This window comes from Rutidosis leptorrhynchoides, chromosome 7 (assembly GCF_046630445.1).
Source record: "Rutidosis leptorrhynchoides isolate AG116_Rl617_1_P2 chromosome 7, CSIRO_AGI_Rlap_v1, whole genome shotgun sequence".
Lineage (NCBI taxonomy): Eukaryota > Viridiplantae > Streptophyta > Magnoliopsida > Asterales > Asteraceae > Rutidosis > Rutidosis leptorrhynchoides.
Window position 1 is genome coordinate 335,636,883 of NC_092339.1, and position 72,089 is coordinate 335,708,971.

Here is a 72,089-nt window from a genome sequence, read left to right on the forward strand (position 1 = left end):
TTCAGATTGATCTTGTTCCCGGCGCTGCTCCTGTAGCACGTGCTCCTTATCGTCTTGCGCCTTCTGAACTTCAAGAATTGTCAAGTCAACTCCGTGAGTTGTTAGACAAAGGTTTTATTCATCCTAGTTCGTCCCCTTGGGGAGCTCCTGTTCTGTTTGTTAAGAAGAAGGATGGTTCTTTTCGTTTATGCATTGATTATCGTGAACTGAATAAGCTCACTGTTAAAAATCGTTATCCTCTTCCGAGAATTGATGATCTGTTCGATCAGCTTCAGGGTTCTTCTGTTTATTCAAAAATTGATCTTCGTTCTGGCTATCATCAGTTGCGTGTTAAAGAATCTGATGTTTCAAAAACTGCTTTTCGCACCCGTTACGGTCACTTTGAATTTCTTGTTATGCCGTTCGGATTGACAAATGCACCTGCTGTGTTCATGGACCTCATGAACCGTGTGTGTAGACCCTATCTGGACAAGTTCGTTATTGTTTTCATCGACGACATCCTTATCTATTCTAAGAGTGATGAAGAGCACGAAGAACACTTGAGGTTAGTGCTTGATTTGTTAAAGAAAGAAGAGTTGTACGCTAAGTTCTCTAAGTGTGCTTTTTGGTTAAGAGAAGTTCAGTTCCTTGGTCACATTGTTAGCAAACAAGGAATACAAGTTGATCCTGCTAAAATTGAGGCGATTGAAAAGTGGGAAACCCCGAAAACTCCTACTCAAATTCGTCAGTTCTTAGGATTGGCAGGTTACTATCGAAGGTTCATCCAGGATTTCTCTCGTATAGCGAAACCTCTGACTGCTTTAACGCATAAAGGGAAAAAGTATGAGTGGAAGGATGAACAGGAGAATGCTTTCCAGATTTTGAAGAAGAAACTGACTACCGCTCCGATATTGTCTCTACCGGAGGGTAATGATGATTTTGTTGTTTATTGTGACGCTTCGCGTCAAGGCTTTGGTTGTGTTTTGATGCAACGAAAGAAAGTTATTGCGTACGCATCACGTCAGTTGAAGATTCACGAGCAGAACTATACAACTCATGATTTAGAGTTGGGGGCCGTTGTTTTTGCACTTAAGATTTGGAGACATTATTTGTATGGGGTCAAGAGTACTGTGTACACAGATCACAAAAGTCTTCAACATATCCTCGATCAGAAACAGTTGAACATGAGACAACGAAGATGGATTGAGACGTTGAATGATTACGATTGTGACCTTTTGTATCACCCGGGTAAGGCCAATGTTGTGGCTGATGCATTGAGTCGTAAAGAAAGGACTGAACCTCGCAGGGTTAGGGCCTTGAATATGACAGTTAGATCAAACCTCGCAAGGCAGATTCTTGAGGCACAACAAGAAGCCTTAAAGGAAGAGAATTTTGTGAAAGAGAACGTAAGAGGTATGGCTAAGAAATTTGAGATTCAAGCAGATGGTACTAGGTACTTTGTAGGACGTCTTTGGGTTCCGAAGTTTGGTGAACTGCGACAACTTGTTTTGGATGAGGCTCATAAGTCTAGGTACTCTATTCATCCTGGTTCAGGAAAGATGTATCATGATCTTAAGGAGCTGTATTGGTGGCCAAATTTGAAAGGTGATGTGGCTACGTATGTGGCTAAGTGTTTGACCTGTGCTAAGGTTAAAGCTGAACATCAAAAACCGTCTGGACTGTTGGTACAACCCGAAATTCCCGAATGGAAGTGGGAAGGTATCACTATGGATTTTATCACTAAGTTACCAAGAGTTTCGGGTGGCTACGATGCGATTTGGGTGATTGTAGATCGACTCACTAAGTCGGCTCACTTTTTTCCGATTAGGGAAACCGATTCCATGGAGAAACTCACCCGTTTGTATTTGAAAGAGATTGTTTCGAGGCATGGTGTTCCCGTTTCTATAATTTCCGACAGAGATAGTCGATTTGTATCGAGATTTTGGCAATCGTTGCAAGAAGCCTTGGGCACTAGATTGGATATGAGCACTGCTTATCATCCTCAAACGGATGGTCAAAGTGAGAGGACCATTCAGACATTAGAAGATATGTTGCGAGCTTGTGTGATTGATTTTGGGAATGGGTGGGATAAGTATTTGCCGTTAGCTGAGTTTTCTTATAACAACAGTTATCACGCAAGTATTAAAGCCGCACCATTTGAAGCTTTGTACGGTAGGAAGTGTAGGTCTCCTATTTGTTGGAATGAGGTTGGGGATGCTCAACTTACAGGTCCAGGGATTATTCACGAGACTACTGAGAAGATTGTGCGAATTAAAGAAAGGTTGAGAACTGCTAGAAGTCGGCAAAAGAGTTATGCCGACAAAGAAAGGAAAGATGTTGAATTTCAAGTTGGTGATCGTGTTATGTTAAAAGTTTCGCCTTGGAAGGGTGTTATTCGTTTTGGTAAAAGAGGGAAGTTAAGTCCTCGTTTCGTGGGACCGTTTGAGATCATTGAAAGAGTTGGACCGGTGGCTTATCGTTTGGAGTTACCACAAGAACTCAGTGTTGTTCACGATGTTTTCCATATTTCGAACTTAAAGAAGTGTTTGGCTGAATTTGATCAGACTATTCCTTTGGAGGAACTTCAAGTTGACAAGCAATTGCATTTTATTGAGGAGCCAGTTGAGATCATGGACCGAGAGGTTAAGACTCTTAAACAGAGCAGAATTCCTATTGTTCGGGTCCGATGGAACGCTAGACGCGGTCCCGAGTTCACTTGGGAGCGTGAAGACCAAATGAAGCAGAAGTATCCGCATTTGTTCTCAGATGCCGAGTCAACCCCTGCGCCTGCTTAAATTTCGGGACGAAATTTCCGTAACGGGGAGGTACTGTCACGACCCTACTTTTTCCGTTATCTTTTTCCGTTAATTATTTAACGACCGTTAACTGTTAGTGTGCCACGTCATTTCTATGACCTATATTATTATTTTTGTAATAATATATATATAATAATTATTATGTGTTATGTGAATATATGTATTCATCCATCCGGCGAATCTTTTCGGTTTTTAAACCAACGGTCGAGCTTTCGAGATTTTTAAATCCTAAATATTTTAAATATGACATTTTATGATCATATTATTATTAGGTGTATTTATATTTATTTTTCGTCGCGCGTTTGAAATCTTTCCGGATTTTTAATCGCGTAAGCGTGTTTTCGCGTTCGGGCTTCGTTCGGGCTTTCGGGCCACAAGGAAATTAACTTTTAACAAAATTGGACTCATGGGGCCCACCCCCATGCAAAACTCGGACGAAGCCAAGAGGGGGGTATCCCCTTTACACTTTGTTTTCCATTTTATTTTTCATATTTTTAGATTAATTCCCTAAAACCTAAATTTTATCTTTTCTCTCCTTCTCCCTCTCCCTTTGCCGTCGCCATCACCAACCCTAGCATCATCATCATCAAAAATTATTGCTTGATTTAAGAATTGAAGATCATAATCGCGTTCCTTGTTTCGTTCTCTACACGATTCTACTCTTTGATTCTCGATTTGGGTATAAACCCTAACCTTAACTTTTTGATTTTTCATATATATTACTGATTTTGTATGCTATATTATTAGTATGATGTGTATAAGTTGTTGTAATGTTGTTTGGATGCATAGAATTACTCGTTTGTACATGTTTTCGGTTTGTAAATTTTGGACAGCAGTTTGATTCGTATATTCTGACTTTGTAACTGATATGAATGTTAAAATAAAGTACATAAATGAGTTCCTCTCATCAAGACATTAATTTTAGACTCCGGATTCATGTCGTTTCGATTCCCGGAGCCCTAGATATGCTTAATTTGGTTTTTGTTAAAGATTGAAAGGTGTTCTTGGCATGAACAAGGTTGGGTCCGACTTTGTGACCATCCTTGGTGTCTTTAGGGTGTGTCATTTGGTTAGGACTGATGGTGAGACGAATTTTCATGTTCGGGTCACCTAAATCCGAGCCACGGTTCACCCGTTGTGCCCGAATTACCGTTTTGAGTAAATTGATTTCCCAAATGTTGTCATGGCTGATATCCATGACCTAGGGACTGTTCTTGGAGTGTTCTTGAGTTCATATTGTGTCGGGTGGTTTGAGTAGGTGAAGTTGCATATGTGGCTTGCCCGAAACCGACACCCGGGGCTCAAGATACGACCCGACGAACTTTTAAACTTAAAACTTATGGTTAATGATTAAACTTAGGTTAAAATTTATGGACTTCATTATTAATTAATTACTTATGATAAAAGAAGTAATTATTATTATTTAAAACTTATGATATAAATATTTATTATATCATTTAATTATTAATTATAATTTAATTAACATTTTAATTAAACTTATGATTAATAATACTTTTATTATTAAAGAAAAATACTTATGATAAGTATTAAATTTATTTTTGAGAAATTATTATAAGACTTATAATAAAGATTAAATAATTATTTAATTATTGTAAGACTTAATTATTATTTAATTATGATTTAATTATTAAATACTTATGATTTAATAACTTTAATTAGAAACTTATGATATAATTAATAATTCATTATTAATTTATAATACTTATGATATGAATTAAAATTCATTATTAATTAATAAAACTTATATAATGATTAATATTTAATTAATTAATTAAATACTTATGTTATACTAATTATAACATTTCAACTTATATTAACTTTAATAATTCATTTTATTTAATTAAACTTATGTTATGACATAACTTTACACTTTTGACTTTAATAAACATTATAACCTATGTTATTATTATAACTTACACTTTTCAAATTAATGTTGACTATGTTGACCAAGTTTGACTTTTGAGTTGACTTTCGGTTGACTTTGACTTTCAGTTGACTTCTGTTGACTTTCTAAATAAGGAAACTTTCCTAACTTCAAAACTTTCTAAAAATAGAAACTTTCCAAAAATAGAAACTTTCTAAAAATAGAAACTTTCCTAAAATAGAAAACTTTCCAAAAATGGAAACCTGCTAAAAATAGAAACTTTCTAAAAATAGAGAGTGCGTGTCCTTATGCTGTTCCAATCAAACCGATGCTTGCTGAGTAATGTTCTATGCCTACTTGCAACATGTACAATAGCTATCATACTAAGACTTGGCCTAAGTTAGTTATTTATTTCGACCTGCTTTATTTATAGGTCGGCGTTGTGATCTTTCTTGATCACTTTACTTTACTTGATGTTCGCTTGTTTGTGAGATTTCTTCAGTTGCTATTTAAGGTGAGTTATAGTCCCGTTTTTACATACTTTTCAAAGTATATTTTTGGGATGTGATTACATGCATTTTCATTTACGTTTAGACACAAGTAGCAGTTAAATTTAATTATTCATTGTGAGTTGGACAAAAATATTCCCTAGTCTGGTAACTGTAATCATTGGTTTCTACCGGTGAACGCGAATCCTACGGATAGATCTATCGGGTTTGACAACCCCATTTCGAGCTAGTCGCGCTAGCAATTTATAATCAGAATGTTTAGTACTTCGTAATTTGTTGTAGATACACTGTCCAAGTGTATATTTTTATTGTGTTTGGCAAGGGTAAATAAAGGGTTAAGTGGTTACCAGGTGGCTCATTGATAATGGAATAATGTTGAATGTTTTCTAACATTTTTAAATCTTGTGGTCTAAAGTTTACTTATTTATTTAAACCTATAATTCACTCAACCTTTGTGTTGACAGTTTACTTGCATGTTTTCACAGGTACTTGAGTTATTTGATGCTTCCGCTGTCGTTAGAAGAGTCTGCATGCATTTGGGCAGATTTTATGAAACTATTTATGAAACTTAAGTTTGCATTCTATTTTGGATAATTTAAATTGTGGGTTTGTTGGCAATGTTTTGTGTCAACTTTTGGTTCATTACTATGGTTGGTTGATTTTAAACTACTTAATTGGGCTTGTTTCCTTTTTGGGCAACATTTTGAAATAAAAGAATGCAACTTTGTTTATTTAATTCATTTAAGTCCGATCAAGCTGTGGGACCAACTGACGGATCCGTTAAGTGTTTTGACGGGGTCGTCACAAACTCGTTTACGGAAAAGCATGTCATCTTCCAGTAGAAATTGAGCATAAAGTATTTTGGGCTTTGAAGACATGTAATCTTGATTTACATGAAGCCGGACGTCTACGATTAAGTCAGCTAAATGAATTAGAAGAATTAAGACATGAAGCATATGAAAATTCATTAATCTATAAAGAAAAGACAAAGAAATGGCATGATAAAAGAATTCGAAGTTCAAAAGAATTTAAGGAAGGAGATAAAGTTCTTCTTTTTAATTCACGATTCAAGCTATTTCCTGGAAAATTGAAAACAAGATGGTCTGGACCATTCTTAGTCAAAAGAGTTTTCCCATATGGAACAGTAGAGTTGATAAATTCAAATGGGATTGAATTTAAAGTTAATGGTCACAGAGTTAAACATTACGTACATGATCCGATGAAAGTTAACAACGAAGTTAATCATAATTTCGACACCACAGCTAACTAAGTGTGGGGAGATTTGAATCTTTTTAAGAGTAATATGTATTTCTGTTAGAGTTAGATATTCTGTTTTCGTGTAGTTCTCGAGAATGGAATCCGAATGGTCTTTCCCTAGCAGATCCTAAAGAACTAGTCTTCTCCCCCCATTCTGAATTTTTATATTTTTTGGTTTTACGAGATGAAAAATTCCTGTGAACTAAACCATGGTCTAATGCTACACGCTTTGATTACTAAACATAATAATGACACCCTTCCGAGTGACCTGGTGTCAGTAATAAGAGCCAAATTGGGCGGAGTAAGAAATGAACTCAGGAATGATCAAAATAAGTTACATTTTGGTAAAGGAAAATTAAAATCCGAAGCGAAAAGAAGAGCACGACACCTTGAAAGATGTCACAAATGCGGAAAATGGTCACACGAAGGAAAATGCTCGACGAATCAGACATATTCCAATACCGAGTGCGTTACTTTATGCAGAGAAGGACCGTTCATATGTTTCGAAGAAAAATCATTGAATGCTCGAGGTTACGCCTATGTAGCTATGGAAAACCAATTAGTCCGACTATCTTATGAGTGGGCTAAAGCAGGTCACTGAGAATTCTATCTCACAGGTAAGTATGTACAGTTTTTATTTTTATTTTATTGCTTTTAACCATTTGATAATAAACGCTAAATCGTTCGCTATAAAGTATTAAATTGATACTCAATAAAATTAGGTTTTGCGATCGAAATTATTGATATCATACAAAAATTTATTACATCACTGCGAAATTACCGTTTATTCTTAAGGTATAAATATCTTTAATCAATCAACCCAAAATATTTCAAAAATTCGTCAGGAGTAAAACTAGGTAATATAGCCGAAATTACTTTACCGAAAAGAGGGGCGTATATTTTTGATAATATTTGATTGATTAAAGTGGGATAAAAGACCAAAAAGATTTTTAATTTTTATTTTTACTTTGTTTTTAAAATTAATATATTAATATTAAATTATTATTTTAAACTTTTAAAATCAATATATTTAAGTTTGTAAATATTTGAAAAATTTATGTTTTTAATATAAGTTTGTATGTATAAAAACAAAATTACTCGTATAATATAAATTTGGTGTGAATTTTTAAAATTTTAATAATATGAATTTTTAATTTTATGCATTTTAAATTTAAGTTTGGTGTGAATTTAAAAACTAAAATTTACTTTATTTCACTAAGATAAAAATATGATTTTTAAAATTCGTCGTGAGTTGAAAACTAGGTCATTGAACCGAAATTGTTCTACCCAAGGGAGGGACGAGAACTTTTATTATTATTATTTTTAATCTTATTGAATTAAAGTATGCCAAAAACATTAAAAAAAAAAACCTAAAAATCTTTGCTTTTAAAACAATCACTAAAATGACAAATTTTAAAAATTTTGTCGAGAGACGGACTAGGTAAACGTACCGAAACTACGTCTACCTAAAGTAAAAGGAAACAAAATGTTAAAAATTATTCATTTAAATTATTTTAATAAATAAAGGTTTTATAAAAAAAATATTATGTATATATTTGTTTGTAGTTTATATTATGTACAAAACAGGGTAAAATAGCACACTTTCAAAAACTGGCATTAAGTTCAGCAAAAGCTACTAATTTTAACGACCAGACGTAAAATATTAAATGTGATATAAAACAATAGGTTTGCAAACTCGGTATTTTTAATCATTTTTCTACACTAATCACCCTCATGAATTTAAATTTTTACTGATTTCTTGTAAATGAGGGCATTGCAAGATCTCAAGTATGGGAAGGGGTTAAATTCTTTCGGTATAAACATTTAATTTATACACTTAGTTTATTTGCCAAATTTTGTGAAAATTTGAAAAAATTTCAACTAAATGAATTCAAAATCATGTTTATACATATTTATGAACGATAAAACTAGGTGTTAACACCAAAATTATTGTTACCTCGGAAAGGACATAAATTGAGAAACAAACCAAAATGTTAGAATTCATTTAAAATGGAATAGGGGACAATAAAAAGGAAAATAAAAGCCAAGTGTGGGAAAAATTTACCAAGTTATTTAAAAACATATATCACATATTTTTGTACAAATAATTGAAGATAATTTTGTTTTGGACAAAATTAACCGTTTTATCCGGTAAATTGTAAGATATTTGAAAGAAAGATGGATCTACACGATGAATCAATTACATCATTAAAAGGAAGTAAAGTCTTCCGAAAAAGACACGCGCTTCTTGATTTAGGTCAGGAAGTTGTCGTCCAGACCAGTTGTAGAGACTACGAAAAACCTTGAAAAGTTTTCTCGAAAATCAGCTGGAAATCCACGGACCTCAGCATCAAACAGGGTTGCTAAGTGGTCAGACTTATCCTAACCATGAGAGGATCTATCTCGTAAAATGGGGAGGGCGCCGTGCAAATTAGCTTGATAAGACTAATGAATCAGACCCCCAGAAAGGATAATCTCCTTAAAAATTAAAAATCAGCTTTTAAGCCTGATATTACTCAATCCTTGAGATTGACTTTTAAAGATTGAGAATTACAAACTCATGGAATTCAATGATATCTAAACTCGAGCTTGAACGAGAAAATATTTTGATCAAAATTACAAACCGATTTGTTTTCTGAAAAACCCATTTTTAATGCGTTCATTACCATTGAACGTAAAATCCTAGGAATTCACCTGGGATTTATTAGGTCACCTGAACCAAATCGGGTGTCAACCGTAAGAACGGTGGTTGCATAGCATGGTCAAAGACAGGATCTTGTGCCAGACCGAAAAACCATAGGGTGAGCTTTACTATTGCTCCTACAAAGGATAGTAATTGCATCCGACACGATATAGACCATAATTAAAAGCATGTCATGGGACATTGCCTTAACAGTAGCTTGTTCAACACTTTCCTTTACAACCGGATGGTAGTTTACCGAAAGGTAATATACGGAGCAAGTATACTGGACGTGTTGCTTTCCCAATACAAGGTTAGCAAGTGGGTGACACAAAACCATAAGTTTTGAGCTAAAATTTTCAAATCTGAAACCCACCAAACCCACAAAAACATTTTACAAACACCGGTGAAGGGTTATTCCGAAAAACTTATCTAGGGTAAAAGCTAGATTTAATTTTCAAAAGATCAAATGTTTTCATAAAGATCCAATTTCCTTAAGGATCTAAATTTTCATAGTCATGTGGGACTGTAAACCACATCGTTACTATCATTGTTCATACCGCCGTATCAAAATCACTGATGTATAAAGTGTGATGAATAAAAAAGTGATTCAAGTGAAGTGTGATTTAATTTCAAGTTCTGTATTGCTTGAGGACAAGCAACGTTCAAGTGTGGGGATATTTGATATTGCCTAAAATGATCATATATTTAGACGCAATATCATTCCAAAATGTAATGTTTTTAATTGTAATTTACTTATTTTTAGTTGTAATAGTTTAAATAAATAAGTGCGAAGACGAAAGACCAAAATCGCTCAAAAGTGAAGATTTAAAGACGGAAACGAAAATTTGAAAGACGAGAACGTCCAAAATGCTCAAACGTACAAGATACAATCCAAGTGGTTCAATTTATTGATGAATTACGTCTAAAAATGTTAAGAGTACAAGCCGCGAAACGTAAAGTACGAGATATCTAAGCGTACGAAAGGACGTTCAAAAATCCGGAACCGAGACATAAACCAAGCATCAACGTACAAGTCAACGGAGCAAAAATTACTAGCCAACTATGCACAAGAATATAATATAATATATAAATAATTCATAATAATAATAATAATAATAATAATATAATAATATTAAACAAATATATCAAGTGCTCGTGATTTCTTAGGAAATTGGCAAACAAGTTGATCTTTTCAACTACAACCAAAATTCAACTCAAATACAGTGTCAAAAATGGCCTATAAAAGGAAGCTATCACGGAGGAAAATAACATACCTTTCTCTATCTTTTTCTTTCCCTTATATTTATGTATCAATTATCACTCCAATTATTAATCTCAATTTGTAATTTTAATATTAAGTTAGTGATAATAATAAGGTTGGGTTAGTCGAATGTTTTAAGGTTTTGTAAGTCGGAACTCTGTCCGTGTACCACTACGCTATTAATACCCACTGTAAGTTATGTTTATATTATTTTCATTAATGTCTTATAGCTAAGTTATTATTATGCTTATTTAAGCCGAAGTAATCATGATGTTGGGCAAAAAATATTAAGACGGGGTAATTGGGCTTTGTACCATAATTGGGGTTTGGACAAAAGAACGACACTTGTAAAAATTAGACTATGGGCTATTAATGGGCTTTATATTTATTTAATTAAATGATAGTTTGTTAATTTAATATAAAGATTTACAATTGGACGTACCTATAAATAACCATATACACTCGATCGGACACGATGGGCTGGATATTTATAAGTACTAATAATCGTTCATTTAACCGGACACGGGGATGGATTAATAGTCAATGGACTTATTAAAATAGGGGTGAATTATATACAAGGAAAATTGGTGTAATTATAGTTTAAGTCCCCAATTAGTTAGAATATTTGACTTCGGATATAAGGATAATTTGACGAGGACACTCGCACTTTATATTTATGACTGATGGACTGTTATGGACAAAAACCAGATGGACATATTGAATAATCCAGGACAAAGGACAATTAACCCATGGTAATAAACTAAAATCAACACGTCAAACATCATGATTATGGAAGTTTAAATAAGCATAATTCCTTTATTTCATATTTAATTGCACTTTTAATTATCGCACTTTTATTTACTGTCATTTTATTTAATTGCATTTTTAATTATCGTACTTTTTAATTATCGCAATTTTATTTATTGTCATTTTATTTATCGCACTTTTATTTATCGCACTTTAATTATTGTCATTTACTTTACGCTTTAAATTAAGTTATTTTTATTTTTAATATTTTACATTAGGTTTTAACTGCGACTAAAGTTTTAAAATCGACAAAACGGTCATTAAACGGTAAAAAAACCCCCTTTTATAATAATAATACTACTTATATATATATATATATATATATATATATATATATATATATATATATATATATATATATATATATATATATATATATATTTATTTACAAATATTGTTTTAAAAATATAGCATTAAACTTGGCTAGCTCCCTGTGGAATGAACCGGACTTACTAAAAACTACACTACTGTACGATTAGGTACACTGCCTATAAGTGTTGTAGCAAGGTTTAGGTATATCCACTCTATAAATAAATAAATAACTTGTGTAAAATTGTATCGTATTTAATAGTATTTCGTAACAAAAATATAACTATTTCGTATACACCTCTACGCACATCATACGTCGTTACTCGACTTATGTCCCATTTCCGATTTTTCAAATATCCTTTCGTACGCTGAGAAAACTCGCTCTTTATGTTTCGTGACTCATACCTTTGTCAAATTATATACTTAAATTATCCATAAACTATATCAATAGAATTGTAACTTATACACTTGAGTGTTTTGGTCATTTACTTCTATAAATCATCGTCTCGTAGTATATACATATACATATATATATATATATTTTCATTTTAAAATAGTGTTTTACTGTAGCAAAGTTACTGCAGCAAAGTTTTTTTACTGTAGCAAATAGTGATTTTCGAAAACACTGTAGCTTTTCGGGTACTGTAAAAATTCAAAAATACTGTAGCAAATTAGTGTTTTACTGGTTCATCTTAAACATTTTAGTTAACTTATCTAAATATCAATCGAATCAATAATCGAATGTTACTATCGTTTACTAAATAACTTGAATTCATATATATATATATATATATATATATATATATATATATATATATATACATATATGCACATCAAGTTATATATATATTGTTCATGAATCTTCGAGAACAATCAAAGAATAATTGATTACATGAATATAGTTCCAAAACTTTGAGACTCAACATTACAGACTTTGCTTATCGTGTTGAAAACATTAAATCATTTAAAGATAAAGTTTAAATTTGGCCATAAATTTCCGGATCATCACAGTACCTACCCGTTAAAGAAATTTCGTCCCGAAATTTGAGTGAGGTCGTCATGGCTAACAATAAAAATGTTTTCATGACGAATATGGGTTGATAATTAGAGTTTTATCACCGTTGAATAATATGGATAAAACAATCCAATTACTCGAAGCGTATGAGAGAAGTTATCGTAAAAGAGTGAAATGAGGGAATAGAGATTCGTTTTAACTCTTGACGTAGTAACGATTGATTTCCGGAATTTAAGGAATAGAGAATCTTCATAATCTAAATAAGATTTGATTCTTGGGGATTTAAGGAAATTATGATTTCCTTTGATTAAATGCGTAATCTGCCTCGATTGCTATGTCTGATATTTCACTATAAATTGACCTCTTCTGTTTCATTTATTTTCACCACTCCTATAAGCTTCTTCCTTATTTCATACTTCCTAATAGATTGTGAAAATGCTTAATCCAGTTCTGATTCTTGATATTTTCTTGGCTATCGTATCCTTCATTCTTCTTTTTCATCTGCCACCAGAGTAGGTTATTTTCTTCTACTATTACCTTGGGGTTATAGTATTTTTCATTCTCTCGTGTCTTTATATTGCTATTCGCATTGATATACACAGTTTGTAATTTCGGGGTTTTTATCGGGCTTTTTATTCTCCATTATATTTTGGAGCTTCATGCTTTTGTTTACTCTTCCCGACCTTCAGTCAAGCGGATAATGGTCTAGAATTCATAGTTATGCATTTCGGAATGAACATAGTCAATGTTCTAAGAAAGAAATTGTAATGGCACGATCTTGATTTGTCAAATTACCAGAATATCCGAAAAAGACCGAATCATCAAGAAAAATATTTTCTTGATATATTTAGAGGTTAAATAGAATGAAAGAGTTATGTAACATGGTTCATGATGAGAGTATGATCCGTGAATCTTTATCACGTTCCATTAAAAACTCAACATGACTTACTGTAATATAATCACGTTGATCAAGTATCATTATATTATACTAACTCATGCTTCAATTCCCAACACTACTTCAAAAACATCCATTTTTCGAAATTTTCAGGATTTAGAGACTAAAATAGTTTCTTTTATGATGTAATACAGATAGCGCAAAGAGATAAATAATTTCAGATAAGAATAGTTGTAAAAATATCTTCAGGAATATCGAAGATATTTATAATGAAAGATACGATGATATCTTAGAGTTTCTAATATTGAAGGATGATGAAGAAGATTTGTTCATAAAGGTTTAGCGTCAGGAGCAAGGTATTCGTTAATGACTTCAGCAGACACTGAATCATTTGGATTCTTTGAAGGCACGTTTAGTCTTTGTGATTTTTCCACAGCCTTCTTCATAGTTTGTTCAATCCGTTTTCCAGTTCCAAACCTTCTCTTTTTCTGTGCTTTTCCAACACACTACTCTTTATCATCCAACTTTCGACTGTTAAGGTCGTTTATAGTTTTTGCTACTTTATCAGCATTTTTTAAAATTCGGAGGACTAGTTTCACAGTTTGGGGTGTTTTTCAGAAACTTCACATTCGAAGTAAGTAAGTCTAGGAGATAGACATTATATGTATATATATATATATCTGTTGGTGTAGAATTGCTGCGAAATTCAAAATACTGATTGCTAATTCCTGGTAGTTGGTATGGCAATTACCGTTACAAGATGTGGATGAGTACATGATAGGGTTTCAATGAGTATAATGATTTTTTGGAAGGTCAGGGATTAATGAAGTTGTTGGTAAATTTACTGCTAATGTGGTGGAACATGAAAGGTTCCCCAGTAACAAGAACGCATATGTTAAGGTTATAATAAGGCTAATCTGAAAAGTTGAAGTTGACTGGTTGGAAGTGTGGTAAAACTGGATACTTTGAACAGGGATTGCAAGATTATTTTCGGTAATAACAATGCAAAAGGATCTTTCACAGTTTTGAAGTCAAAGTATAGCTTTAAAAAATATAGAGATCTAAGAATGATGTCACTTGTTAAATCTTGACTTGAATTCTGTTCTGTAATTGAATTTGAATAAGAATGGTTGTTCAGATTTCTATGAATGAATGTATAGCGTTGTGAAAGTAGTGGGTATAGTCAATAATTTTTGAATCAAAATTGAAGAATGTATAGTGTAACATATTAATTGTGAACTTATATATTTTCCGGGTATTACCTACCCATTAAAAATTTCACAAGTAATATTTTGTATAGAAGAATTTTACTACAGTCTTTATGAAAATATATTTATGAATATTTTCTTCAGATGTAATACAGATTTAATGAGTTAATATCATATTAAGCTCATTTAATTTTCGGCTGAATTAGAAATGAATAATCTCTAAAACATTAAAGATTTCATAATCTTCGTGGAGTATTTTACTAATGTAATCAATACTTCGTTATTCAGTTTTATTGATATTTCCTCAGTGAATCATGTTGGTGCTTATGGAACTCTTGCTAACTTCGCAAGGTACGAATGATGTTTTCTGGAAAGTTTCAAGTACATAGAAAATGAAAGTGTTAAAATGAATCATGTATTTGAATAATACACTTGATTTATTATGAAATGGAATCTATTAAGTCGAAGCAGAGATTATAGTTAACGATTGTTAAGTCATTAACAAAGGATGTATAGCATATTAGTAACATGAACCAACCGAGTAGTACCTACCAGTTATGATTCACATGTAATAGCTTAGTACGAAAAGATTTATTTTGTTTTCAAATTTCACATATATATATATAAAATATACATATAATTTCTTCAGGAAAAATGAGTTAATACTTCATAACTCATTGATACAATATACGCGTTGTTAATTTGTGATGATGTTGGTGATTATGAAATTGGTGGAACTTGTAGTGCTACAGGTTTTGTCGGTGTTGGTGATACTGACGATACTCTTGATGCTGCTGGTAAAACAAGTCTAACTTGTAAATCGTGCACCATTCCAGTCATGGTTTCTACTCTTCCTTCTATCATTTCGGTCCACTCATCTGATTTACAGTTACGGCTGGAATAGATTATCTCTAAGACTTTAGAGATTACATATTCGCCGCAGAATATTTCTCCAATGAAGTTATGAATCAATACTTCATCAGTTATTGTTGTTGGTACTCCTTGGTATCTATGGTGCGTATGACGTTGATGTTCAAGGTTCATATTGTGATGTTGAGGCTTGCGGTGCGGATATTGTTGGTGGTGGTAATGGTACTGTTGGTGTTGTTGTCGGTGATACTGTTGATGCCAGTGATTCTTCTGGTGCTTGTAACGTTTGTACCATATTCTCCAAAGCCACTACCTGAGCGCGAAGCTCGTTGACCTCTTCTACTACACCGGGATGATTGTCGGTTCGAACGAGCGGATGAATAAGATCCAGAATTTTGCGAGAGTATATGATCATGATGAGATATTCTGGAGATGATAGAGAAAATGGTATTATGAACAGGTTCGCCGATAAGTGCTTCAGGTTCTTCTCCAAGAGGGTAATGTGGTGGATGGAAGGGATCGCCTTCTTCTTGTCTCCAATGATTAAGTAAGCTACGAACCCATCCCCAATTCATCCAGAATAGGTGATGGCTGATTAGTTGATCCATTCCAGTTACACTGTCTTCGAAATTCAGGTGAATATCCATATCGGAATAGCTGTCGGAGTTTAAGGAATTTGAACTAGATACGGGATCCATCTTGTATAATTAGGGAGATGATTTTTGATATGAATTAGATTATAGAATTTAGTTTGGTATTCTTCAATACATAATTTACATATGTATATACAATACCAAATTCCATAAATCACGGAGAAATTTTCGGAAGATGTCAGGAAAAGTTTACAGTAACAGATACGCTAAGATATGAATTTTTGTCTATACACTATTTATACAATAAATGCAGGAAAATGTGCCTAGACTTAAGAATGATAAGCATGTAATTTTTGACAAGAAATGATAAGCAAAACTTTTAACATGCAGTCACGGTCGAAGTTCAGACTTACTAATGTATCTTAACAACTATCAGTTAGACACACTCATGCAAGACCTGGTTCGCTAGGACCAATGCTCTGATACCAACTGTGACGATCGCTCCAAATCCATATGGACGAACACGTCATTCATCGATTTCATTGCGAGGTATTTGACCTCTATATTATACGTTTTGTAAACATTGCTTTCTTTTGAAAAGGCACACCATAAATTAATATTTAAATCAAGGGTTTTTGACATCTGATGATTTCTACATATAGACAATCACCGTAAATAATAGTTTACAATAGTACTTCCGTTGACAATGCAGTCAAAATAAGATACACGGTGATGATTTGGTGAATGCAACGTTTCCTTGAAAAATATGCCATGTAAGACTCCATGCACATAGCTTGTTTAACATATAAGCAAACAGTGGAAGACTTCTAGGGAACCTGAGAATAAACATGCTAACAAGTGTCAACACAAAGGTTGGTGAGTTCATAGTTTTAATGTTTTGCATAATCTGTACATAAAGGTGGATCACAAGATTTCAATTGTTTCATCCAGAAACGTTTATCAAAATATTCTACAAGATTGAGCACCCTGGTAACTAAACTTTAACGTTATAATAAGTACCCCTGTTTTAACATACATGCAACCAACATGTACTATACACGCAATCCAACGTGTACTAAACTCAAATAGCATACGTCTGTTTTATAGTTCAGGCTAGGGTTTCTATACATGGAACAGACGGGGATGTCAAGCCCTATGGATCCATATACAACTACTCGCTCTCACCAGTTCTTATAACTGGCAGTTACTAGTTACTAAGTTAAGGGATTTTCGGTTCAAACTCGGTGTAGAATTTAGTATGTACTTGTATCCATTGCGTTTAAAATAGAGTGCATGTATTCTCAGCTCAAAAATATAGATTGCAAAAGTAATTAAAAAGGGAGCAAATGAAACTCACCTTAGCAGTATATAAAGTCGTTCACCAAAATGTGACCGAAACTCGGATTACCAAATAACCGTAGACCTCAACGTATCAATATTGTGATTCAATATTGCAGGAAAGTACATAGATGCAACGGAGATGATAAACACTAGGTTTGACTTGCCAATAATACCTATGAACATTACCCATAACCTCCATAGTTATAACCCATAGTTTCCTTAGCTCTATCCCGCTCAAAAACCCATTTTTGAAAATAACACGCTCATAACCTCGTCGTAGTATTTTATGTATAATACTAATAATAATACTCCTAATTATAAGATTAATAATAATATTAATCTTGATAATAATAATAATAATAATAATAATAATAATAATAATAATAATAATAATAATAATAATAATAATAATAATAATAATAATAATAATATGTAAGTGTATGCGTGCTAGAGATAGAGTGATACACCAACTAAAAAATGTTCGAGCTTTATAGACATGGCCTGTCCACCACAGCCATGCGATCACATGGTTTGTGTGAGGGGATGCCATGCGATCGCATGGCTCCCATTTCCAGCTCACATCTGATTTTGTCCTAACGCTTGTCGATATATTTAAATATAATATATATAATATATTTAATTTATATAATTATTTATATATTATATTATATTTACGTGCATAGTTAACTTGTAACTTTTGCTCCGATAAGTTGTACGTCGTTACTCAACTTATGTCCCATTTCCGATTTTTCAAATGTCCTTTCGTACGCTGAAAAAACTCGCTCTTTATGTTTCGTGACTCATACCTTTGTCAAATTATATACTTAAATTATCCATAAACTATGTCAATAGAATTGTAACTTATACACTTGAGTGTTTTGGTCATTTACTTCTATAAATCATCGTCTCGTAGTATATACATATACATATATACATTTTCATTTTAAAATAGTGTTTTACTATAGCAAAGTTACTGCAGCAAAGTTTTTTTACTGTAGCAAATAGTGATTTTTGAAAATACTGTAGCTTTTCGGGTACTGTAAAAATTCGAAAATACTGTAGCAAATTAGTGTTTTGCTGGTTCATCTTAAACGTTTTAGTTAACTTATCTAAATATCAATCGAATCAATAATCGAATGTTACTATCGTTTACTAAATAACTTGAAATCATATATATATATATATATATATGTATATATATATATATGTGTATATGTATATATATATATATATGTATATATATATATATATATACATATATGCACATTAAGTTATATATATATTGTTCGTGAATCTTTGAGAACAGTCAAAGAATAATTGATTACATGAATATAGTTCCAAAACTTTGAGACTCAACATTATAGACTTTGATTATCGTGTTGAAAACATTAAATCATTTAAAGATAAAGTTTAAATTTGGTCAGAAATTTCCGGGTCGTCACACTCAGCATGAATCCTAGTTCATGAGACCTCCGGTTCTCTAAATTGATCACTCGATCAAACAATCGTCATCAAGGAATAACAGGTCTTCGATTCATCATCATCGTTCAATCAGCCAGTACTCATCATCATCATTTAATCGCCATCATCGGTCTCAATCATCATTGCAATCGAAGAACAACGGATAAATCAAAGCAATAGTTGGTGTCTGTCTGATTAGAAAGGAGTCAACAATCACCATATCATACGATTACAGGTATTGCAACAATTTTCCATCAATATCGTTCAACGAAGGTAAATTCGAATCATCTAGCTATGACTATGTTGTTGTTATTATTATTATTATTATTATTATTATTATTATTATTATTATTATTATTATTATTATTATTATTATTATTATTATTATTATTATTATTATTATTATTATTTTATACTTTCTACAGATTTGGAATTGTTATTTTGTTGTCATTGTTCATGAATTCGATCTCTAAGCTGTTGATGCTCATTAATTGAATGTTATGAAATTTGAGTTGATGAAATTGAATAGAAACCATGATTTTGTTGAATAATATAGATATTTGTTTCTTCTTTTTCTCAATTTAATCAATTAACTATCATGATTTTCTCATATCGTACATTAGCAGAAGAAGACAGGATTGGCAGTAGTTTATTATATAACAGGTTTTGGCTAGTTTCGAAAAGCAATATTGTTCACTAGTGACCTGTAATCGAATGGGTTTTTGGGTATGTTAAGATTAAAATAGATCTACAGCAGGGACTAATGTTGAAGGTGGTTTGGTTTGGTTATGATTCGAAAGCAGAAACAGAAATAAGCAGTAAAAAGGATGATTACCTATGGTGTTTGTTTGCTCACGATGGTTGCAGGTATATGTTTGATCGAGGTATACAAAATGAACAAGTGGGTTTGGTGTCTTTTGTTGGGTGTTCAAACAAGAAAGAAAGAAACAGAATCCTCAACCAGTAGCTGCACTTGTACGATTTAAGGGTTAAGCTGTGGTGATTATGGGTCATTGTTGGTGGTGATCGTAGGTGATCAAGTGGGTGAATCATGGTGGTAGTTTTTGGATTGAAACAGAAATAGAATCTAGCATTAGTAGTTTAGGATGTTAGGGTCGGTTTTATTAACAGTTTGTTGGAACTTTTTGCAGGTTTCCTCATGGTGAATGATTTCGATACAATTATGATGGTGGTCTTTTGTTGAAGAAAGAGGCTGTATAATAATCAAGGTGATCGATGGTTAAGGTAGTTCTTGAATGAGAATAGGAGAGGGAGAGATGATTGTTTATATTTCTCTCTGTCACAAGCATGTAAATCTATATAGATTAGATGGTGATTTGTAACAAACAAGGATAGGCATCACATTCATCAACTGTATACGTATAGTTATGTGCATATAAATATTCCATATATGATTGTAGTGAGTTTTGGTTGTCACACAAAAAGGGAAGTAAAGGAAGTCAAAAGATGCTTTGTTCAAAAGCAAAACAACAAAACTTATTTGTAATTGATGATGTAGGTATCAAAAGAAGATTTGATTGTGGGGTTCGATTTGTAATCTGATCAAAGGCATACAACGAAAACAAGTGTAGTTTGATTGAGAGGTGTAACCGATTCTATCTTTATCTGATTTATATATATATATATATATATATATATATATATATATATATATATATATATATATATATATATATATATTATATTTAATATAAATAATTAATAATTATATTAACAATAATAATTCTTATAATAATATTAATGATAGTAAAAATACTAATTATGATAATAATAGAATTAATAATATAAATTATAAAATTTTTAAAATAAAATATTAATTTTAATAATAATAATAATACTATAATAATTCAAATGTATTAAACTTCATATCTATATATAATAATATTAATACAATTATATTTTAACTTGTAATTACATATGTTAATATTAAAATTTATTAATTATGTAATGTTTAATAATTCTATATCATATATAACAATATATTTTGAATATTTATTATTTGTACATTATAATATATTAAAATATACATATAATCATCAATTATGTACAGAAGTCATATATATATATATATATATATATATATATATATATATATATATATATATATATATATATATATATATATATATATATATATATATATATATTCTTTTAACTACTATATATAAACTAATGTTTTAAATATTAAGTAGATAATTATATTAATTACATATATAATTATTTACATACACATTTCTATTTACAATCAAAGGTTCGTGAATCATCGGAAATAGTCACAGAGTAATGTAATGTATATAAAAAAATTCAAAAATTTTAAGACTCAACATTATAGACTTTGCTTATCGTGTCGAAATCATATAAAGATTAAGTTTAAATTTGGTCGGAAATTTTCGGGTCATCACAGTACCTACCCGTTAAAGAAATTTCCTCAGTTGATAGTTCACAGTTAACAGTTCAATAATTCATATATAGTTTAATATATTATATTCGAATTAATTAATACGTATCGTGATCCGTGTATATGTGTCAGACTCGATCACAACTCAAACTATATATATTATTGTAGAATCAACCTCAACCCTGTATAGCTAACTCCAGCATTATTGCATATAGAGTGTCTATGGTTATTCTAAATAATATATATAGGTGCGTCGATATGATATGTCAAAACCTTATATACGTGTCCCGATATTTAAAGTGCGTAAAATAAATAACAGAAATTAAATGACGATAAATAAAATTGCGAGAATATAAACTGCGATAATTAAATTGCGATAAATAAAATGTAATCAGTTAGCTAGGAACAGTTAGCGTGGATTCTTAACAAAATTTCTCATAGTTAATTTGTCTGTTTCTAACAAATTTTATTTTGTCATATGTTTCTTCATTATGCCACTTGTTGGATTCTGATAGGTCATAATCCAAATATGAAAATGGTTATTCTGCGGTGAACGGATACGTATATCGGTGGTTGCAAGTAGGATAGTAAATGATTGTTGAATCAGATTCGACGAATGTACAGTGTAACTTATTAATGTGAAATCTAAATATTCCTCGGGTATTACATACCCGTTAAAATATTTTCACCATTAACAGTTTGTACGAAAGAATTTTTAACTACAATCTTTATGAAAACATATATATATATATATATATATATATATATATATATATATATATATATATATATATATATATATATTTTTTTTCTTCAGATGTAATCATGGATTTAATGAGTTAATATGATATTAAACCCATTTGGTTTACGGTTAGAACTAGAGTACATAATCTCTAAAACATTAGAGATTACATAATCGCCATGAAGGACGAAGATAGTTTATGTAGAACGATTCGTAGAACGATGATTATACTCGAGGTATAGAATAAGATGTTGCGGTTTGTGCTGCAGATGTTGTTGTTGATGGTACTGGTGTTAATGTTGCTGAAGCTGGTAAGTTTTGCACCATATTCTCCAAAGCCACTACTCGAGCGCGAAGCTCGTTGACATCTTCTATTACACCGGAATGATGATCGGTTCGGACGAGCGGATGAATAAGATCTAAAATTTGAGATAGTATATAGTCATGACAAGATATCCTGGAGATGAGAGAGAAAATAGTGTTACGGACAGGTTCGCCGGTAAGTGCTTTAGGTTCATCGTCAAGAGGTAAATTCGGTCGGTGAAAAGGAACGCCTTCTTCGCGTCTCCATTGATTAAGTCGTCTACGAACCCATCAGATGAATTGGGGATGGCTGATTGGTTGCTCCATTCCGGTTACACTGCTTTCGGAGTTCGAGTGGAAATCCATATCGGAATAGCTGTCGGAATAACTATTGGAATAGCTATCGTAATCTAAGGGACTCGAACTGGTTGAGGGATTCATCTCATACGATTAGATGAAGGATTTTCTATAAGAAATAGATTATAGGATGTCGATTAGTACCCTGCAATACATAATTTACATATGCATATATAATACTAAAATCCCATAAGTTACGGAGGAATCTACGGAACTGTCAGGCAAAGGTAACAATAACAGATACACTAAGATATGAATTTATCTATACACTGTCTATGCAATAGAGGCAGTAAGACGTGTCTAGACTTTAAGGATGATAAGCAAATAATTTTCGACACTAAATGATAAGCAAAACGTTTGACATGCAGACACGGTCGAAGTCCAGACTCACTAATGCATCTAAACAACTATCAGTTAGACACACTAATGCAAGACCTGGTTCGATAAGACCACCGCTCTGATACCACATGTCATACCCCGTCCTAATCCATCTGGACGAAGTCACCAACATCTGGTCCCATTGCGATGATAAACTCCAAGTAATGTCTCTAAAATGAGCAAATGCACAGCGGAAGATTTCTTTCATACCTGAGAATAAACATGCTTTCAAGAGTCAACCAAAAGGTTGGTGAGTTCATAGGTTTATCATAAAACAATAAAATTCATCATTTTGATAGACCACAAGATTTAAATGTTGCATGGTACAAATGGGCCCGAATCCTATACCCACCTGTAATGTACATGCGATATCTTTTAAATACAGTACACATTTCTCGTGTACGAAATCATCTTTCATAAATCTTAGTAACCGTACACATATCTCGTGCACAAAAATAACATACACATAAAATGTGTATAAAATCATTCTCTCGATACATAACATTCACTTTTCATTGCTTTCATAACTTGGCTTGGTAACCGACCTTAACATATAATGCGCATAATAATATCCCCAAAACAGAACATCTCGTCTGTATAATAATCATATAAACTTCGAAGTACTAAACACCACGCCCACTAGCCCTTCCGTCTAGTGAACATTCTGGGTGGGGGTGTTAAACCCAGTAGCTACCTTTAGGATTCGCGTGAATTAGGGCCATACCCGATTCTAATTCTTAGGTTACCAAGAAATAATAATCAGGGGAAAAATATTCACAATAATTAGTGGCAATTATCAAGTCCACATAATTCAATAATAATCCACGGAACTTCTGTCTGCATAATAATTCATTCGAGGAATGTTTTACTTGTGTCTATCTCGTCAAACATTTATAAAAGCATTTCATGTATTCGCAGTTCAAAATATATTTCAAAAGCATTTAATAAAGCAGTTGTAAAAATAGCGCATGTATTCTCAGTCCCAAAAATGTAAAGAGTAAAAGGGAGCAAATGAACTCACCATACTGTATTTTGTAGTAAAAATACATATGACTATATTGAACAATGCAGGGTTAGCCTCGGATTCTCGAACCTTTAATTAGATACAATGATGATGAAGTCCATACAAAAACCCAAGTTCTAAGTCTAATTAGGATACAATCGGCCCAACTAAATCTCAACCCAAAAATAGGTTAGATGATCCATTTAAAGAGTAATCTGATTCGGTAGTCCTTAACCCTAATCATAGACAGATCGAGCAAAGGCAGAAGACAGACGCAGCATGAATCCCAGTTCATGAGACCTCCGGTTCTCTAAATCGATCACTCGATAAAACAATCGTCATCAAGGAATAACAGGTCTTCGATTCATCATCATCGTTCAATCAGTCATTACTCATCATCATCATTTAATCGCCATCATCAGTCTCAATCATCATTGCAATCGAAGAACAATGGATAAATCGAAGCAATAGTTGGTGTATGTCTGATTAGAAAGGAGTCAAAAATCACCATATCATACGATTACAGGTATTGCATCAATTTTCCATCAATATCGTTCAACGAAGGTAAATTCGAATCATCTAGCTATGACTATGTTATTATTATTATTATTATTATTATTATTATTATTATTATTATTATTATTATTATTATTATTATTATTATTATTATTATTATTATTATTATTATATTATTATTATTATTTTATACTTTCTACAGATTTGGAATTGTTATTTTGTTGTCATTGTTCATGAATTCGATCTCCAAGCTGTTGATGCTCATTAATTGAATGTTATGAAATTTGAGTTGATGAAATTGAATAGAAACCATGATCCGTATTTGTTGAATAATATAGATATTTGTTTCTTCTTATTCTCAATTTAATCAATTAACTATCATGGTTTTCTCATACCGTACATTAGCAGAAGAAGACAGGATTGGTAGTAGTTTATTATATAACAGGTTTTGGCTAGTTTCGAAAAGCAATATTGTTCACTAGTGACCTGTAATCGAATGGGTTTTTTGGTATGTTAAGATTAAAATAGATCTGCAGCAGGGACTAATGTTGAAGGTGGTTTGGTTTGGTTATGATTCGAAAGCAGAAACAGAAATAAGCAGTAAAAAGGATGATTACCTATGGTGTTTGTTTGCTCATGATGGTTGCAGGTATATGTTTGATCGAGGTATACAAAATGAACAAGTGGGTTTGGTGTCTTTTGTTGGGTGTTCAAACAAGAAAGAAAGAAATAGAATCCTCAACCAGTAGCTGCACTTGTACGATTTAAGGGTTAAGCTGTGGTGATTATGGGTCATTGTTGGTGGTGATCGTAGGTGATCAAGTGGGTGAATCATGGTGGTAGTTTTTGGATTGAAACAGAAATAGAATCTAGCATTAGTAGTTTAGGATGTTACAGTCAGTTTTATTAATAGTTTGTTGGAACTTTTTGCAGGTTTCCTCATGGTGAATGATTTCGATACAATTATGATGGTGGTCTTTTGTTGAAGAAAGAGGCTGTATAATAATCAAGGTGATCGATGGTTAAGGTAGTTCTTGAATGAGAAGAGGAGAGGGAGAGATGATTGTTTATATTTCTCTCTGTCATAAGCATGTAAATCTATATAGATTAGATGGTGATTTGTAACAAACAAGGATAGGCATCACATTCATCAACTGTATACGTATAGTTATGTGCATATAAATATTCCATATATGATTGTAGTGAGTTTTGGTTGTCACACAAAAAGGGAAGTAAAGGAAGTCAAAAGATGCTTTGATCAAAAGCAAAACAACAAAACTTATTTGTAATTGATGATGTAGGTATCAAAAGAAGATTTGATTGTGGGGTTCGATTTGTAATCTGATCAAAGGCATACAACGAAAACAAGTGTAGTTTGATTGAGAGGTGTAACCGATTCTATCTTTATCTGATTTATATATATATATATATATATATATATATATATATATATATATATATATATATATATATATATATATATATATATATATTATATTTAATATAAATAATTAATAATTATATTAACAATAATAATTCTTATAATATTATTAATGATAGTAAAAATACTAATTATAATAATAATAGAATTAATAATATTAATTATAAAAATTTTAAAATAAAATATTAATTTTAGTAATAATAATAATACTATAATAATTCAAATGTATTAAACTTCATATCTATATATAATAATATTAATACAATTATATTTTAACTTGTAATTACATGTGTTAATATTAAAATTTATTAATTATGTAATGTTTAATAATTCTATATCATATAAAACAATATATTTTGAATATTTATTATTTGTACATTATAATATATTAAAATATACATATAATCATCAATTAGGTACAGAAGTCATATATATATATATATATATATATATATATATATATATATATATATATATATATATATATATATATATATATATATATATATATATATATATATATATATTCTTTTAACTAATATATATAAACTAATGTTTTAAATATTAAGTAGATAATTATATTAATTACATATATAATTATTTACATACACATTTCTATTTACAATCAAAGGTTCGTGAATCATCAGAAATAGTCACAGAGTAATGTAATGTATATAAAAAAATTCAATAATTTTAAGACTCAACATTATAGACTTTGCTTATCGTGTCGAAATCATATAAAGATTAAGTTTAAATTTGGTCGGAAATTTCCGGGTCGTCACAGTACCTACCCGTTAAAGAAATTTCGTCCCGAAATTTGATCGTGGTCGACATAGCTAACATTAAAAATGTTTTCATGACAAATTTGAGCTGATAAATAGAGTTTTATTACTGTTGAGTAATATGGATAAGATAATTCGATTACTCGAAGAGTACGAGTGAAGCTATCACAAAATATTGAACTGAGGAAAATAAGATTCTTCTTGACTTTTAACGTGATCAGGGTTGAATTCCGGAATTTAAGGAATTTAAAGAAAATCTTCGAAATCTGAATAAAATCTGATTCTTCGGGATTTAAGGAAATTAGGATCCTCTTTAATTAAATGCGGTCATCTATCTCGCTCGTTGCGTTTGATTTTTCCTTTATAAATTAAACTCTTCCGTTCCATTATTCTCATCATTCCTATACTTTCTTTCTTAGTTCATACATCCAAACGATTGTGAAAATGCTTAATCCAGTTCTGATCCTTGTCCTCATCCTTACTATCGCAACAATCATTCTCCTTTTTCAACTTTCACCAGAGGAATCAGCTTTCTTCTACTTCGCCCTTGGGGTTATAGTGTTTTTAATTCTCCCATGTTTTTATGTTGCGATAAACATTGATATACATGGTTTGTAATTTATGTGTTGTTATCGGGCTTTATATTCTCCCTTATATTTCGAAGCTTTATGCTTTTGTTTTCTCTTCCCGACTTCAAGTCAAGCAAATAATGGTCCAGAATTTGTAGATATAGAGTTTCGAATGATTATAATGTTCTAAGCAGGAAGGAACGTGATAGCACGATTTGATTTTCAAATTTATCAATATCACGGAAGATAGAACCACCAAGAATACATTTTCTTGACATATTCAGAAGTTAAGTAGAATGAAAGAGTTATGTAACATGACACATGATGATGGTATGTTCTACTGTGAACCATCATCACGTTTCATTAGAAACTCAGCATGACTTACTGTAATATAATCACGTTGGCCAAGCGCCATTATATTATACTATCTCATGCTTCAATTCCCAACACTTCTCCACAATTCATTCATAATTTATACTTAGATTTTTTTTATTTTATTTTTTACAGAAGTTTTCAATATAATGGAATCCAGAAAACACGAAGAGGTAGATAATTTCGGACAAGAATATTTATGAAAATATCCTCAGAAATATCGAAGATATTTATGATGATATTTTGGAATTTCTAAGTTTGAAGGTTGATGAAGAAAAATTTTCCGCAAGATTTTAACATGATTTCGGAGCAAGATGTTCTCTAAAGATTTCATTGGATCCAGAATTACCTGGATTTTTTGAATATAGGGTTTGGTCCTTGTATTTGTCCTTGGTCTCCTTTATGGTTTGCTCAATCCATTTTTCAGTACCAAATTTTCTATCGAGCGTTCCTAACACTCCATTCTTAATCATCAAACTCTTGTCCATTTAGAACATCTACAATTTTATTGTTTCCTCTGCATTTAATGCTACCATATCTGAATCATCGGTTATCAATCTGAGGTGGTTTCAAGAGAATTGTGTTTTTAGATGATTAAACGCTGATGATAATCGTCAAGATACGAATGATTGTTTAGGATGAAATCATGTGGCAAACTTATATATCAAAGTTATAATAAGGCTAATCCGAATGAAAGTCGAAGTTGATTTGTTGGAGCTATGATAAAATTGACTAATTTGGAGGGGAATTGTAAAATTATTTTCGGTAATAATAACGCCAAAGGAGCTAACACAGATGCGTGTTAAACGTTTACTCAGATTCCGAGAGTTTTCAGATGCATGACTGTATGCCTAAATCTTTTCTTCCGTAGATGAAGTGCGGTTGGTTCCTTCTCTCGATTGAGGTGTTTCAAGAATTACGAAAGGTTTGAGCGCAGATTGTATTCGTCAAGATACAAATGAGGTTTAAAATGAGATCAAGTGGCAAACTTGAAGAAATGGTTTATCGGATTAGCATACAGTTAGCCCAACATGGTTTTACTAGGGCATCCTAGAATTCTGAGATCTCACAGGCACATTTATTTGATAACATTGCACCTCCTCCTATACGTTTTAGGTTTGCCGCATGAGAAACCAAAAACACACACAAACACACGAATCACTTGAGTTTTAAAACATTCGTTGATTGATCAATTCGGAAGCGAGATTGCTGATTTTGAATCAACATCTTAGCATAATTCTTGAGGTAAACTAACTTTGCTTTTATTCTTGTATACAAGTAGTGCATCTGATCTAAATACTGAGTAATTTATCAGGTATTTAATTTAAAAAGTGGACACATGATACCTCTTGAAAATCGATATGTACACGTAATTTGAGAAGTACCAATGAGCCTAGTTTAGTAGTTTGTGGGTATTTAAACTATTGAAACGTGTTAACTATGTTTATAATTTGTATATAGCGTGTTGAAAACAGGTTGCATTAGCAGATGTTTTAATATGTCACTAGCTTAAGACCCGCGAATTCGCGAGATTTTTTAAGGACGAATCAAGATATGAATTGTCAGAGTAATTATTTTTTATATAGTATTTGTTATGTTGTCAAGAAATCAAAACAATTTACGTAGTCATGTTCAATTAATCATAACAAAGCAAGCAAGTTACAACCTGGAAAATAAACAAATAAGCTAGCTATATTGATTGAGAATATTGTTAAGATTATCAATATCAATATCAATATAAATAATATATCAGTATAATAAGAAACATGAAAGCTATAGACACATAATGGTTCTCTTCTTAGACTTTTGCATTGAGTATGAGAATGGCTTATAAGATAAGTGAATTGCACCATAACAACACATAATGTGCTTACATGTATTCTACGATACAACTTATACTTCTTTAGCGAGAATATATATGTTGCTTCCAACAAAGTCATGAAACATAATTAATATAAAGATAGATAGGTTAAGTAAATCAAAGAGATTTATTGTGTGGTGTTGAACGAAGGATGTGATAACAATGGAAGAAAATGGCAAAGAAATAAAATGGCAATTAACCAAACTCACGTACTCAATCAAATCTCAACCAACACATCTCAATCAACACATAGTATTATAGTCTTCAGGTTTATACTACTCTAAAATGACAAATGAAAAAGGAAAAGCATCATTCTAAATATTGTACGAATATACAATAATTTACCTTGAATGAAAGAAATAAAATCAAAGGCGTAAGTTGAACAAAATATGCACCTTTACCTTAAAATGATTTGAAATGAATCATCTAACCAAAATACCTCTAAAAATCATTTTTAAAACACCAAAACTTGACTGCACAATTAGACAGGCTGTTCGAATCATGTATGAAAATGAACTTTGGCAATTTTCCCCCATTTGATAAGTGCGACCTCAGACACCAAAAGAAATTAACCATGAATAGATACACCACGTGCAATGTTAGTTTGCTTCTTTGGGATTTCATATTCAGTATTAATCTCATCAAGTGCAGCCAAAAGCTTTTCATATGAAAGTTTCAAAATCCTATGTAGATCCACTTTATGTAGTTTCACTTCATCTGTCAAAATAGACAACAACTAAACATGTGTTGCATTTTGAGCAATCACTTTAACAATAGAATATTAACCTAAATCCTTTTTATCACAACCCCAAGTAATTTAATCACCATATAAAGAATATCCAAATGAGATATATAAATCAAAATATCAGATCATGCAAATTATCTTAAAATGAAGATTAATCATATGACACATTTAGTAAAGCCGCCTCAATGAAGTCATGACCCATTCATTTGGTAGTAGCTGTAAAATAATGAATTGTTTATTAAACAATCAAAAAATATTATCAACTTTCTAATGTGGATGAATATAAATCTGCAATTTTGTAAATAACACTGAAGAAAGGCAATACCATTTCTTTAGGATTTGGATGATATATTAGGTGGATGAATGAAGTTGGTCGATTGTATTGAGACTTGTTCTTTTACAATCACTGATGTTTCAAAATGCATAAACATTAGATATCACAGAGTTTGTTAAATAGCATAATTAAAAAAAGAGTACAAAAGGCAGCAGGTCATTGCATTACAAATTCATATATGACAAACTATATGGTGCACTTACAAAGGGGTCATGGGCATCATCTTGTTTACACATGAGCCATGGAACACTAGTGCCTAGACCTATTACCAAACCCGCCAGTTTGACCTATTATCAGACCCGCCAAATTGTAAACTATAAACTAAAATTGTAACCATGTTCAAAGCTTGGCTAGCCTAATTAACAGTTTAACACCATTTTTACCACTTTTTAATAAGCTAAATGATGATGATGATGATGATGATGATGATGATGATGATGATGATGATGATGATGATGATGATGATGATGATGATGATGATGATGATGATGACAAGATGACTATTCAAATCGACATGCTTAGTTATTGAAAACAAATGTGTTGTTAGTATGACCACCTAACCAGGGCCTCTGAGTGGAAGTGCACTCGCCAAGAAGTCTGGCTTTTTTGATCTGCAAAAGGTCAACAACAATTAAATACATATTATATCTAAAACCATCCCAAGATCCTCGTCTTTGATATACGCAGGTATCATTGTGTCTAGTGGATCATCATTAACTCACAAAAGTGACATCATGTCGTTCAGTTCACTGAGAACATATTTAAAAACCTTTTTTAGAACACGATAATGAATCATACTACAAAAAATAAGATTCTCAATACAGCACATATATGTGTCTACACAATTATGTACCTCCATGACTTCATTGTTTGACTTTACTAATCTTTCCTGTCATGTTTTGATCTCTACGATCCCAAAGGCCCAAGCTTCAACTTATGGGAAGTTCTTTTCAGAATTTGGTCGTGAATAGATTATCCAACATGATATCATATCATATGTTTTTACTTAAAATAGATTAAAACTACATAGAAAGATGTATAAAAACCCTCAAAAGGCTGGGCAGGTGCAAGAATATACACGTTAACACGTTCTGTTTAGCCAATTCTATGGCATCTATATCATAAATGTGCCCATTTATAAGTAGTTAGGTAAAAATGGCCATCAGTGCGAAATATAAAAAGAAGTTGCATGAAACAAAATACAAACCATTAGAGGTCTTATCGAACCACATTATCTGCACAAAGTATCTACTCTTCATGAAGAATCTACTTTACCTGCAGAATGTACGTTCAGTAGCTTTGGTGGATGTAGTACTCCACTCAATAAAAGTTTCTCAAATGTTGTTTTTGTATACTCTGCAAATGTTTAAAGCAATACCCAAAACATGAATATGAATATGAATTCATTTAATAAAAAGAAGACATTTGTATGATATAATAATAAAAAGATATATCATAATCATCTTGATTTCTTAATGGTATGATCAAGAAACCCATTATTTTTTTCTTTCATAATCAAATGTGTTACAACTTCTAAGGTGCAACCAAATTGACCCTTTAGAAGCATATACTGTGTCTCATGTTTATTGAAAGCTTGAATCATACCCCCTTTGACCCGTTGAGGATAAAATGCAAAGTACCAAACCAATCCATATAGAATACATGGAAAAGCAGTCATCTACTCGATATATAATACTATATACAGTTAGCCAGTTCAAAAGATTAGCAATTCAGAACATAAAAGTAATTTTTAAAATAGAGCACAATCGAAATAATATATCAAACCGAGTTTGGATACAATACTTTCTCACCCATAACAATCATACAGATTTCAGAATCCATATCTCTAAAACCCACAAATATTAATCTTTTATAGGTACCCATGAAATGAATTCGCCATTTACCAAGATTAACCAATGTAAAGATTACTTTAGAGCTTATATAATATCCACTTGTTTTTTAGGTTTGAATAATAAGGACTTGTAAAAGATTAGCTTCAACTAAAGATTTCTTATCTTTTCGAGGTACCCATGAAAATTTTGATCATTTGACACCATTTGTCCATATAAAGACTCAAACTTGCAGCTTTAACTCATTTCCCCCAATGTTACCATCTATCCTCTATAAAACTTAAAAAAGAATAAAATTTGTTATAAGATTACCTGAGCAAAAACCACTGTGCCCACTTTTTAGCTTTCAAATGACTTGAATACACGTCTTTGAGGGTCTTTGTTTTTATACATACCAGCCATTAGCCAATAAACTGCAGCAACCACCTTCGATTCACCTAATAAAAAATAAAAACAAACAACAAAGAGATCAGCAGCAACAACGGCGGTGACACCATAAATCACAGATCACATATTTTTTAGCTAAAATACCTGTAAAGTTTCAGTTGTGGGTTTAGAAATCACCATCAATCACAGATCTTTTAGCTTCTTTAGGAGGAAAGGCAAGACCTGTTCGAGTCCCAAATGCAATAAGGTTAACGAAACTAACATTTACAAAACTAACATTAACGAACTACCAAATTGGACTTTGAGTATTACCTAGCTTTCACAATTGCCTCAATGGTTTTCCTCTCTTGCTGACTAACGGTTTTCTAAAATATTATTAAATAATTAGAATTTAAGCATTAAATGGAATATTAACATTTTGAATTACCTGGCCATCGGCAATTATCAATAGAACGTGATACTGACCGCCACTTTGTTCAATAATAGTAATAGCCATCTCGATAATAGGAGCAAACGATGTAGGTCCTGATGTCCTGTTTAAATAAAATAGGAATGAGATATCCAAACCTTACATTATGCATAAGGAAATAAAAGGGAGATAAAAAAAATGAGACCTGCAAGGCGTAATTAAGGTACTAATTCCCTGTATCGTCTCAAAATGTCTTCAAATCCATCACAAAATTTATCATCTTCGAGGAATCTAAACACTTCTTGATCATGTGTCGAAGCTGTAATTTTACAAAGAGGAAATATATGACTAAGATCATGCTGAAAATACAAATTTAAGGATGATTATGTAAATTTGTAATGTTATACCGTCCCCGAATCCAAAACAGGGAATTAAGTTATCCTCATCAAAGGAAGCTAGTGTTCTCCCAATAACTGATATTGCTTCTTCGCAACGGTTCATATCATTTCCAATGTGAAGCAAGCTTCTTCGATTAAATGACCTAGCACCTACGATTATATAAATTAAATTTCAAATAATAATATAACTTGCTAATAGAAGAAGTTTGTGCATTAAAAATACGTGTGTCATATCTCAATACCTATGTGTAATTCAATATCTCTAAACAAACATGCACACATAAAATAAAACTAAATTACTTTATGGCATACAAATATATCAACGCCATTTAGATAGTTTTGCATACAAAGCACATTTAGGCCCATTTACATAACCAATCATATTTGATTTTTTTATCCTTATAATTCATATGACAGTTACATTGTAGACCCATTTTACATAACTAATCTTATTCTTACAACACAATTAGGAGTTCAATTTTAAAAATTAAGAAATATTACAAAAATAAAGAACAAATGAATGTTACCTACATATACCGAGCTTACAACCGTGAGAAAGACACCATATACCTGGTGCATCAGTGTAAATTTTACTGAAAACATAAACCAATAATAAGAAAAAATTCTGAAAAAGTAGAATGAAACCAACTTTTTTAAATGAAAAACTTACAATAACAAAGTATCCAATCCAATGGGAGAAAGAAAATGACAAAATGTGATAATTTTGACCAGTTTGTTTTTTGAATATGAATGAAAATGTGATGTGATTTCACTGAACTATATATAAAGACCAGATGAGACTAAATCACGAAAATTTATAGGCTAATAGATTTGGCATTATCATTAAAACGCGTATTATGGCTGTTGATTCATCACTGTTGCCAAAACTTTAGGAAAATTGTTACAGTTTATTTTTAGAAGATATTTTGGTGTTCAAATTTTCACAGATTTTCAAAAGGATATTAATTTGTTGTAACTAACAGAATATATTCCATAAATCCAAAGGCTTAATTTAGGGAACCAAAAACTAAAAAGTAGGAAACAGATATATTCAAAAATGAAAATTATTTTGACTTTCTTATTGTTTAAATTCTAGTCATCAGTAGCAAGCTTAATGAAGGAAACACAAAATAACACTAACAATGTTTCTATATGCCATTTTTTGGTTTATAGGACATTTTATTGAAGAATTATTAGCATTCTGATAAGAATATAAAGAAGACTATATGAACAGATATGAATACTAATAGTAAGATGTTATTATACGGAGTATAACTTTAGAGATAAAAATATAAAGAAGACTATATGAACAAATATGAATACTAACGAACACTAACGAAAGCAAAATAAAAAAAAAATATATCAAACATGGTGGACAAATAGATTAAAACACAGATCAATGGCGATCAATAATTAACAAAATAGGAACTTTTTTTTATATAAGCTGGTAAGAGAACAGAGATCGACCGACACCTGAATGTAAAACCTTAAATGAATAGTTTTTAGAGAAACAAAATTAGGGTTTTGATTTTAAATCTGATCTATAAAGTAACGAACAAAACAAAATTTAGGGTTCTGAATCATGTATATGGCATCTTCATAAGTCGCTTGAAATATGGATACATCGATCTTCAATACATCAGACACGACAATCATAAACCTAAAAACCGAAACAAAAGAAAAAAGAATTACTAACCCGCGATTTGCGATTGAAGATTATTCAACAGATATTGATTCAAGAAATCGACCCGTAAACCATGCCTTTCAGTATTTATGGATAGTGTAAGTATAAACATAGATGTAGATGTATATAACTATAATAGCATCATATTCACTTTGTCCTATATAGTGTAGTCAACAGAAGTTGTTATTTTATGGTGTATCGGGGGATTGAGTTGTTAGGAATTGGCAGCAGAAGAATCCTAACTAATGATACCCTCGTTAGCAAAAACCCAATTCGTACAAGACTCATGTGACCTACATACGGCAAATGAATAAGCAAAACGTAAAACGATAATAAATGATAGATGACACAAGAATTTAACGTGGTTATATCCCAACTCCAAACATGAAGAATGGTTTAGTCCACATACGCAAACCAGAGATTTTCTTTATTTTCGTGCACACAATTGCAATGAGGCTAGGGGTCTATTTATAGTGAAACATTTAAACCTAGTTCCTTGCTGCACAAGTTAACTCGGCCTTCAAGCCAAAGATATTCCACAAATCAATTACCACTTATTGAATAAGGTAACTTTGCCTTCAAGTAAATAACATTCCTAAAATTTGAAACTTGCTCCACAAGTTAAACTTAACCTCTCTAAGTAAAACTTATCTCCCAAACATTCTTGATTTTCGTTCATTGTTTAAAGTTTTCATATCTCAACAATCTCTCACTTGGAGAATTTAAACAAACCCATACCGATTATCTGTCTTGAATTCATTGAACTTCCCCATCTATACCGCCAAGAAAGTTTCTTGGGACACGCACATTTCAACTCACTTCAACTATACCCGCAAAAACGTAATCAACCTCAATGTCAATTATGTTAAATATCTGACTATGACTCCTTTTGATACCACCGGATAAACTATCCGGGTCACGCCGCACTTCTCCATCGATTTTCCGTTTGTGGGAAGGAAGTCTTTCAATACCATAAATGTAACACCCTAGTTATGGGCCTAAATGAAATAGATATATTGTGTTATTTTATTATTATAATTTAAATATGATATTTAAATTATGAGTAATTTGTAGGAAATAATTATAAGGAGTGAAATAATAAATTATGAGTTGATAATTTATTATGTGACTAAATTAATGTGCTTGTGACGATGGTCACAGAAAATATCTGTTTGCGTGATTTGGGCTTCGTTAGGGCTGCTTAACGAGGCGTGTTGTGTTTCAAATCACAGATATAATACTTGTTAAAATAATAATTGTAATAAGTTGATGTGTAAGTTTTGTTGCAAGTGTACACGTGTGTGTGGGCATGTGTCTTTTATCCCAATCACTTGTTACTTCCTTGTTCCATATCTTAATTTGATAAAAATAAAAAAAATGTATGCACATATACATACTTACACGTATGCATACCAAACACACCATTTTATGTTTTTAATTTGTGAAGTGGGTATGATTAGTCCCTGGTGGCTTTTATGTATCTTGAACGTTCCATCTCATTTCATAATAACAATAACACACACTTACATCTACACATACAAGTACATCTCTAATATATCATGATTTTGGATTATATATTTATAATCAAAGAAGACTCTTGAGAACTAGTCCCACGAATTTGACAAATAAGAAGGAGGTATGATTATTTAATTTATATGAATTCAATTGAATAATACCTGGGTTTTTATGAATTTAATAACTAATAAGGTAGTGACCAAATATTGTGGTTTATGCTTAAATTGATCATAATTATCGCCTAGTTATGCTATATACATGATTCAGGTATGCTTGATTTGTGTAAATATGTAAAAATAGTGATTTAAGTTTTAGGGTTCATGCTTACATAAAATTGGGGATTTTGGTACTTTGATCCTAAATCTTGTGTATAAGTATTAGATCTTAGTGATTTTGGGAAAGGAATATGTGTACATATGTTTGGTGTGTTTTTTTTGTGCTTTGATTTAGACACAGAACCTTATAGTGCTCGAAAACCCTATATGTTTTTTTGAATATTTTCTGTTAAATATGAAGCGTGATTCAACACTTGAACACTATACTAACTTGAGTTATTTGGTGGTGATTCTCAGGTGATAAACGAAAAGGTGAAGGCTCAGTGATATAAGACAACTGAGTGCTTGGGCTTCCAGGTGAGTGGGATTATCTTTATGGATGTGATTATACAGTAACAAGTATAGTGATCCATGCCATGCTTATAATTAGACTGTGTAATGAGTCTGTGACCAGTGCAGTGACTATATGTGATTATGTGCGCACCCAGTGATTTCGTCGAGGTGTTTTGTGTGACGTAAGAGGTCGATTGTGTTTACCTCATTTGGGGTAATAGAATTGGGTCCAAACATTACTGATTAGTGGTATAGTATGAATGACGAGTGCGTCACATCTGGAAGACTATACCAGTGATTCAGTAATGGGGGCTATCGGTATATTCCAGCTTGATCAGCTACGGGTTGCCGGTCCTCTTGTTTATGGCTTTAAGTGATTAGTGACCAGTGCCTTTAAGCTGTGCTTGATGCTTGTAGTGTTGTCCACCTAGATATTGTCATTCACATAGCGTTATGCTAATTCCCCACAGTGTTTTGCCCCGCAGGTGTGTATTAGTAGCTTTTGGTGGGTTTTGCAAGGCAAGTCAAGATGTTTGACACAGTGTATAACTCTGATGTTTTGTAATAATCTATATGGTCAAGTAGTTTGTATTAATAACGTAACACCTGTGATTTCGTGTAATCATATTACTATGTATTAATATATGATGTGTAAACTTAAAGTCTTTCGCTGTGAGTGCTCAAAAAAAATGTGTATGTAAAAAGTATGGTGTTACAATTTGGTATCAGAGCATAGGTTTGGCAGTATGTGCACTGAGTACGTGACTTACTCCCAAACTTATGAATGTGTCGTGTCAAACATCCGAGTGGGGAAAAAGTGAATGTAGAGATATGTGCCTAGGTGATTGTGCTTAGTGATAAGTGCTAACAGGTTATCAACTAAGCTTTTGTGAGATGATGTGTTTGCAGACAGATATGGCTGACCAGACCAGAAATAACAATGCCCCTGTGACTCCCGGACCCGGAATATTTAGAGCGCCATCAGTGGAACATAGTCCCGAAAGTGATCCAGATGAATATGTTCATCAGCTAGAAAGTCAATTACAAGAAACTCGAGAAAAGGTAAAGGAATTGGAGGCCCACATTAGGTAATCAGCTGTGGTGTCTGAAGCTAATGATCCACCGATACCCCAGGGTTTACTGGTACTCAGTATACATCTGGCCCGTCGGGTGGTGCTTCCCAACCGCCTCAGTTTCAGCCTCAAGTTATACCTCAAGTGCCATATCAATCTTCCCAACACTACCAGTACCCTCTTCAATATCAGTACGCGACAACAAATCCATTTCAAACTCCTATGTTTCAGCAAGTGGTGAAGGAGAAGAAAAAGTGTACGTTCAAGCAGTTTATGGACTACAAGCCCTCTGAGTATTCGGGTCATCGCGGTCCGATTGTGACAATGAATTGGCTAAGGGAAGTCGAACGGGCACTGAAAGCCTGTCAATGTGAACCAGAATTGCGGGTAACTTATGCTAGCCGACTGTTAAAGAATTGATATATGGTTTGGTGGGATACAATTACTGCTCCGTTGTCCAAAGAGCAACTCAATCAGGTCACGTGGGAACAATTTTCTGCAAAGGTCCAGGAACAGTACTGCACCGCATTTGATATCAATCGATTGAAGCAAGAGTTCATGCAAATGACGATGACTGAAGAAATGACAGTCGATGAAGCGTTTGAGCAGTTTATGGACAAGTTAAGGTTTGTGCATCAATGGATACCTGACGAACAATCTAGAGTTCAATGGTTTGTAGAAATTTTGCGACCTGAGTATCGCATGATTGCAAGACTTGCTACGACTTTGTCACAAGCGCATATGTTGGCAAAGATAACTGAAAGTGATATTAATGCAGCCAGAAGTGTGAAAACTGAAAGTGTGTCGCAAGTGAAACCAGCGGCAAGTCAGTCTAGCCAGCAATTAAAGAAATCAAGTCGGTTTAAGCCAAAAGGGCAATCTAGCCAGGGTGGATCAGTGTCAAGTGGTCAGAAAATATGGTGTAGAATGTGTAAGTCTTCACATAGTGGGCAGTGTTCAACATTAACGAAACGGTGTTTGCATTGTGGTATAGTGGGACATGAGCCTCAGGATTGTTCATTTAAGAATAATATGTGTTGGAACTGTCATAAAGAGGGTCACCGATCTGCAGAGTGTCCAGCTGCAAGAAAGAGTTATTCCGGGGTGGGGTCCGGGTCAGGGGTATGTGTTGTGTCAGCTGAGGGATCATCTGCTTCCTTTGTGGAGCAGAAGCGCAAGAATCCTCCACAACCTGAAGCTAGAGCCTTTCAGATGTCAGTAGACGCTGCCACTACTACTGATGATGCAATCACCGGTATGTTCTTAGTAAATTCTTTGCCAGCTCATGTACTATTTGACTGTGGAGCAAATTGCTCGTTCGTGTCAACTACATTTTGTGCTAAGTTAAATGTGCCTGTTAGTGTAATAAATGAACCCTTAAATGTCGAAGTGGGTGACGGTAGGACAGTTCCAGTCACAAAGTTAGTGTCTGGAATTACTATTGACATAGAGGGTAGTCTTTTCCCTGTGACTTGTTTAGTGATGCCTATACCAAGCTTTGATGTAGTGCTAGGCATGAATTGGCTTAGTGACCATAAGTCCAGTATTAAATGCGATAGGAAAGTTATCTCTTTTTTGGTGGCTGGTGGGAAACGAGTAGTGGCTCGTGGTGATCGTGGCGGGTTCCGTTGTCCATTATTGTCGATGATGAAAGCTCGGAAATCTTTGGCCAAGGGATGTGATTCTTTCTTAGCCTATGTGATCGATGTAAAGAAGGAAAAGAAAGTAGTGTCCGATATTCCTGTAGTGTCTGAATATCCAGAAGTGTTCCCAGATAAATTGCCAGGCTTACCGCCGATCAGGGAAGTTGAATATAAGATCGCGTTAGTGCCAGGGGCTACGCCGGTTGCTAAAGCTCCGTATAGATTAGCTCCTTCAGAAATTCGTGAAATGATGTCTCAAATTTAAGAATTGTTAGACCGCAGGTTCATTCGTCTGAGTTCTTCACCGTGGGGTGCACCAGTGTTATTCGTGAAAAAGAAAGATGGTACACTACGAATGTGTACAGATTATTGTGAACTAAATAAAAGAACAGTGAAGAATAAGTATCCGCTTCCGAGGATAGATTACTTATTCGATCAGCTTCAAGGAGCTTTGATAATGCTAAAATCGAACATATATTTCATAGCATTATCCTTCAAGAAAGACAAGATTTTAGTTGCAATTGTTCTAATTTCAAGTAATTATCGTTTAAATAATAAAAGGTGAAGACAAAAGACAGATTCGACGATTTGAAGACGCAAATGACCAAAAAGCTAAAATATACAAAGTACAATTCAAGTGGTTCAATTTATTGATGAGAAACGTCTCAAAATTACAAAAGTACAAGCCGCAAAACGCAAAGTACAAGATATTAAATTATACGAAAAGGCGTTCGAAAATCCGGAACCGAGACATGAACCAACTTTCAATGCTCGACGCAACGGAGCTGAAAGTACAAGTTAACTAGGCACAAGAATATAATATATTATTTAAATAATTCATAATAAGAATAATAATAAATAATAAAAAGTTGTTAATTGAGCATAGTTAAAGGGTCATAAGTGAAAATTTCAAATCAATAATTCGCAACGAGATATTATTGATTCAACTTTGAATGGTAGCCAGCTAACATTCCACCTACAACAGTATCAATCATTTACCTATAAAAGCAAGGCACGGAGTAATGAAGAAACTACACCTTTTTCTTTTCCTTTCTCATATCATATACTATATATATATATTTATATTTTATAATTATAATTTTAATTTAAGTTTAATAATAATTGGGTTATTGTAAGAATGTTTTACGGGTTTTAAATCGAAACACTGTCCGTGTAACGCTACGCTATAAATAATCATTGTAAGTTATGTTCTTCCTTTTTAAATTAATGTCTCGTAACTAAGTTATTATTATGCTTATTTGAGCCGAAGTAATCGTGATGTTGGACTAAATATTAAGATGGTGTTATTGGACTAAATTATACATATGTTGAATATTTAATATTTATACATTTAAATATAAATACATTATATAATATGTGTTTGCATATCAATTATGAAAATCTAATTATAATATTTATAACTTTTATATATATTCCAATATACATATAATAATAATTATTTATACAATTCATACATAGATCCATTTCAATATCAACTTAACTATTTCGTATATAATTTTACATTTTAAATTCTAAGGATTAAATTGTATTTTATTATTTCAAATTATTATATATACTTATACTTATTTTTATATTTATATTTATATATACATATTATTTACAAAAAAATGTTCGTGAATCGTCGGAAATAGTCAAAGGTTAAATGAATTCAAGAAAACAGTTCAAATATTTTGAGACTCAACATTACAGACTTTGCTTATCGTGTCGAAACCATATTAAGATTAAGTTTAAATTTGGTTGAAAATTTCCAGGTCGTCACAACATGATGTCGTCGGGCAACAACGCACTAAACGACAAAATTCAAAACTTTCTTGATCAGAATTTCGTCGAGTTATTGAATGTAAAACTTGCAAAGGACATGTCGTCGGAAAGTGTCGTCGGCAAGGGTAACAAAGTTTTCCATACAGAAGAAACAGGCGCCAATACAACGTGCCCTTTTTACAGTTTCCCTCCTATTGCTTACCGACGACAAGTCGTCGGTAAGAGTCATCGGTAGAGTACAAAAATACTAATATTAAGTTATATATATATATATATATATATATATATATATATATATATATATATATATATATATATATATATATATATATATATATATATATGATTTTGTAAGAATAGAAAAATTAATGTTGATAAAACATATAAAGAAAAACTAATAAAGGAATATAGAAAAGTTGTCTTTTGATAAATTGCCACGACCATACAAACGACTTCAATTAGTATAAGGATTTTGACGTGACTATATATGATCGGCTTCAATTAGTATAAGAATTAATTAATGTATAATATAATAAATAATGATATAATATAAGTTATGATGTATTAATAATATATATATAAGCTAGGATTAAGAGTAGGTGCAGATTCGGAAATTATAAACTTATAACTTATGTATTTTAATGCTTCAATCGCCATAGCAGGACCGATAGTATTTGTCACACCGACACTCCAATAACTCCACCAAGGAGCACTTCCAGTAGCACCCCTCGGCACAACTTTCAGGGCTCGTGGATGGGCTCGTGGTCGTACCACAAACAACAATCTCAGAGCTGCCTTTTCGAAAAACGGTGAGAGACCGTTACAAGTCAAGTTTGACGTTGATGAGCAGTTTACTGGTCGCCCGCTCGAGAAGCATGGCCAGATGCTAATTTCTATGATCGGGTCGATAGTATGGGACCCTAGCTTTCCCAAACATTACAAAGCTTGGAATAAAGTACCCGCAGATGAGAAAGAAGATATTTTTCCAGAGATAGAGGTTAATTTGTGTAATACATTCTAACTATATTATTTACTTTTGTAGGCGTTCTTTGATATGCGCCCCTGGTTAGATGGTGGTGATGTTGAAACATTGGTTAGAGCCGGGATTGAGGCCCAATGTGCCCAATCTTATTGAGACGCCAAAAACAACCTAAAGAAGAATCATTTTGAAAAACGAAAAGGTTACGATGTCCCTGGTAACCTTCGTAATTCACCGCCAGATGAAATGGATCAGGACCTGTGGGAGAAGTTGGTGGACCATTTCATGGACCCTGATGTAATTGCTCGTTCAGAGAAGAATAAAGCAAATAGGAAAAAACAAAAATTCGCGAGTAAACATGGGAGCAAATCGTATGTTAGTCGGATTGTGGAAAGCGTAAGTAGCTTAAATTTTAAATACTGTTACTTTTAAATTTAGTTGAGCAAGTCATGTAGAATTTTGAATGATTGCAGAGGAAGAAGTCACCTGAACATCATCTTGGTCTTATCAGCAACTGGAAACAGACTCATTGCGATGATAAGGGTAATTGGAATTCCACGGTAGCACGTGATTATCATGTAAGTAATTATAGTGTTTAATTATAAGCATGACAACAGTTTGATGTTAAATTTTTAAACATGGTTTGTTGATTTATATCTTGTTAGTATATATGTTACCATATATGTTACCGGTATAAAGGCTCTATTGAGTCAACAGCAATCGTCGATTTATTGACGACTTAACTGACTCTTAGAGCCTAAATTAAATTCTATGCAGGATTTATAACCCATGAAAATTTGATTCTACCATTCATGGCGTCTATTATTATTATTATTATTATTATTATTATTATTATTATTATTATTATTATTATTATTATTATTATTATTATTATTATTATTATTATTATTATTATTATTATTATTATTATTATTATTATTATTATTATTATTATTATTATTATTATTATTATTATTATTATTATTATTATTATTATTATTATTATTATTATTATTATTATTATTATTATTATTATTATTATTATTATTATTATTATTATTATTATTATTATTATTATTATTATTATTATTATTATTATTTTAGTATTTTTGTTTTTTATTTTTAAAACTTTTTCCTACTTAAAGGCCGGAGGTCCTATCGGAAGCAATCTCTTTATAATAAAGAGAGGGATAACTTTCTCTACTCTTGAGAGTGTTTCACTCTGGGTGGAGAAATGACTTGTCTTTATTCTCGGATAGGGGAAAGATTGTCTACATCTCACCTCCCTCATACACCGCTTATGTGGTATTGGGTTTTGTTGTTGTTGTATATGTTACCGGTATAATTTCGTCTTAAAATATAACAGATGCTACCTACTGAAATGGCCTAAGTAACAAATGGTTTGAACTAGCTGCCATATATATATATATATATATATATATATATATATATATATATATATATATATATATATATATATATATATATATGTTTGTATGTATGTATGTATGTATGTGTGTGTGTGTGTGTGTGTGTGTGTGCAGGTAGTTCAATTGCATATATATATATATACAAATAGTTCAAACCATATATAACAGTTTAAGTGGGGCAAAACGGGTCGGATGGATGATATATTTAATTTACCGAGAGTAATTTTTTTTTTTTTTTTTTTTATTAGCAAGAGATGCTAGATAAGCAAACTGCAACTCAAACTCAATCAGCTGATAGTGAGAAAGAAATCTTAGCATCGGTTTTGGGTCCTCGTCATGGCCATAATCGTGGAATTGGGAGAAAGTTACCACTCAGCGCAACTACAAGTATACCATCATCATCAAGATCGACTAAGAGGGCAAAAGGAAGCGGTGTTGTCAATCGAATTGAAGAAATGGAAGCGACACACCAACAAATGAAAGAAACACAACAATCCATGTTGTCTTGGATTCAGTCGTATGTTGAGATAAACCGTGATGTCCCGGGCGTTCGTCTTCCACCATTTGACGATCCAAACAATATCCAAAGAGCCGAGGAGGAAGAAAGTGACAATGAGAATGTGTAGTATGTGGAGGTTAGTCGGGTTCGAACAAACATTTTAGTATTTATGTTTAAGACGTTTTATGTTTAGTTGTTTCGGATGTGTAATTTCAGATATTTGTAATTTCCCGTTATAGGATTTATGTAATGAATTAGGTAATTTGAATGAATGTGTTGTTATCTTGTTTGTTGAATGTTTAGGCTTTATAATGTAAATTCCAGGTTTTGTTGTGAAGTTTTCGGCCGGAAACAGCTGAAACAGGCTGCTGTCAAATCTGTTTTTTATACCTGCCAAGGACATGTCGTCGGCACATATGTCGTCAACAACTGAATTGACCAAATTGTTTTGTTGGTTTGACTAAAAAGTCCAACTTTGACTATACGGTTATCGACGACATGTCGTTGCCACTTGTCGTCGGCAACATGTCCTCGGTAAGGGACCGAAGTCGTCGGCATAAAAAGTTTGACCGGATTGGTAAAAGTGGGGCCCAAATGTCGTCGGCAGGCAACAAGTTTCGTCGGTAACCGTCAACTTGCCGACAAGGCTTCACCGACGACGCCTTGCCGACGACAGGTCGTCGGTAAGCACATTTGGCAAGGACATGTCGTCGGAAAACATCGTCGGGGAAGTGTCTTTTTCTTGTAGTGCAAATGATGACTATGAAATGTTTGAACAAATTAGAGTATATTGAATTCCCTCTTTCTCTTTTTATTTCTCAATCTTTCAAAGATCTCACACTGTCTGGACCTCCTTTTTTCATCAAGATCACATCATCTTGGGATCCATTAGCTTTAACAACCTTGCATCTTGGTCCTGGGTCAAAGAGAAAAATGCTATTGAGTTTGGTGGTCTATTTTCCAAGTGTCCAAACTCGAAGAGTCTTCGCTTGACCACCTGTAGTATACTTGGTAGTAATGGTTTCACTATTTCCCATTCTCAACTTTCTAATCTCACACTTGAAAATGGATGGTATTATGTTGTTAATGTAGTTGCGCCTCACCTCAAAGATCTCACAATCTTAAAATGCGTAGGTGTAACGACCCGCACTTTTTCGATCATACTATACTTATAAGATTAATATTTACATAAATTAAACCTTGCCAACATGATAAGCAATCCAAATTGTCGAGATTTATATTTCCGAAAAGAATTTTACACAACGTTTGACCGTCTAGTTTGACCAATGATATCACGAACTATACAATATATGATAATTATACGTTTGTGTATATATATGTATATATACATATTTAACATGATTAAGGAATGTTTTAATACCTCATTTTATATTAATAACAACAAGTTATATGTGTATTTTGAAACTACTAACTTAAGTTTTCAAAACGATAACTATACGTAACGTTATTTGACATAAATACTTAAGACATATAATGTTTATACATATATTGTATAAGTAATGTATTTAATCACTTTTAAGAACTTAAATACATAAAATCATATAAGTGTATTCACAAAAGATAGCTATATTTGAATCCTCATTCCATTTTTCACAAAATTTCTATACGTATACCTAGAGTATTTGTACTCGTATCATACCTAGCTCCTATACGTATTTACTAATAGTAAATACACATCAAAATCACCACCTAACCAGCCATTATTCATGCCCTTAGAGCTAGGTAATTACTTTTGAATCATTGCAAGACTAATTACAAAAATACAAACTAGAATTTTGTCATGTTATCCTTAAAGATCACATTTTTAGGAGTATATATGTATCATCATTTTTGATTCATTTTTACTTCAATCTCTTAACTAAAAACACACACTCTTTCTTACTCTCTAAACTCCATAACAATCCAGCAAAGTTCCATAAAGATCTAGCTTCAAAAACCATACTAAAACACCATAAGAAAACCATACAAAAACACTTCAAGAAAACCTTCCAAGAACACCAACTTACTTCCAATCTTTCATCCACTTCTATCACCCTTTTGATTCTAGCTTCTTACTTCTCTTTTACAGCAACTTCATCCAAGGAACTTGAGGTAGAATCTATGTTCATAACCTTATTCGATTCATATATATATAGCTATCATATTTTGTGGTATACAAGTTTAACAACAAGAACATAGTTTGAATGTTTTCAAACTTGTTTGCAAACTAAATAGATCCTTCTAACTTAACTTTTAAAATACTTCAAGACATGTAACATAACTTATTTATATGTTAATTTAACAAGGTAAAACTTGGTTTTTCAAAGTACAAGTATTTTTGGAAAAATGGTCATTAAATGATTTTGTTGTAACAAAAATGTTTAACTTCATATGTTTCACTAAACTTTCACCTATGCCGTATGATTTTGAATACAAACCAAGGTATTTACAGTTCATAGTCTTAAAGAAGAACTCGATCCAAGAAGATGGCAATTTGAATCAACGAAAACGGACTTGTAACGAAGAAACTATGACCGAAACAAAATTGGCTATCCTAGACATTTTCAACTTCGGGATTCATTGGAAAAATTTACATAAAATCACATACTTTTAAGATAACATGATATTTTATATATATGTACTCATAATTCAATTTCATATGGTTCAGGATCACCCGTAAGCAACACGAGAAGATTAATCATAAGATCCCATGTTTGTACGCAACACGTCATTTGACAACACCGGTACTTTATGTACGCAACACGTCATTTGACAACACCGGTACCATGGGTCAAGATTAATCTCGACCAATACATATACGATGGGGTTTTATTTATTTCGTTGGGGGTTTTGTTTATTGCGGGTATATTAAACATCTAAAAATGAACCATTAAAAATTGAATTACTAACATCGGAATGCTAACTACGGACTAAGGAAATATTCAAAATATTAAAAGTATAACAAGTATATATATATATAACGTTTGTTTTAAAATGAAAACATATTGATATATTATATATGGATAGGTTCGTGATATCAACCGGAAGACCGAGTCAAAATATATATATCATCAAGACAAGAGTGAGTATATAGTCCCACTTTTAAACTCTAAATATTTCGGGATGAGAATACATGTATTTTATGTTTTACGATATGGACACAAGTAACAGAAAAATATATTCTACGTTGAGTTGTACCACTGGCATACTTCCCTGTAGCTTGGTAACTGTTATTTACAGCGGTATTGTAAACGCGAATCCTGTTGATAGATCTATCGGGCCTGACAACCCCAACCGGACTGGACGACCAGTATTCAACGGTTGCACAGTACTTCGTTTTGTGACTACACTTGGTACGGTGTAGTAAGATTTCATATTAAAGGGAATATGCGACGTGAAAATGTTAAGTATGGTTACCAAGTGCTCAACCACTTAGAATATTTTTATTGAAATGTTTATATACGAAATCTTGTGGTCTATATATATATATTGCTGCGCACTAAACCTATATCTCACCAACTTTATGTTGACGTTTTTAAACATGTTTATTCTCAGGTGATAATTAAAGCTTCCGCTGCATTATGTTGAATCTAAGCAGGATCATGCGTACTCATATTTGTGTCAAAAATAAAACTGCATATCCGAGGACGTGTGTTGTAAAATATGCTAGAAATCGTGTTGTTATTATCATTTGTAAAGTTTGTAAGTCGAAGATTATCGTTAAACGATAATCATCTTTTTATTGTCTAAAGCTTGTAACAAAAATAATGGTTTGGTTTGTAATGTATAATATATGCAGTTTTTCTTTTTTAAAAATGTCGCATATAGAGGTCAATACCTCGCAATGAAATCATACGTTATCTAACACGTTCTTATGGCTAAGGACGGGTTATGACATGTGGTATCAGAGCGTTGGTCTTAGCGAACCAGGTCTGCATTAGTGTGTCTAACCGAGAAGCCGTTAGGATACATTAGTAAGTCTGGACTTTGACCGGGTCTGATTTAAAAAAAAAAAAAAAACCATTGCTTATCACTGTTGGTTAAAATTTATATGTAAATATTATATAAGTACTAATGGGTTAGTTGTTGTGTGATAGATGTCGAGCTCAAAAATTGTTATCACAATCAACGACTCCGAATCAGAATCTTCAGATGGCGTTCCAGTCATTAACCTGTCCGATGACGAAAATGATATCCTTGGGGAAGACTCACAAATTCCGGATGAACCAACTATAGAGAACTCGGAAAGTGAACCCGAGGAGGAAAGTGAACCCGAGGAGGAAAGTGAACCCGAGGAGGAAAGTGAACCCGAGGAGGAAAGTGAACCCGAGGAAGAAATACAGGAAATTACAAAAGACGAGTTCGAACTAGGAAAGAAACGAAAGGCTAATGAATTAGAAAATCCAAATCCCGAGTTTAATGAGAATGATGTGGCACCAATTCCACTCAACACTACCACCCCTATCCCCGCTATTCCTATTCGTTCTGTCCCGGCATCCAGTTCTTCAGTCCCACAGCCAAAATATAGGCAGACAGTTAGGATAAGCGTTAAGCAAATCTTTGTGTCTAAACGTCCTAGAAAATAGATCAAACGATGCGCTGCTGTGTCAAACCATGGAACCGAATAATGTTTTGTATAATATTAATAGTGTGGTTTGCTTAATGTTCGATGTAAGATAAGCATATGTAAAATATTGAAGTATGAAATGCAATAATTTTCCATGGTTAAGTATTATTTAGATTGTAGTAATTGATTCTGTACTAAGCTATTAAGTATGAACATTAACGGGTAGGTACTACCCAAGATATAATTATAAAATGCTAATAAGAAGAAAAGGCTTTTATAATAATACCTAGTTCATATTATTAATAAGCTATAATGTACTATAAATACACACTACATCTATAATAATCCATGTGAATAATTATTTTCTTTCATTAGGAAATGGCGCGATTGAATCGAATGACGGAACAAGAACTCGAGGAACTCATCAACCAGCGAGTGAACGACAGAATGTTATGGGTTGAGGCTGCAAGAGCTGCTGCAGTTAATCCAAATCCTCGTGTAGGATGCTCCTACAAGACGTTCCAAGCTTGCAAGCCTTCATCATTCAGTGGAACGGAAGGGCCGATCGGTTTAACCCGATGGATAGAAAAGATGGAGACGGTGTTTAAAATCAGTGGTTGTGATGAAAAAGACATGACCAAGTTTGCATCGTGCACTTTACAAGATAGTGCACTCACATGGTGGAAGAATTATGTGAAGGCGGTAGGAGGAGATGTAGCTTATGATACTCCATGGGAAGAATTCAAAGCAATGATAATCACCGAGTATTGTCCAAGGAATGAGGTTATTAAGTTAGAAGATGAGTTACGAAGTTTGAAGGTGGTTGGTACTGAAATCACCAACTACAACCAGCGATTCATGGAATTAGTTTTGCTATGTCCTGAATTGGTTCCAACCGAAGAACGGAAGATTGAAATGTACAAAGCTGGTTTGCCCAAAAAGGTCAAGGCAAATGTTACAGCATCGAAACCTAAGACAATTCATGAAGCTATAACCATGGCGAACGAGCTAATGGATCAGGTCATTTTGGACAAGAAAGCATTCAATACTGAGGTGAAGGTATTGGGAAACAAGAAAAAGTGGAATGGAAGTTATGATCGAGGTAACCAACAACAACCTTATAAGAAACAAGAAACCACAAAAGGTGCGAGTAGTGGTTCAGGTTTTGGTTATAAAGGACAAAGTCCTTTATGCAACCGTTGCCACAAACATCACTTTGGTTACTGTAGTGTGTTATGCACCAAGTGTAATCGACAAGGTCATCTTGCGGAAGATTGTAAGGCTCTCGTTACAAATGGCAACAAGACTCCTGCCACCAACGCAAATAGAACTGCTTTGGCTACCATTACTTGTTTTGGTTGTGGAAAACAAGGTCACTATAAGAGTCAGTGCCCGAATCAGAATGGCGGACCTGCACGTGGAAGAGCGTTTGTTATTAATGCTAGAGAGGCACGAGAAGACCCGGAGCTTGTTACGGGTACGTTTACCGTTAATAACTTATCAGCATCTATTTTATTTGATACTGGCGCCGATAGAAGCTACGTGTGTATAAATTTTTACACTAAATTGAATTGTTCATCATTACCTTTAGATGCTAAGTATTTGATTGAGTTAGCTAATGGTAAACTAATTGAAGCCGATAAAATTTGTCGTGATTGTGAAATAAATTTAGCCGGAGAAACGTTTAAAATCGACTTAATACCCGTAGAATTAGGAAGTTTTGATGTAATAGTCGGCATGGACTGGATGTCCAAAGTAGGAGCGGAAGTTGTTTGTGCCAAGAAGGCAATTCGTATTCCTGGTAAGGATAAAATGCCGGTGATGATTTACGGAGAGAAGGGTGATTCAAAGCTAAAACTCATTAGCTGTTTGAAAGCCAAAAAGTGTTTAGAAAAGGGATGTTACGCTATTTTAGCACATGTTAATAAAGTCGAAAAGGAAGAGAAGTGCATCAATGACGTGCCTGTGGCAAGAGATTTTCCCGAAGTTTTTCCGGAAGAATTGCCGGGATTACCTCCATTTAGATCGGTAGAATTTCAAATAGATTTAGTACCAGGAGCTGCACCAGTGGCTCGTGCGCCATATAGACTTGCACCGTCCGAATTAAAAGAACTTCAAAGTCAGTTAAAAGAATTATTGGACCGTGGATTCATACGACCGAGTACTTCACCGTGGGGAGCTCCAATTTTGTTCGTCAAGAAGAAAGACGGATCTTTCCGAATGTGTATAGATTATCGTGAATTAAATAAGTTAACTATCAAGAATCAGTATCCACTACCGAGAATTGATGACTTATTTGATCAATTGCAAGGATCATGTGTTTATTCGAAAATCGACCTAAGATCGGGTTATCATCAATTACGTGTCAAAGAAGAAGATATACCGAAAACTGCTTTTCGGACACGTTATGGTCATTACGAATTTTTGGTCATGCCGTTTGGATTGACGAATGCGCCAGCTGTATTCATGGACCTCATGAATCGAGTTTGTAGTCCGTATTTAGATAAGTTTGTTATCGTTTTCATTGATGATATTCTTATCTATTCCAAGAGTGAGCAAGAGCATGAAGAGCATTTAAGGTTGATACTGGAGTTGTTGAGAAAAGAACAACTTTATGCTAAATTTTCTAAGTGTGCTTTCTGGTTGAAAGAAGTACAATTTCTTGGCCACGTTGTTAGTAGCAAAGGAATTCAGGTTGATCCAGCAAAAACTGAAGCTATTGAAAAATGGGAGACTCCTAAGACACCAACACAGATACGCCAATTTTTGGGTTTAGCCGGTTATTATAGAAGGTTTATTCAAGATTTTTCCCGAATAGCTAAACCGTTGACAGCATTAACGCAAAAAGGGAAGAAATACGAATGGACCTCGGAGCAGGAGAACGCATTTCAATTATTGAAGAAGAAGTTAACTACGGCGCCTATTTTATCGTTACCTGAAGGGAACGATGATTTTGAAATATATTGTGACGCTTCGCGACAAGGTTTTGGTTGTGTTCTTATGCAACGAAAGAAAGTAATTGCATTTGCATCCCGACAATTGAAAATTCACGAGCGGAATTATACGACGCATGATCTAGAACTGGGAGCAGTCGTGTTTGCATTGAAGATATGGAGACACTACTTGTATGGGGTTAAATGCACTGTGTTTACTGATCATAAAAGCCTTCAACATATTTTTGATCAGAAACAGCTGAACATGAGACAACGTAGGTGGGTCGAGTTAATAAACGACTATGATTGTGAAATTCGTTATCATCCCGGGAAGGCGAACGTGGTGGCCGATGCTTTAAGCAGAAAGGAACGAGAACCAATTCGAGTACGAGCGATGAACATAAAAATTCGCATGAATCTCAACTCACAAATCAAAGAAGTTCAACGAGAAGCACTTACTAAAGAAAATATAGGAAATGAAATAATGAAGAAGTATGCGAAGCAACTCGTTATGCGGGAAGATGGAATTCGATATTTTGCAAATCGTATTTGGGTACCGAAGTTGGGTGGATTAAGGAAGTTAATATTGAACGAGGCACATAAGACAAGATACTCGATACATCCTGGAGTTGGAAAGATGTACCAAGATCTTAAGACGCATTATTGGTGGCCTAATTTGAAGACAGACGTTGCAACATATGTTGGGGAATGTTTAACTTGTTCCAAAGTCAAAGCAGAACATCAAAAGCCGTCAGGGTTACTTCAACAACCAGAAATCCCAGAATGGAAATGGGACGGTATTACCATGGATTTCATCACGAAGTTACCAAAGACTGCCTGGGGATACGACACCATTTGGGTGATTGTTGATCGTCTCACCAAGTCTGCACATTTCTTGCCTATAAAGGAAACGGATAGAATGGAGAAACTATTACGATTGTATATAAAGGAAGTTGTTTCAAGGCATGGAATACCTATTTCCATTATATCCGATCGTGATAGTAGATTTACCTCAAAATTCTGGCAATCACTACAGGAGGCACTAGGAACTCGGTTGGATATGAGTACCGCATATCATCCACAAACCGATGGACAGAGTGAAAGAACGATTCAGACTCTCGAAGACATGCTCAGGGCATGTGTGATCGATTTTGGAAACGGATGGGATAAATACCTACCGTTAGCAGAATTCTCGTATAATAATAGTTATCATGCGAGCATTGGAGCTGCACCATTCGAAGCATTGTATGGAAGGAAGTGTAGATCTCCTATCTGTTGGAATGAAGTAGGAGATCGACATTTAACTGGTCCCGAGATCATACATGAAACGACTGAGAAGATAGTGCAAATCAAGGAGAGATTGAAAACAGCCCGTAGTCGCCAAAAGAGCTACGCCGATGTTCGAAGGAAACCATTAGAGTTTCAGGTCGGGGACATGGTTATGCTAAAGGTGTCACCTTGGAAAGGTGTAATACGTTTCGGCAAAAGGGGTAAACTGAAACCAAGGTACGTAGGCCCGTTCAAGATCATCGAACGCATTGGACCGGTAGCTTATCGACTCGAGTTACCGCAACAACTCGCTGGAGTACATAATACCTTTCACGTCTCAAACCTGAAGAAGTGTCTTGCAAAGGAAGACCTCACCATTCCTCTTGAAGAAATCCATGTCGACGAGAAACTACAATTCGTCGAAGAACCAATTGAAATCATGGACCGTGAAGTTAAACAGCTCAAACAGAGCAATATACCGATTGTTAAGGTTCGTTGGAATGCTAGAAGAGGTCCCGAGTTTACTTGGGAACGAGAGGATCAGATGAAACGAAAGTATCCGCATTTGTTTCTCGATGACGCAAAATAGGTACAATTTTAAAATTTCGGGACGAAATTTATTTAACGGGGAGGTAATGTAACGACCCGCACTTTTTCGATCATACTATACTTATAAGATTAATATTTACATAAATTAAACCTTGCCAACATGATAAGCAATCCAAATTGTCGAGATTTATATTTCCGAAAAGAATTTTACACAACGTTTGACCGTCTAGTTTGACCAATGATATCACGAACTATACAATATATGATAATTATACGTTTGTGTATATATATGTATATATACATATTTAACATGATTAAGGAATGTTTTAATACCTCATTTTATATTAATAACAACAAGTTATATGTGTATTTTGAAACTACTAACTTAAGTTTTCAAAACGATAACTATACGTAACGTTATTTGACATAAATACTTAAGACATATAATGTTTATACATATATTGTATAAGTAATGTATTTAATCACTTTTAAGAACTTAAATACATAAAATCATATAAGTGTATTCACAAAAGATAGCTATATTTGAATCCTCATTCCATTTTTCACAAAATTTCTATACGTATACCTAGAGTATTTGTACTCGTATCATACCTAGCTCCTATACGTATTTACTAATAGTAAATACACATCAAAATCACCACCTAACCAGCCATTATTCATGCCCTTAGAGCTAGGTAATTACTTTTGAATCATTGCAAGACTAATTACAAAAATACAAACTAGAATTTTGTCATGTTATCCTTAAAGATCACATTTTTAGGAGTATATATGTATCATCATTTTTGATTCATTTTTACTTCAATCTCTTAACTAAAAACACACACTCTTTCTTACTCTCTAAACTCCATAACAATCCAGCAAAGTTCCATAAAGATCTAGCTTCAAAAACCATACTAAAACACCATAAGAAAACCATACAAAAACACTTCAAGAAAACCTTCCAAGAACACCAACTTACTTCCAATCTTTCATCCACTTCTATCACCCTTTTGATTCTAGCTTCTTACTTCTCTTTTACAGCAACTTCATCCAAGGAACTTGAGGTAGAATCTATGTTCATAACCTTATTCGATTCATATATATATAGCTATCATATTTTGTGGTATACAAGTTTAACAACAAGAACATAGTTTGAATGTTTTCAAACTTGTTTGCAAACTAAATAGATCCTTCTAACTTAACTTTTAAAATACTTCAAGACATGTAACATAACTTATTTATATGTTAATTTAACAAGGTAAAACTTGGTTTTTCAAAGTACAAGTATTTTTGGAAAAATGGTCATTAAATGATTTTGTTGTAACAAAAATGTTTAACTTCATATGTTTCACTAAACTTTCACCTATGCCGTATGATTTTGAATACAAACCAAGGTATTTACAGTTCATAGTCTTAAAGAAGAACTCGATCCAAGAAGATGGCAATTTGAATCAACGAAAACGGACTTGTAACGAAGAAACTATGACCGAAACAAAATTGGCTATCCTAGACATTTTCAACTTCGGGATTCATTGGAAAAATTTACATAAAATCACATACTTTTAAGATAACATGATATTTTATATATATGTACTCATAATTCAATTTCATATGGTTCAGGATCACCCGTAAGCAACACGAGAAGATTAATCATAAGATCCCATGTTTGTACGCAACACGTCATTTGACAACACCGGTACTTTATGTACGCAACACGTCATTTGACAACACCGGTACCATGGGTCAAGATTAATCTCGACCAATACATATACGATGGGGTTTTATTTATTTCGTTGGGGGTTTTGTTTATTGCGGGTATATTAAACATCTAAAAATGAACCATTAAAAATTGAATTACTAACATCGGAATGCTAACTACGGACTAAGGAAATATTCAAAATATTAAAAGTATAACAAGTATATATATATATAACGTTTGTTTTAAAATGAAAACATATTGATATATTATATATGGATAGGTTCGTGATATCAACCGGAAGACCGAGTCAAAATATATATATCATCAAGACAAGAGTGAGTATATAGTCCCACTTTTAAACTCTAAATATTTCGGGATGAGAATACATGTATTTTATGTTTTACGATATGGACACAAGTAACAGAAAAATATATTCTACGTTGAGTTGTACCACTGGCATACTTCCCTGTAGCTTGGTAACTGTTATTTACAGCGGTATTGTAAACGCGAATCCTGTTGATAGATCTATCGGGCCTGACAACCCCAACCGGACTGGACGACCAGTATTCAACGGTTGCACAGTACTTCGTTTTGTGACTACACTTGGTACGGTGTAGTAAGATTTCATATTAAAGGGAATATGCGACGTGAAAATGTTAAGTATGGTTACCAAGTGCTCAACCACTTAGAATATTTTTATTGAAATGTTTATATACGAAATCTTGTGGTCTATATATATATATTGCTGCGCACTAAACCTATATCTCACCAACTTTATGTTGACGTTTTTAAACATGTTTATTCTCAGGTGATAATTAAAGCTTCCGCTGCATTATGTTGAATCTAAGCAGGATCATGCGTACTCATATTTGTGTCAAAAATAAAACTGCATATCCGAGGACGTGTGTTGTAAAATATGCTAGAAATCGTGTTGTTATTATCATTTGTAAAGTTTGTAAGTCGAAGATTATCGTTAAACGATAATCATCTTTTTATTGTCTAAAGCTTGTAACAAAAATAATGGTTTGGTTTGTAATGTATAATATATGCAGTTTTCCTTTTTTAAAAATGTCGCATATAGAGGTCAATACCTCGCAATGAAATCATACGTTATCTAACACGTTCTTATGGCTAAGGACGGGTTATGACAGTAGGGGATTGATATCGCTCTAATTACACATGTTTTATCTCGCGATATCTCCCTCACTTTGCTCGGTTTTGATGATTATGGAGCCTATTTGGTATGCTATTGAGCTAAATGGCAATTTGGGGGCTAAGGACTTGATTTGGTGTAAAATTGACCAAATCTTGATCAAATATATCAAGAAAAATAAAAAGTACAGAAATCAGCCCAAAAGCGCCGCTCCTCAGATAAGAGCGCCGCTCCTGATGAGCAAAAGCGCCGCACCTCAATGAAAAGCAACGTTCTTGTACACATTTAGGCACCATTTTCCACCAGTGGCCAGAAGCGCTGCTCCTATCCAACCAAAAGCGGTGCTCCTCATCCAAAAGCGTTGCCCCTGAATGAAACCAAGAGCGGCATTCCTGATCAAAAGCGCCGATCCTAACTTAAGCTAAAAGCGTCGCTCCTGCTCCAAAAGCGGCGCTCCTGTCGCTGATTCAGCCCAAAATTTTCAGCACTATAAAAGGAACGAGATTAGGTCATTCTCAAGATAGCAGTTATTCTAAGTTCGAATTTCACCTACAAAACCCTAATTTCATCATCCATTGGTGTTTGAAGGTTGATTGAAGGAAGCTAGCTCAAGATTTATCATAGATTTGACTTTAGATCTTCATCTCTTTGTATTTGGGTTGTAATCTCCACTTTTCTTCATTGACTTTGATTCAATTGCTTGTAATAACTATAAGATGATGTTTGTTTATGTTTCTATGCTTATTATTAGTTTAATATTAGCCATGATTGGCTTAATCTCTTGCGTTTGCTTATCTATGAATCTCTAATGCAAGTGTTTGCCCCAAAATCAATTGAATGATGTTGTTTGAATGAATTACATGATCAAGTGTTATTGTGTTAGCTATAGATCCATTGCTATGCATTGTTTTAGGCTTTACTTTGATTACATATGTTGAGTAGCACTCTTAGTGATTTGAGAAGTGAATCAATGTGTGCTTCAACACCTTGAGTGATCTAGACAACTAGCTTAAGAATTTCAAGTGATTGTGTTCTTGATCTAGGTTGGTTTTCAATTGGCCTATAGTCAACAAAGTGGTGTTCGATTATCTTAAGTGATTTCGATAGTTGAAGGGTTCTAAGCGATTTCAACCCAAGCATAATCTCAATAACCAATCATGCTTAACTTGATCTTAGAATGCAATGCTTATGTGAATTCGCGGAGTGTTATTTGATTAAGGTTTAGTAGTAATGCTAAACATTTAATAATTCAACAACTAGTGCGACAACAATTTTGGTAAAACGGGGCAATCCAAGCATAGAGAGGATTAGATAAGTGAACACTTCTTAGTTAATTGATTTAAGTTCCTAATACTTCGTTACTTGTTACTTGCTACTAGTTTACTTGTTAAGTTTAAGTTTGTTTAATTGTGCACGTTTTAGTGGTTAATCAAAATAAATCAAAACCTCCCAATCAAACAAACCCATAGGACAATTGATAGTTTCAAATATTCGACTTACACCGCTCTCTTGGGACGAACTTGATAAGTATACTTACATTAAAGTGCTATAATAACCGGGTTCTAAGTGCTCGTTAGTTGTGTGTGCTTATTTGTAGTGTTTGAATCATATATAAATTTTGAGGGTAAAAGATGTATATCATGCACATCATCATGGATCATATGATTCTGCACCCAAATTAACCTAATTGAGGTATGAAATTGAATATGATCGCGACTTTCTCACAGATGGTTTGTCTTCTTTGGAGAATGTGTATTTCTATATTGGCAATCCATATGATGCAAATCTTCATAAAATTATTAACGTGCTTCAACAGCTCTACAAAGTCAAATTTCTAACGCTTGGATGGGAAATTGTAGAGGTATTCGTTCATCTATGAACACTCTAATTTCTAATTCTATTTTAAACACAAATTAGAAACAGAATTCCACCTCACTCAATTCTTTTTTATATGTTATAGTTGGCTTAAAATTGTATTGATTATTTTATGTAATATTTTTCAGGTTCTTTCATCAAATGTACAACTAGTCTCACATCTACCTTCTCCATTTACTATCTTAACGAGTTTCAAGAGTTATCCCGCAAACTTAGATGGCGAATTCCCAGGACTCACACTCCGGAGTCTATTTTCCCGTATGATGGAGGAAGGACAAAATAAAATAAACATGCCTACAGAAGTTAAAAACTATCTTCTAAATGGTTCTCCGAGTGCCACTCTCACGATATTATCACGAGAGGTAATTTTCACTATGAAGAATATTTTTTGTCCAGCTATCATTTACTTGTAGCTCTAGTATCTAAGTAATGAAAAATATTGCATGCAATCAGCATAGGATTTTGAACCCGTGTGCTATATATATGAAATGATGATAAACCTAGATTGTTATACGTTCATTATAAACTGTAAGATATCATGCAGGAGGTGAAAGCATTCAAGAATGAGACATCAGCACAACAACTTATGGCCAAGTTGCAGACGCTTCTAGAGCAGAATAACATTAATTGTGAGACCAATATACATGGAGGTAAAGAACTAATGGAGTTCCACGAGGCACATATGAATGAGCAAGATGAACTTGTCATAGGGGAAACCTCACAGATGCGCAACTGTTGGAATGATCTGTTTGAGCAGATTAAGAAAGCGGGCTTTAAGATTAATTGCATATTTTCATTGTTGCATCGGATTGAAGACTTATTGAAAGTGCTTCCGGCATCAAAGAAGGATATGATTCAAGTACGTTATTCTAGCTTACCTGCCGAGGCTTATAGTGTTATGAAATTAATAGTGAGAAGCAATGTTGCGTTTGTGCCTACCTCTGCCTTCATGAACTTGCTATAGCATACAAAATAGTATCCATATACTCGTAGTTCATGACAAGGTCTTACTATCTGTTTTTTTTTTCTTTTCTTCCGGCAAGGAGATTTTTATTAAACACAAAAATCCAACATATAATAGAAGGGATATACCCGAGCATATAACTAACAAACAATAGCAATACGCCAATACATGCCCATAACCCACATTTACAGGCTATGAACCAACAAACTTTCTATTTATGCTTTAATTTTACATTCCAAAATTGCTCTGCTTTCCTTTCAGCTGCAGAATCCTTGACTTCCAAAGCTAAGTCAATAATTTGACCCTAATACAATCTTTAATAGCTTCCAAAACTTCATCCACGTCCCTTTTCTTGCGTTTGAAAATTCTAATATTTCTTTCATACCAAATAAAGTAAACAGCTGATGCAATATCCCAAATCTGATTTTTGAAAGGGTACTTTGACATTACTTCAGTTATACTCCGTATCATTTAACTTTTCTGGTAGCCCTTTAAACACCAAATTATCATTCAGTATTTTCCATACCATTCTTGAATAACATCTGTTTTGTTTACCATTGCATTTAAAGAGATCAATGTTTCATGGTCTTGTTATGAAACATTGGAAATGCAATATACCAAAATTTTGGTTTTTTAGTATTTTGTAACAAAATTAGTGTAATATTTGACATTTGTATATGAAAAGGGGTCAAACTGATGGTCATGGTTAATGGAATTAGATGGGATTGAAGTAATAATTAACTTTCCCTTTTATGTTGCATGTCTCCGAACACTAACCAACCATGTTGGGACAACATCTATATTATACTTAGCTATTGGCCGTGATAGCTATTTTTGTGAATGTATAATATATGCTTAACGTTGTGTCTTCTATTTTTGTAGTATGGTCATATAGACACCATCAGAAAGCCCATCAAAGATCAAACCCACCTGTTATGATCGGATGACGATATCTACAAAAAACAGTGGTGTTATAATTACGATTCTTATAGTGACGATTGCACCTGCATGGCTGCATTTGCTTTTATTCTTGCCGCCTGACAGATATCGTGTCATGTTAACTAATTATTTCATGAAATCATCACATGATATTTAATTCGATCCATTAATAGATTGGGGAGTAATATAAATAATATTCAAACTTGTTTGTTTACCACAGTTCTTTAAATTGACCACTTATATACACATGATATTCAAGATAAATAAAATTCTTAAACTAAAATAATTTAGAGTCATGTTACAGTATGTAATCTTTGACATTCATGTTACAGTATGTCATTTTTATTTTTATTTATTTTTATTATTTTATTATTATTATTAAATTTTTTTTTTTGTGAATGTAAGTCCCTTGAATACATGTTTTGACAACCTTCCTTGTGCTAAACATATAAACTATATAATTATATTATATTTTATATTATACCTATATTTAAAAGAGATAGTGAACATGAATAGTAAGGGTATTTTCGACTTTTCAATTTTTTTATTTTTTTATACTTAACTAAATTTCATTTTTGCACAACAAAGCCCCCTACACTTTTCCAAAAAAAAAAAACAAATCAACCCCTCATACAGGGGTATAAAGTGTCAAATTATTATTTTCATAAAAAATCTTAAATAAACTCCACCCAAATATTCAACGGGCCATATCTTCTCGCTCGCATCGAGTCAAATTTTTCCAACACCATTGTTAAACTCGAAATAATTTTAGGAACACAATGTCACTAGCTATACGCAAAACGGACGCTTTTTAAAAAACGCTAAATATTTGGGGTACTTTTCATACACGTTTATTTTGCGTTAAATTTTTAAAAATCGACAATTCCATACCGAAACGCTGAGATGCACATATATTGTTAATTTAAAATAACATTTAAATCTTTCACGGGTTATACCTTTTAGTTCGACTCGAGTTGCGCTTCAACGACATCATCGTTAGCCACGAAATAATTTTACAAACTAAACTAAACGCAATAAAATACACTAAATATCGAACCCCCGGCGCGAAGCGAGGGTTCGAACACTAGTTGTAATCATTTAATATGAATGCAAAAACTGATTCCATAGTGAGCATTGGTGCTTATAGTTGAAGTTTGAAGAATCTAATCAAAGAAATGCATATTCGAACAAGGTCCCGACTCTATGTTCGCAGATCACGAGGGTTGACCAACACGCGAATTTTTTTTTTAAAACACGAGAAAGTAGTGCGAGGAATTGATCATGTCTGGATGCCATGGTTCACTCATGGGTGTGTGCTTGCGGATCGGGAGGTGGCCATTGCAGATCGCGAGGTCTTGGCTTGGGAAACAGTTGGACGATTCTGTTTCCTTATTCCGAGTTTTCTATATATTGTAACCCTAGTGCATGTATCGGTAACCTAAGCACAAAAATAGTAGGAGTAAGAACATACTTTCTAGTTGGCCGTTGACTAAACCAATGTCAACGATTGGATATAACCACGTAAATTCTTGTCATTTACTTTGCGTACATTTATTTATGTTGTTCGTTGTTTGTGGAATCACAATCTTTAAATGGATAATTGTTGTTTGGGTCCAATAATTCCCAACACTTAAGCACCGAAATTGAACCGGAACCTTACTGGTCCTATACCGAACCAGCACAACGGTAAGGTATTCAGTTTTAATTATATATGAATCGACCGTATGGTACCGACGTTTACTGAGTTTAGTACTGGAAATGTAACTCATGGATGTGCAAAATCCAATCATAGTCATCTATTATTGAGTCCATAGTTCTCCAATGCTTGTTAGTCTTGTAGTCCGCAACTGCATGCTAATTCTTCTTAATTCCTTTTTCACTAAAGAGATATTTATTGTGTCTAACATATATAACTAACTACTCCGTAGAATGGTTTGTAATCACCACCAGCACTACACGTGAGCGATGTGAAGTACATCAATGTATAGGGAACTGCAGCAACAGAACGAGCAATCACATTCAATTGCAGTGAAAATTATGAATGTACTAATTTCGTTACAAACCACGTTCATATCATTGGTTCCTTAATTGCATACGGAATTTCATCCATGTCCGGCTCTTATTAGTAGTAGTGGTGATAGAGTTGTTAGTCAACATAAGTTGAACAGAGGCTCTGTTCAACTTATGTTGACTAACAACCCCTATACAGAGCTGTCAGATTTGTTAAATAAAAAGAAGCTTATGATCCAAATAACCCTGCCAACTATGAACTATTTTGGGGCCGTCGAAAACAACTACCTAAATTATTGGGTAAATTTAGGATATGTTTTGTGAATAACAGGTCATTTGGAAAAAGAAAAAAAGAAGAAATGAATACTCCTTTTTAGAAAAGTAAGGCAGTTGGCATCCTCGAGTTAAAATCTTACATAAGTTAGTTGTATTAGAGAAACTTAGAAGCGACAATTTAAAACCAATTACCTAAATTGCGGAGAAAATCAATTCTGATATATGCAATCTTAACTTTCCATTTATATGTATTTAACTTGAGATGGTTGCAGGACCTCTTGTGCAAAGGATTGGATGATAGAGAGTCTGGATTGGAAGCTAGTAGATGTAAAAAGGGCTTTAAAACTTTATAGTGAGGGTCTTTTTTTGATAGATGAAGTGCCAGGAGAGAAATATTTATCTTCTACCTAAATGCCGGAAGAGAAATATTTATCTTCTACTAAACGCACTGAATGAATGTTGAATGGTTCAACATTCAATGCTAAATGCTGAATGGTTCAACATTTAGCGCTAAACAATTCAATTAAAAGGTTAACAAAGACATTATTCGTGCACCCTACGTGCGTATCAATATCAATATCATTATAAATCTGTTTACTTACTAACAAGGGGATGATGCCCATGATGCCTCCACGTGGTGCTATCCCTTAAATTCTGTAGTTTAATATCAAGTTAGTTTAAATGGGCGTGCATTTCACCATCATTTATTAAAGTGATTGTTGATAACACTAAAATCACAAACATCTTAGGCAGCATTATGTTAAATTTTCAATGCTTGTGTGGTTTTATATCTAAAGTGTTGTGAATTCAAATATAATAAGTTTTGCTGTATGATACAAAACAGTGTTGTATATCTCCTTATTTCTCCCCGAGATCTCGTTTTTGGAAAGCCGCCGAAACGAGATGTCCATCTTCCGAGATTTCTTGGTCAACGGAGTCAAACTTGGTTAAAGCCACGATTTTTCGAATTTTCTCGCTCATTTCTCGAATTTTCTCATAAAATCTAGTAATTTTTCGGATTTTCTTCCTCATTTCTTGAAATGTTTTGTATAATCTCATAAACATTTATATAAATATACGTATATTTTTTTATTTGTATATATTTATATTATAAATACTAAAAAGTCAACGCAAGTCAACGTCCGATATCTCCCCGAGATTTTTTCAAGATGCCGAGATCTTCCATAAAATGTCCAAACGATATCTCCCCGTCACCGAGATCCGAGATCTCCAACCTTGGTCCAAAATGACAAAAATAAAAACTTCATCATAACTAATATCGCTCCATTTATTTATATTTTACTTCGCCATATCTACCTCACTTTGTTCGGTTTTGACTATCTAGGGGCCTATTTTGTGCGCTATTGAGCTAATTGGTAAATTGAGGGCTAAAGAGTTGATTTGGTGTAAAATTGACCAAATCTTGGGCAAAAATTGGCTAAGGAAATGACAAGTGCAGGATGCAGCTCAAAAAACGCCGCTCCTGTAAAGGAGCGCCGCTCCTGAAGGCCCAAAAGCGCCGCTCCAGAAGGAAAAGTGTATTTTCCATCAGTGAGCAGAAGCGCCGTTCTACATGCCAAAATCGTCGCTCCTGACAAGCCAAAGCGACGCACCAAAGTCAAAAGCGCCGCTCCTGTTTTAAGCCAAAAGCGCCGCTCCTGAAGGAAAAGCGGCGCTCCTGACGCCGTTTCAGCCCAGATTTTCAGCACTATATAAGGAACCAGATTAGGTCATTTTCATATGCATCTTTAGAGAGCAGCTGCCTAGGGTCCGAATTTCACTTACAAAACCCTAATTTCATCATCCATTGGTGTTGAAGGGAAGATTCAAGGAAGTTTGCTCAAGATCCATCATTATTTAACTTAGATCTTCATCTTCTTTACATTTTGTGTTGTAATCTTTACTTTACTTTACATATTTTGCATTGATTACTTGTAATAACTTGAAGATGATGATTGTTATTGTTTCTTTGATTATTATTAGTTTGATTTTAGCCACAATTGGCTAAATCTCTTGTGTTTGCTTATCTATGAATCTCTAATGCTAGTGTTTGCCCCAAATCCATTGAATATTGTTGTTTGAATGAATCACATGATCATGTGTTGTTGAGTTGGCTAAAGATCTATTGTTATGAGTTTGTTTTAGGCTTGACTTTGATTAAATATGTTGAGTAGCTCTCTTAGTGATTTGAGAAGTGAAACAATGTGTGCTTCAACACCTTAGGTGATCTAGACAACTAGCTTAGGAATTACAAGTGATTGTGTTCTTGATCTATGTTGGTTTTTAATTGGCCTTTAGTCAACATAATAGTGCCGATTATCTTAAGTGATTTTGATAGTTGGGGGCTTTTTAAGTGATTTTAACCCAAGCTCAATCTCAATGACCAAATCATGCTTAACTCGATCTTAAGATACAATGCTTATGTGAGTTCGCGGAGTGTCATTCGATTTGAGGTTTAGTAGTGATGCTAAACATTTAATAATTCAACAATTAAGGAGATAACAAAATAGGCAAAACGGGGCAAGCCAAGCATAAAGAGGATTAGATAAGTGAACACGTCTTAGTTAATTTGATTTAAGTCTTAATACTTTGCTACTTGTTTACTTGTTAAATTTACGTTTGTTTAATTGTGCAAGTTTTAGTTGTTAGTCAATATCAATCGAAACCCCCCAATCAAACAGATCCTAGGACAATTGATAGTTTCAAATATCCAACTTAGACCGCTCTCTTGGGACGAACTTGATAAGAATGCTTACATTAAAGTGCTATAATAACCGGGTTCTAAGTGCTCGTTAGTTGTGTGTGCTTGTTTGTTAGTGTTTGAATCATATATAAATTTTAGAGGGTAAAAGTTATGCATTGCGCACGATCATCAATAACTTCTCGATGATTGCTCAGGTACAAAACTACTTTATATATGTAGATTCATTGAAAATATTAGTTTCTTGATCTTAAGATGCTAATTTCAGTGTCCATAATAACTGAGGATTGATTTGTACACAATCTATCTTTATTCATACAAAATTAAACATATTTTAAAGTTTTATACTGTATAATACTTGGTGCTCCGGCGAGTTTTCCGTTGAAAGATTCCGGTTCCAACACATGTGGTATGGGTTGTACTGTTTTTCTTGAGTGTTTAGAGAAGACAACTACTCGTCACATGATAGAGAGCACATTCAGCAAGATTGGCGTGAGATCAGGTTTTTACATGGAAAGAGATATGCTTACATGTCATTCTCCAAAGAATCTGCTGCTGCTTCTGTCGTTTCCTCCCTCAATGGTTCTTTGATCTTTGTTCGACCATTATTTGTCTGTTGGCTGTCCCACCGTTCATCTAATTGTGCAACTGGTAAACCTCGAACTCCGTCTTCTTCAAAACTTCGGTGCAAGCTGTCCCAAAAATCTAGTGGTTGTCCAAACTTGATGGTGGTGTTTTATTGTGGATGACACGCCTTTATCGAAAGAGACGGTATCAGCTTACCCGATTAAACTTTCGTTGACGGTTTCTAATATTTATTTTTGTGGAACTTTTGGTTGTGTTGTTTTATGTTCTGATGGTGAACATTATTCCAAACTCTTGAATGATAACTCTGATGATTCCGTGTTTGTCTCTCAATTTTTGTTGCTTGCCCGAATTTTTTTTTTGGTTCACTTGGGTTGAGATGAGAGGTGTTTCTACCTCATTTGTTTTGGACATTAATGCCAGAAAGGTTGCGGCCTTGTTGGAGATGTTTTATCAGTGGCCAAGTGGTCATCTTGTCTCGGCAACATTGGTTCTTTATTTGCTTTTTGTCAAACGCTCTTACGTCAAGCATATGCACGAGTTGGTGGAGGTCTATTAAGACGATTCAAAGGCTTTGAGAACACATGTTTGGATTAACGAGATTTCTGCTTTAGATGGTCTAGAACGATTTGATAAATCGCAATTCTCACAGGATGTTCTAAACTTGGTTAATACATCCATTAAGTTTGGTAACGCTTTGTTGGTTATTGATGGTGCAGGTTCGGTCGGTTCCACCCTTACAATCAATCTGGTCCTCCTATTGTTATTTCTTCGTTGCCATGTGTCTCGAGCCCGACCACTGTGGTGGATGTTGATAGGAGGTCGGATTTTTCTCAGGCCGAAGGTGGAGTGGGAAGGGTGTTGTTAATGATGAAGGTAATGTTATACTGGATAATGGAGGTGGGATTCAATTCGAGAGTCTTGATATTCCTTTGGTTAACATGTATAATTTGGAAGTCTCTCATGTTAAGAACTTGCCTCATGTGGGTGTTTATGTGGCGTCACCTAGTGGTGTGGATCAAGGTGAGTTTAGGTTTGAGAAAATTGTTGAAGTTTGTAAGTCTGTTTGTCTCCAAAATGATGAAGATGTTTTGGATTTTAGTGATGCCTTTCTTAATCTTTTTGAAGTGCCTAAATTTGATTCTAGGAATGCTTTGTTAAATAATGTTGCTTCCACTAATTCTGTTAAGTGGTGGAAACCCCTGTTGAAGAGGCTAGTGTTAAATTAGACCGAGCTGTTGGTTTTTTTGAAGAATGTGAGAAGGAAGGATGGTTACTTCCTTCTGTGCCGGGAATTAGAATTGATAACTCTTCGGTAAAGGTTTCGTCATATGAGATTGAAATCGGGCTGGTAAGAAACATAATTGGTTGAAGGTTGATGGGGAGGTTGTCAAGCCAATCATTAAGACTCGGAAAGGTAAATCGGTCGTTAGGTAGTTTGTTTGGGTGTTTTTGGTTTGTTTTTTAGAGTTTTATTTCGTGTTGGTGTCGTATTGGTCTGTGTAGTGGCGCTTATTCTTGTTTATGTTCCGGTATTGTTGCTTTGTTTAGGTTGCTCAAGGTTAGGGTTTAGTTAGCTTTTGCTCATTGTTTAGTGATTAGAGTTCGTTTGTTGCTTTCGAGCCTTGTAGTTGTTTTTGGTTTCGATTGTAACTTTGTTCGTCCTTTTCATCTTCTTATGAAAAAATTTGTTTTAATGTTATCATTATTTTTGTCAAAATAAATAAATAAATATATAATACTTTCATGTTTTATTGTATACACTTTCGTGTTTGATTGTGTATGGAGAAAATAAGTTGTGTACATATAGTATTAATATATTGATGTCATTTTATATCGAGCAAAAGTGTTTTATCCTATTAGTATATATATACAGTTAGCCCAACATGGTTATTACTGGGGCATGAAATGTCTCGTTCTTATTGATTAAAAACGTTCCATATTAATTGATTTCGTTGCGAGGTTTTGACCTCTATATGAGACGTTTTTCAAAGACTGCATTCATTTTTAAAACAAACCATAACCTTTATTTCATAGATAAAGGTTTTAAAAAGCTTTACGTAGATTATCAAATAATGATAATCTAAAATATCCTGTTTACACACGACCATTACATAATGGTTTACAATACAAATATGTTACAACAAAATAAGTTTCTTGAATGCAGTTTTTACACAATATCATACAAGCATGGACTCCAAATCTCGTCCTTATTTAAGTATGCGACAGCGGAAGCTCTTAATAATCACCTGAGAATAAACATGCTTAAAACGTCAACAAAAATGTTGGTGAGTTATAGGTTTAACCTATATATATCAAATCATAATAATAGACCACAAGATTTCATATTTCAATACACATCCCATACATAGAGATAAAAATCATTCATATGGTGAACACCTGGTAACCGACATTAACAAGATGCATATATAAGAATATCCCCATCATTCCGGGACACCCTTCGGATATGATATAAATTTAGAAGTACTAAAGCATCCGGGTCTTTGGATGGGGTTTGTTAGGCCCAATAGATCTATCTTTAGGATTCGCGTCAATTAGGGTGTCTGTTCCCTAATTCTTAGATTACCAGACTTAATAAAAAGGGGCATATTCGATTTCGATAATTCAACCATAGAATGTAGTTTCACGTACTTGTGTCTATTTTGTAAATCATTTATAAAACCTGCATGTATTCTCATCCCAAAAATATTATATTTTAAAAGTGGGACTATAACTCACTTTCACAGATTTTTACTTCGTCGGGAAGTAAGACTTGGCCACTGGTTGATTCACGAACCTATAACAATATATACATATATATCAAAGTATGTTCAAAATATATTTACAACACTTTTAATATATTTTGATGTTTTAAGTTTATTAAGTCAGCTGTCCTCGTTAGTAACCTACAACTAGTTGTCCACAGTTAGATGTACAGAAATAAATCGATAAATATTATCTTGAATCAATCCACGACCCAGTGTATACGTATCTCAGTATTGATCACAACTCAAACTATATATATTTTGGAATCAACCTCAACCCTGTATAGCTAACTCCAATATTCACATATAGAGTGTCTATGGTTGTTCCGAAATATATATAGATGTGTCGACATGATAGGTCGAAACATTGTATACGTGTCTATGGTATCTCAAGATTACATAATATACAATACAAGTTGATTAAGTTATGGTTGGAATAGATTTGTTACCAATTTTGACGTAGCTAAAATGAGAAAAATTATCCAATCTTGTTTTACCCATAACTTCTTCATTTTAAATCCGTTTGAGTGAATCAAATTGATATGGTTTCATATTGAACTCTATTTTATGAATCTAAACAGAAAAAGTATAGGTTTATAGTCGGAAAAATAAGTTACAAGTCGTTTTTGTAAAGGTAGTCATTTCAGTCGAAAGAACGACGTCTAGATGACCATTTTAGAAAACATACTTCCACTTTGAGTTTAACCATAATTTTTGGATATAGTTTCATGTTCATAATAAAAATCATTTTCTCAGAATAACAACTTTTAAATCAAAGTTTATCATAGTTTTTAATTAACTAACCCAAAACAGCCCGCGGTGTTACTACGACGGCGTAAATCCAGTTTTACGGTGTTTTTCGTGTTTCCAGGTTTTAAATCATTAAGTTAGCATATCATATAGATATAGAACATGTGTTTAGTTGATTTTAAAATTCAAGTTAGAAGGATTAACTTTTGTTTGCGAACAAGTTTAGAATTAACTAAACTATGTTCTAGTGATTACAAGTTTAAACCTTCGAATAAGATAGCTTTATATGTATGAATCGAATGATGTTATGAACATCATTACTACCTTAAGTTCCTTGGATAAACCTACTGGAAAAGAGAAAAATGGATCTAGCTTCAACGGATCCTTGGATGGCACGAAGTTCTTGAAGCAGAATCATGACACGAAAACAAGTTCAAGTAAGATCATCACTTGAAATAAGATTGTTATAGTTATAGAAATTGAACCAAAGTTTGAATATGATTATTACCTTGTATTAGAATGATAACCTACTGTAAGAAACAAAGATTTCTTGAGGTTGGATGATCACCTTACAAGATTGGAAGTGAGCTAGCAAACTTGAAAGTATTCTTGATTTTATGTAACTAGAACTTGTAAAATATATGAAGAACACTTAGAACTTGAAGATAGAACTTGAGAGAGATCAATTAGATGAAGAAAATTGAAGAATGAAAGTGTTTGTAGGTGTTTTTGGTCGTTGGTGTATGGATTAGATATAAAGGATATGTAATTTTGTTTTCATGTAAATAAGTCATGAATGATTACTCATATTTTTGTAATTTTATGAGATATTTCATGCTAGTTGCCAAATGATGGTTCCCACATGTGTTAGGTGACTCACATAGGCTGCTAAGAGCTGATCATTGGAGTGTATATACCAATAGTACATGCATCTAAAAGCTGTGTATTGTACGAGTACGAATACGGGTGCATACGAGTAGAATTGTTGATGAAACTGAACGAGGATGTAATTGTAAGCATTTTTGTTAAGTAGAAGTATTTTGATAAGTGTCTTGAAGTCTTTCAAAAGTGTATGAACACATATTAAAACACTACATGTATATACATTTTAACTGAGTCGTTAAGTCATCGTTAGTCGTTACATGTAAATGTTGTTTTGAAACCTTTAGGTTAATGATCTTGTTGAATGTTGTTAACCCTTTGTTTATTATAACAAATGAGATGTTAAATTGTTATATTATCATGATATTATGATATATAATATATCTCAGTATGAGGTACATACAGTTAAATGTCGTTACAACGATAATCGTTACATATATGTCTCGTTTCGAAATCATTAAGTTAGTAGTCTTATTTTTACATATGTATTTCATTGTTAATACACTTAATAATATATTTACTTATCATTTAACATAATTAACCAAGTGTATCAATATCTTAATATGATTCATATGTACCTAGTAAGACGTTGTTATAACGATAATCATTATATATATCGTTTTCGAGTTTCTTAAATTAATAGTCTCATTTTTATGTATATAACTCATTGTTAAAATACCTAATGAGATACATACTTATAATAAAAACATGTTAACTATATATATAACCATATATATGTCATCGTATAGTTTTTACAAGTTTTAACGTTCGTGAATCACCGGTCAACTTGGGTGGTCAATTGTCTATATGAAACATATTTCAATTAATCAAGTCTTAACAAGTTTGATTGCTTAACATGTTGGAAACATTTAATCATGTAAATATCAATCTCAATTAATATATATAAACATGGAAAAGTTCGGGTCACTACAGTACCTACCCGTTAAATAAATTTCGTCCCGAAATTTTAAGCTGTTGAAGGTGTTGACGAATCTTCTGGAAATAGATGCGGGTATTTCTTCTTCATCTGATCTTCACGCTCCCAGGTGAACTCGGGTCCTCTACGAGCATTCCATCGAACCTTAACAATTGGTATCTTGTTTTGCTTAAGTCTTTTAACCTCACGATCCATTATTTTGACGGGTTCTTCGATGAATTGAAGTTTTTCGTTGATTTGAATTTCATCTAACGGAATAGTGAGATC

General features: G+C 33.2%; 1 protein-coding gene and 1 long non-coding RNA gene across 2 annotated transcripts; one reads left to right on the top strand and one right to left on the bottom strand.

Annotated features, from left to right (window-relative positions):
- Window positions 1-32,787: 32,787 nt before the first annotated feature.
- On the bottom strand, window positions 32,788-33,476 carry LOC139859982 (uncharacterized). The gene is made up of 3 exons (XR_011763192.1): window positions 33,261-33,476; window positions 33,093-33,170; window positions 32,788-32,998 (listed from the first exon to the last, which is right to left on the bottom strand). It is a non-coding gene; the product is annotated as an uncharacterized lncRNA (long non-coding RNA).
- Window positions 33,477-39,058: 5,582 nt separating this feature from the next.
- On the top strand, window positions 39,059-54,326 carry LOC139860321 (uncharacterized). The gene is made up of 12 exons (XM_071849088.1): window positions 39,059-40,421; window positions 42,051-42,278; window positions 42,768-43,057; window positions 43,103-43,178; window positions 43,242-43,435; window positions 43,513-43,617; window positions 44,718-45,091; window positions 45,272-45,347; window positions 45,437-45,575; window positions 51,208-52,086; window positions 52,141-52,829; window positions 52,995-54,326. The coding sequence occupies exons 1-12, from the start codon at window positions 39,059-39,061 to the stop codon at window positions 54,324-54,326; spliced, it is 5,745 nt and encodes a 1,914-aa protein (XP_071705189.1).
- The last annotated feature ends 17,763 nt before the right edge of the window (window positions 54,327-72,089 follow it).

Coding starts and splice junctions, on each gene's coding strand:
- LOC139860321 (XM_071849088.1), top strand. CDS start 39,059: ATGGTTTGGTGGGATACAATTACTGCTCCGTTGTCCAAAGAGCAACTC. Junction 43,058..43,102: donor ATATTTTTCCAGAGATAGAG/GTTAATTTGTGT, acceptor TTACTTTTGTAG/GCGTTCTTTGATATGCGCCC. Junction 43,179..43,241: donor AGCCGGGATTGAGGCCCAAT/GTGCCCAATCTT, acceptor AAAAACGAAAAG/GTTACGATGTCCCTGGTAAC.